We start from the raw sequence: 72089 nt of genomic DNA, 5'->3' as shown, positions 1-72089 counted from the left end.
GAGGCGGAGACAGTGGGCTGTGGGAGAGCTGGGAAGGGGAGGGGAAAGAAGGAGAAAGCAGGGACTACCTAAAATTGAAGAAGTCAATGTTCATTACCCAAGCAAAATATGATATGCTGCTCCTCCAATTTACGGTGGGCCTCACTCTGGCCATGGAGGAGGCCCAGGACAGAAAGGTCGGATTCGGAATGGGGGGGGGGGAGTTGAAGTGCTGAGCCACCGGGAGATCGGGTCGATTATTGTGAACCGAGCGGAGGGGTTGGCGAAGCGATCGCCAAGCCTACGCTTGGTCTCACCGATGTTGAGCAGCTGACACCTAGAGCAGCGGATGCAATTGATGAGGTTGGAGGAGGTGCAGGTGATCCTCTGCCGCACCTGGAAAGTCTGCTTGGGTCCTTGGATGGAGTGTGGGTTGGAGAAGTCAGAAATTTTCAGTTCTGCTGTGGTTTCAGTTTTCTTCTTGCGTGTGGCCTGCACAGTCTAAAGTTGTAAGACAACTTGTTCTATTTGATCTTACTTGATTGTGCATGCCAGGTTGATTGCATTCGTCGATACAGGGCGGACCACGTGAAGGTTGCAATCTCCCGCCCCTGGTTTCAGTCTATTCAAGTTTATAAAGATCCGAACATCATGGCATTGGCCTGTGTTATTTGTGTAGAATTGACAAGAACGTTATCAGTATTTTCTTCTTGACTTTTCATTCTCTTTGGTCTTGAAGATGATGCCTCCATTTTCATTCCATCAACTCGCAGGTGGCTGATTGGACCTAGGTGGGGTCTGCTGACTGACACAAATATAGCAGGAGCTACGTGATGGGGTGGGCACGTGATGCAAATGGGACATTGTCAATGACATCCACCCTTCACTGGAAAATCATTGGATGCTCATTGCTGATAAATGGCTCGCAACCTGAAACATTAGCTCCGTTTCTTTGCCTGTCTATTCTGCTGTATTTTTCCAGCATTTTCTGCTTTTATTTTAGATTTCCAGTAACTACATTTTAAGCATTTTTTACAAGGTGCACTATGATCTTCTCAGATTTTTTTTCTATTTTAATTATTGAATCATAGTCAGATGACCCGGAAACAGGTCCTTTGTTCCAACTCGTCCATGCTAGCAGATCTTTCTTTGAGTCAGGAGAGAGTCAAGAGTGTTTTATTGTCATATGTCCCAGATAGAACAATGACATTATTACTTGCAGCAGCACAACAGAATATGTGAACATAGTACAATCTAAACAATATAATAAACGAGAGAGAAAAAAAAGATTAGTTTGTGTATATGCACATGCTCACAAATACACATATATGTCATATATAAATATACATATATATGTATTTAAATATATATATATATTACACGCACACATACATACACACAAAAAACAAACAACAATAACAATTATAGTCTATATATAGCCTAATGGCTGTGGTTACAGATCAGGGATTACCTTGAATTAAAATTTTTAAAGGAAAATTTGATATTCTTGAATTGCTTCTGAGTCTTACCGAGATAGAGCTAGGAGTAGATTGTGTATTTCAGATGTTTGGCTTCAGACATGGGAACAATCTGGCTTGTAAGCTGGAGAGGTTTGCCCGCTTGATGATATTATCATTGGTCCTTCTATCCCGCCGATTGATTTGGAGGATGTTTATGGACAAAGTGTTGATGGTTTTTCGCCATGTGCTTATTTTAGGTATTTCATGTCTGTCAGCCTTAAGGTGAGGTGGAAATCAGTATGTCCTCATAGTGTTTAATGTAAGACCCATCCTCACATTTGCTTCACTGGAGAAACCAATGCCTCCCAGTATGCCAGCTATAGTATGCTAGTGATAACAAGCGTGGTCATCATACTATAGATCAATGACTTGAGGTTGAGATGATGAAACAAGGAATTGGGAGGTGCTGTCCTGACCCACAATGTCACCTATCCATGTTCTCCAGAGATGCTGCCTGACCCGTTGAGTTACTCCAGCACTGTGTCATTTTTTGAGATTGAGATGATTTTCGTTGTGGAATGTAAGAAACAAATGTTCAACCTTTATTGCCTCTATGCTACAATCTGAAACTTGCTATTTAAGATTAAATTAAATAGCAAAATCTATGACTACATACACCCAATTAAACATAGAACTTGTTGTCCAGGTAGCCCATTCCCCCAGAGGTTGTACTGTTACAAGCCAACATTTGGCATTCAACACATAGAATGATGAAAGTCACAGGGTACATACGCATTAAACTCAAGTATGAAATATATTATTTGTTCATTCCAGTATAATCAAAATGTTACCAGCATTGTAGTTCTTAATTACTACCAAAGAACCACACTGACAGTGGTAGTATGGTCCCATTCCTTCAGATCTTAAGTAATATTTATTTAAACTTACCTTTGTCTTTCTTTGTTAATTCCATTTTATTTCTCTTGCCTTATTTTGACATGTAATGCTTTGTCACGGTATTAAATATCTGACATTCCCATCTTCAGACACTCTCCACTTCAGAACTCTCAATGGTTGGGAGGGAATTCAGGTTTAAAAAAACATCTATTTTCTATTTCCTTCTGAGTTATTTTAAAGGTGAATTTTGCAAATGCATGTTCCACTTGTTTCTGTCAAATTCGTTATATTTTGAATTTCTGTTTTCAAAAAGTGATATATTAACTGTACTGCATCTGTATAGTTGCCTATTCAAGACAACTCTGTTGTAAATCTGTGCATACAGTATAAGCCAATTTCCATTTTTCAATAGCATTATTACCATTTGGCTTGTTGCAGACAGTGGCAATACGGTTGCTGAGCAAACTCAGATCTGTCAGGGATAATTACCAAGGCACTGTCTTATTCCTATACGACCAAATCGAAGTCAGAATGAATAGCAGTACAAATCAGAAGTGCCCACATTGCCTGTCATTTTGTATGAATTGACCTAGTTTGTTCCCTGACTTGTCTGGCAATTGTAAAATGGAGTAGACAACACAATTTCACTGGACTATATAGTGTATTGCTTTGATGACTGTGTAAAATCATAATGATTGTGTGCCTATAACAGAAATGTATTCCTCAGTAATATGTCCAAACAGTAGGGTTCAATGGCGGAGCAATTCATCTCCAATCAGTAGCAGCAACCGTGTAATCCAGTGATGTCGCGGCATAATACACTGCATCAAGGTCAATGCAATGAATTTCAGAGGCAAGATAAATGAATATTTTTAATGCTGAGATAGATAGTTTCTTGACTAGTATGGGGGTCAGGGGTTATGGGAAGAAGGCAGGAGAATTGGCTTAAGAGGGAAAGATAGATCAGCCATGATTGAATGGCGTAGACTTGATGGGCCGAATGACCTAATTCTGCTCCTATCACATGAATTTATGAACTTGTGACTAAATCTGCTGACAACATTATCCAGTATTTTCAGTGCATTTGAAAGGGGATGAATTTCTGAATTAATAAGTCCACAGGCATGTTTCTAGACTCAGTTGTGCATGTTTTGCCATAGATGGGCCAAGAATGAGGTAATTTACTGCGTTGTTTGATGTTTTTGCCACATCCGCCATAGAGGATGATATTCAGTGCCAGGACAGAGATTGTTGAAGATAATGGAATACATATATCCACTGCACCTCCTATTTTCCTGCTATCCAACAGTTTGTTGTGAAACAATCGCCTTCAGTCTGAAGAAGGGTCCCTGTATGTGTCACTTCCCTCACCATACCTTTGGGCATCTGTCCAAGTTGACCAGCTACGGGCTTATGTCCATTCACAACTGCCAGGTTCAGATCCTGACCTGCTTTAGCAGTGATGGGTAGTTTAGATGCAGAATGTTATTTTCAACAACGAGCGAACAGCCGAGAGGAGGAGCTGTATGGGAGATTTAAATAGCCGGCCTTAGCATCCTAGAGTTACTGCTCTTCATGCTGTATAGAAGGAAGCTGAGCATTAGGTGCAGGATCACTGAATTCTTAATGATTTACCGAGTCCAGTCGTAGCGTTTTAAAACTTTTTATTCAGCACAACCGTTATACCGCATCAGAACAAAGCATTAAAATATCTGCAGACCATAAGTAAAAAATAAACATATCATAATTAGCAAAACAAAAATTATGGAACTGCGACTGAAGACTGAAGACTGGACATGGCTAGAGACAAAAGACGCTCAACTAACAGACTTACAGAACAGATACAGAACACAAGCTTCCGTATATATATAAGGTGAGACCATATATACGGATATATATCGGTGATCGATGACATTTGAACAGATTTCTAGGATGAAAGCCGCAGGTGTTATATTGCTGTGCAGCTGGCTGATAATCACTATACTTCACAGAGACATAGCTTTTGCAGCCCCCTGTATTATCAGTAACAACAACCTTGTACTGTCTCACACCTTGTACTGTCTTTTCTGTCTCCATAGGTTCTCTCACTGTCCCCTACACCATTACCTTTGGTGTAATCTGCAAATTTACTAACCACATTAGTACATTGACATCCAAATCATTAATATAAAAGATAAACAATAGTGGACCCATCATAGATCCCTACATCCCACCACTGATAAAATACCATCTATCAAACAATCTCGCCACTAAAAACCCTCCATTACAACACTCTAACTCACTCCATGAAGTCAATTTTGAATCAATTTTGCTAGCTCATCCTGGATCCCATGTAATCTTACCTTCCAGACAAGCCCACCATGCAGGACTTTGTCACAAGCTTTGCTGAAGTTCTGCATGCACAACTCCATGCTCACTATATCTAACCTTGTCTATCCAAATGCTATCTCAGAATCCCCTCCAGTAACTTGCCCAACACTGATGTCAGGCTCGCTGGCCTGTAATTCCCTGGGTTATCCTTGCAGCCCTTCTTAAATAAAGGTACAACATTGGCCATCCTCCAGTCTTCCGGTAACTCCCCCATGGCTAAAGATGGTGCAGATATCTCTGCTGACTTGGAGCATCAACAGATACCATTCATCATATGAGTGCTGAAAGTAAAACAAAAGATTTGTAAAGCCTGGACATCTGAAATATTAACAGAAATTGCTGGAGGCACTCAACACATCAGGTATTTTATGTGGAAAATAAATGGTTAACATTTCTGGTCTGGGTCTCTTCACCAAAACTGAGAAAGAGAGAAGTTTGTTTTCAGTAGCAGAGAATATGGTGGAGGAATGGGTAGCACAAAGGAAACACCTGTGATAAGGTGAGACCAAATGACTAAATATGACAGTCAAGTAACAGTTAACATTGGATTTTACTTCGGAGTCACGTGAGTGACTACGTGAAGAACCCCGCCAGGGCGCATGCATGTCATATCGCTACACACATTGCAACAAGTCACAGCAAGGGGGAACGACGTTCCCTTAGCGGCAAAATTTGAAAGCCGGGAACAGCAGGTAAGGAGACTCTGCGTTCCAGAATTTGAAAGTCGGGAACAGCAGGTAAGAAGACTCTGCATTCCTTCCACTTACCTTTTAGGTGGAGGCATGGACCGGATCCATGAAGGCTGCGGGAAAGCTGGCGGGGGAGAACAGCGTAGTTGCGGGCAGCCGGCAGCAGCAGCCAAAGGCACGCTAATCTCCCGTAATGGGAACAGCTGTGCCCGACATTCGCTCCCGACTCGCTCCCGCACCGGGCCCGGCCGGTCGGGAGAGGGAAGCAAAAATTAATGTTCCCCGCGCTGGTTTTTTCACAGGGGGGGAAGCTGGACAAAATAGTGTCCACAAGTGCTGCTAGGAAGCTGGCTGGGGAGGACCGCGAAGTTGCGGGAGCCAGCAACAGCTGAAGGCACAAGCCCCGTAAGGGATCAGCTGTGCCGACTTTTGGTCCCGCGCCAGCCAGAACGCCACGGCCGGGCGGGAGACTATTTAAAGAGGGCCGTTGACTTTTGGACAAGTCAATAACGGCAGCAGACGGGGTGGAACGACGTTCCCCCGTAGCGACAATTTCAACCTGGACCTGCAGGTAAGAGCTGTGGTCTTTTTGTGTTTTACCATGTTGATTTCAGGTGGAGAAACCAACGGGCTGCGACAAAGCTGGTGGGCTAGATGGGATCAGCTGTGCCCGATGTCGCCTCCACACCGGCCATATCCACTCCATGGAAGGGCAGTAAGAACAAAGCTGGAGAGGGAGGACCGCGGAGCAGCGGGCAGCCAGCAGCAGCCAGCGGCACTCGGATCACCGATAGTGGGATCAGCTGTGCCTGATGTCGCCTCCGCACCGGCCAGATCCACGCGGCCGGGCGGAAAGGCTAGACACAAAACAAACAAGGTCGTGGACTCAGAGGAGTCCGACTTTGAACAACCGCGGGCAGCCAGCGCCCGAGAGCGCTGGAGCCAGATGGAGCGGTGTATGGAGCTTTGCTCCAATGTGACAGACTCCGGGAGATGGAATCGGGTCACTGTGGGCCCTATGATAAACCCACAGCAGTACCTCTTGAAGGGCTGCACAGTGCTTCTACCTCATCAGAGGGGAGCACTGCGGGTCAGTTCTGGGCTGACCTGGAAGAGGGGTCCGCAGAAGGAAAGACAAGTGTGCAGGGGGTGCAAGAACAAGAGAGCCTATTGGAACCCACTACGGCCAAAGACAGCACCCCCACGCACCCACCAGCAGAACTGGTGAAAGCTCGAAGGTCCGGTACCCAAAACATGAGTCTTTTTAGGCCATGGCCCAGGCCGGCCTTCTTGGAAGATGCGGGGACCTCCAACGCCAACCAAACCGAAAATCCAGACCCCAGCGCGACAACAGCAGCAAATAACCTACAAAAAGTAAACCTACCAATGGTAACTATGGAGGTAGGTGGGTCTGGTTCCCTACAATATACAGGGATCACGGAAGTTGGGTGGAGATTACACTCTTTCTGAATGCATGGAGCATGATAACAACCGATACTTACATCTTAAGCAGTATCCAGGGATATACAATAGAGTTTATACACAAGTACAGCCCTCCAGTTCAACATATACTGAACCGAATGTTCGTGCCTTCTGATAAAGGAATATCAAAAGCGCAAGCTGAACTGAAGCGGCTTTACATAAAAGGTGTAATTGAGAAAACTCAACACGAACCATTAGAATTCATGTCCAATATATTTATCGAAAACAAAAAAGATGATGGTTATCGCATCATCATAGATCTGACAAAATAGATACCTTTGTTACTCAACAATTAATTTCCAAAGGTTACTTCAATGGCCAGCATCGATTTAAAAGATGCTTACTATTCAGTGCCTATACGAGGTGACCACAGATGTTACTTAAAATTCAACTGGAAGGGACAACTCTGACAGTATAAAGCACTGCCAAATGGGTTATCATCAGCCCCAGGCTGTTCACAAAAATTTTGAAAACAGCCCTAGCGTTTCTACGGAAACGTACTCACATGGTCATGGCATATTTAGATGACATACTCATTGTGGGCAAAACTTTGGAATTGGCCAAACTAACTGTAACAGCCACAAAAAAGTTATTTGGAAAACTGGGATTCATTTTCCATCCAGTTAAATCTAAACTAACGCCTTCCACTACTATGGACTATCTGGGGTTTCACCATTGACTCAGTTCACATGTCGGGGAAAGGGAAAGGCTAGAGATTTAATAGAGGCTTGCAATAACCTCACTGACATCAGCAAACCATCTATCAGATTGGTAGCAAAGTAATTGGCATAATGATGGCTGCCTTTCCAGCCACACAATTTGGACCTCTACATTACCAAAACTTACAGAGAGCAAAATACAAGCACTCTAAATTATGCAGGTCACTTTGACAGATCTATGAAACTACCAAACAAGCTAAAATGGAACTAAAATGGTGGATAGATAACATCTGGCTTTGTTCCAATCCAATCATTGTCAGTAACCCTTCCATGGTACTACAAACTGATGCCAGTGCACTTGGGTGGGGAGCCACCAATACCATCACCAGCTGTGGAGGTAGATGGACTGCCCAGGAGGCATCATTATTACTCACACTGGGCATAAACTACCTGGAAATGTTGGGGCATTACATGGCCTAAATTCATATTGTACTGGGTCATATCACCAGCATGTTAGACACAGATAGACAATACCACCGTGGTAGCATACATTAACCACAGGATGGAAACAAATCGACATCATGTGACAATCTGGCTATACAATTTGGCAATGGTGTATCCAGAGAGATATTTGGATATCAGCCACTTACCTACCAGGAAGACTAAATTCAGTGGCAGACACCAGGTCACGCAAACTTAATGAAAACACCAAATGGATGTTGAATAAAATAGTATTTGCTGATATCACAGCAAAATATGGAACACCAGATATCGATTTATTCGCATCTAGACTTAACCACCAGTTATCAAATTATGTTTCATGGGAACCAGACCCTGGGGCAGCGGCGACAGATGCATTTTCGCTGCATTGGGGGAGGGGGAATTGTTTATTTACGCATTCCCTCCTTTTCCTGCCTCATCAGTCGGGTATTAAGGAAATACAACAAGACTCTGCATCTGGTATTGGTAGTACCCGATTGGCCTACACAACCATAGAAACATAGAAACATTGAAATTAGGTGCAGGAGTAGGCCATTCGGCCCTTCGAGCCTGCACCGCCATTCAATATGATCATGGCTGATCATCCAACTCAGTATCCCGTACCTGCCTTCTCTCCATACTCTCTGATCCCCTTAGCCACAAGGGCCACATCTAACTCCCTCTTAAATATAGCCAATGAACTGGCCTCGACTACCCTCTGTGGCAGAGAGTTCCAGAGATTCACCACTCTCTGTGTGAAAAAAGTTCTTCTCATCTCGGTTTTAAAGGAATTCCCCCTTATCCTTAAGCTGTGACCCCTTGTCTTGGACTTCCCCAACATCGGGAGCAATCTTCCTGCATCTAGCCTGTCCAACCCCTTAAGAATTTTGTAAGTTTCTATAAGATCCCCTCTCAATCTCCTAAATTCTAGAGAGTATAAACCAAGTCTATCCAGTCTTTCTTCATAAGACAGTCCTGACATCCCAGGAATCAGTCTGGTGAACCTTCTCTGCACTCCCTCTATGGCAATAATGTCCTTCCTCAGATTTGGAGACCAAAACTGTACGCAATACTCCAGGGGTGGTCTCACCAAGACCCTGTACAACTGCAGTAGAACCTCCCTGCTCCTATACACTTATCCCAGTGGTATCAAACATGGTATTAGAACCATGTATCACCATCCCTCATAGACCAGATTTATTGCTACAGTCTATATCAGGGAGTGGGCGATGCTCTGCCATAAAAACAACATCACCTACAGAGACATGAACATCACGTCTGTTCTGGAATATCTGGCAGGCCTCCACTATGATGAGGGGCTCAGTTACAGTGCCATCAACTGCGCCAGAAGTGCCCTATCGACTTACCTATGGCAGGGGACAGAGCATTACACTGTTGGGACTCACCCACTGGTACAAAACTTATGAGGGGAATTTTTAATACTATCCCCCAAGAACCAGATACTCCCAATTAAGGGATGTAAGAATTATCCTGAAGATGCTCAGGAATTGGTCTCCAGCAACAGTTCTGTCCCTACACAGACTGACATTAAAACAGTCATGCTAATGGTATTGGTCACGGCACAGAGGATACAGTCACTGCAAAAACTAGACTGGACAACATGACTTCCTCAACAGAAAATATTACGTTTCACATTTATGAGTTAGTAAGCAGAACAGAAAGGGATCAGCAGGCCTCAATATACAATTAGGTCATACCCAACAGATGACCGTCTGTGTATAGTAAGACATCTGTCGTTATTCATGGAGAAAACAAAAATCCTAAGAGGCAATGAAAAGGCACATTTTGGTCAGCCACTAGCAACCACACCAAGAGTGACGGTCCAGACCATCTCAAGATGGCTGAAACAGGTGCTAACACAGGCTGGGGTGGATACTAATATTTTAAAATCTCTTTCCACCAGGGCTGCAGCCACATCGGCAGCGATACAGTTGGATGTACCAATGGACCAAATCCTCAAGGCAGCAGGATGGTCTAGAGAAAACATTCCAATTATTTTATAATAAACCAGTAATGAAACCTGGAACGTTTGCAGAAACAATTTTAAGTTCTGTAAATTAATTTAAACCCATAAAAAGGGGTTATAAATTTGTGTTAACAAATTTTATGATTTCAATGTCGAATTCATGTCCAAATTATGTTAACACAATTCCTCCTACAGTCAAGGCAGACGTGATGCATGGACTCGTTGCCACGGCATGAAATCACAGAGCTTTAAAATCTTCACGTAGTCACTCACGTGACTCCGAAGTAAAATGTTAAGATTAAACGAGAACTTACCAGTTTGAAGTTTGATCTGTATTTTATGAGGAGTTACGATGAGGGATTACGTGCCCTCCGCTCCCACCCTTGATCATATACTTAACTGGTATCTCTTCTCTAATCTTACTATGTTTAGTCATTACAGTTATCTGTGATTTCACACCACTGCTTTGAAGAATGACACGCATGCGTCCTAGCGGGCTTCTTCACGTAATCCCTCATCGTAACTGCTCATAAAATACAGATCAAACTTCAAACTGGTAAGTTCTCGTTTAATCTTACTATTATGTGTTATTATTTGTGAGTTTTAAAGTATGCTATTATTAAGGCGGTGGGATATGTCCAATAGCCTAGGCCATACAGATGAAAAATATAGCAACAAACAAACTGAGTGAAAATGGTGACGGACAAAAATGGTCAGTTCTGGTACAGACAGAAAGCGTGTGCAACCTAAAGTTGGATAAATTGATATTGAGTCCGGAGGGCTACCATGTGCCCAGAAGGAAGATGAGATGTTGTCGTTGAGTTGATGGTGTGAGTGTGAAAGCCAGAGTTATGTTCACCATTGTCTTCATTATATCTGACTTTGTGCAGTTCATCCCATGCTAGGTTCGTTGTTTCTATCTTTGGTATTGAAAGGAAAAGGAATAGTTTATTGTGAGGATCTGGTAGCAAGCTGTGAAGCACATGCCGACAACAGCTGCAGAATAGCTGTGGTGGTACAGTGGTGCAGTGGTGGAATTGCTGCCTTACAGCGCCAGAGATCTGGGTTTGATCCTGACTACGGGTGCTGTCTGTAAGGAGTTTGTACGTTCTCATGGTGATCTGCGTGGGTTTTCTCCAGGACCTCCGGTTTCCTCCCACACTCCAAAGACATATAAGTTTGTATGGTAATTGGCTTGGTATAATTATAAATTGTCCCTAGTGTTGTATAGGATAGTGCAGGGATCACTGGTCAGCTTGGACTCAGTAGGCAGAAGGGCCTGTTTCCACGCTGTATCTCGAAACTAAACTAAACTAAATATAAATCAGATGGAATGAGAGGAAAGTGGGATGTGAGAGTGATTTAAGCTCTGAGAATTCTAATCCCAGCCTCAGCAACGGCTAATTGAATATTGGCAAATAATATCTCCTCCTAAGGATTTAGGAGTCACTGGTGCACCTGTCCCACTGCAGGTGGATCCCAAGCTTCCAATCATGGGAAGTGCATGTTATGCAGTCTGTAAAAGCTGAAATGGTTGTGGTTAAAGACAGGTAATATGAGCATGCTTTAAAGGATGTGTGTAGTTTGCAGAAGTATCTGAGGATGTGGTTGACCACGTTAGGTGTGAAATTGTTGATTGGTGAATAATGTTGGTGTGATGTCCAGAATTGCCTCTGAGGCTCTTGATGCTGCTGATGGGAGATGACATTTGAAGATGATCTTTGATGTGTGTGTGAGGTCATTAACATCTTTCAGCATCCATGTCTTTAGAGCTTGCTTGCTGAAGTAGTCCTCCATGTTTCATATTCAGATTCAGAAAACTTTATTGTCTGTCGTAACAGAAAATCTTCTTTGACGTGGCTCAACATACAACCAGGACAATGTACTGATAAGCAGTCATACAACACAGATTTCTGCGAGCACACACAGTGTGTATAGATCTTAAAAGTAAGTATAAAGATTAAAAACTGTAAATATAGACAAGATAAAAGTTGTGGATACGTGTAAAGTGACAGTGCGCAGGGTTAATTTGTCCCTTGTTCATTTTTTATTTAAACTGTTTATGGCAATGGGTATGAATGAGTTTTTGTGGATGTTTTTCTTGGATAGGGGGACTTTATATCGGCGGCCTGATGGCAGAAGTTGGAAGGACTTGTGCAGGGGGTGGGTGGGATCCTGTGTAATGAGGTTGGCTTTCCTTTTAACTGCCTGGGTGTGGAGTACTGATAATTGATTTTGAGTTTTGCCAGTTATTTTGCTTGCTTGATTAATGATCCGGGAAAGCTTTGATTTGTCTTTGACAGAGTTTATCGACTATCAAGCCCTTGAGCATCAGCCTGAGGCCCAGTAGTTACAATCACCTCCCCATCTTCTACTAATCTCACACCAAGGTCTCAGTGTTCTTCGGTGTTTCCCAGGGCCCATCCACTTGCTGCTCAAGTGCTAGCCCTGCTCTAGGCACAACACTCTCCCCATTGGAGCTGCAGACCAACATTAAACAGTGCACACTTTAGTTTCCGCACATTAAACAGCACGCTCTCAGTCTGAAGAAGTGTCTCAACCCGAAACATTGCCTATTCCCCATTTCCGGAGATGCTGCCTGACCCGCTGAGTTACTCCAGCACTTTGTGTCTATCTTCAATGTAAACCAGCATCTGCAGTTTCTTCCTGCACATGATCTTTATCTGTTATAAAGCCATGATTTTGGTGACCCAATATATCAGGACAACATGCTATATAATTACAAATAAAAGAAAAAAAAACAATAATGCATCACAATCCGCATGCAGGTACCAGACTACAGGGATTTAACCTGTTTACCCCCCTCATTTGTATTTCTATCGTATAAAAATGCATCCGAAGGGGAAGGAATTATTGAACCATTTTTGCTTAGTGAAGAAGGTTGGGAAGAAAATAGTGACTACAAAGCTGATACACTATTTTAAATGAACAATTGTTTAGGCTATAAATAACATTGTACTTAATGCATTCATTCTTGCTCAGTGTCTACGAGCAATAATTAATATCTAATCCCATTTTAATTTTTCATCAGTGATTATTACAAGAAGGTATTCATTGCACTGGGGAATTGTCAGGGACAGTCTGACAGACTTTCATCTACAGTATGATAACATTCAGTTGTAAAAATAGTATTATCCTTGTTGCTACTAACGGAGGGAGCTAATAAAGAATTCACTGAGCTCTCATTGCATTCCTATAACCAGATAAATTTAATCAGAATAATACACCAAGAGAGAGTACTATTTAGCCTGGCATCTGATCACTATTTGTTAATGACAAAGATCTGCAGTTAGAGGTTTCCATAGAAACAAAGTTAAATTCTTATCGGATGAGTGTTCACTGTTTATAAAAAAACAAGAAGCCTTCCCAAAAAGTACAGCCAGTGCTTTGGAGTCACAGCAAGGACCCATTAAAAAACAATAATTAAATCATTGCTCTATGGAGCAATAAATTAAATATATCTCAGCAAAAAGTCCACGTGACACAATTAATTTGCACTATTTCATCCTTGAATAGATGGGAATAAAATATCCACATCTTGATGCTATGAATCCCAGGTGAAATACATTTGGGTAGATTCAACTTTGTTCCCTGCAAGCATGCAGAATAAAGCTACCCACCCATCATCAATCACTTCCTGTCTATGACCTGCTCCAAATCAGTTCCCCAGGGAGGGTGTGCATTAGCTGCTAACGGAAGTCCAAGTCTTGAATCTTGCCTCAATCTACTGCCTGTCAATGCTGCAGAAATGTGTCCGAAAGCCGGTCTACAACTTTGTCTCTTATAGTAACTGGCTGGCTTATACAGCAGATTCACTTATCCAACAGGCGGGTCCAATCTGGAGCAAATTCTCAGCTGCAGACTTTGCTAAGTGTCACGCTTTTATAGTTGCTAATTTGAAATTGTAATTCTACTGGCCCAATTTGCCTGATGGCTGCAACCAATATTTGCAAGGCATTGACAAAGTCATCATCTTAAACCATCTTCTCTCTGTTGGGACACAAGGAACTGCAGAATCCTGAGCAAATCACAAAGTGCTGGAAGAGCTCCATGGGTCAGGCAGGATCTATGGAGGGAATAGACAAACAAAGTTTTGGGACATAATCCTTGTCCCAACTCAAAACGTTGCCTGTCCATTCCCTCCACATTAATACTATTTCTCCCTCCACAGATGTATTTCTAATATTTTCTATATCACTATGGTAGCACTCCAGAAGAAGATTAATATAGGTAAGGCAACAAATAGTAAATGAATGATTTAAATGAACCCTTATCAGCCTGGTTGACTTTGACATCTTCAAGTCTTTCACAGGATACTTAACTCTTTATCTGTATACCAAGATACAAAGATTGTCACAGAGTGGCATGGGTGACATAATTTATGAACAGAGGTTAATGAAAGAGGAATGCTGAACATGTCAAACAATAAAGTATTCCACCTCTTAATGAGGAAGTATTTGCATAACCTAACCTACATATTTATGAGTAAAAGACCTCTTCTTTGATCACAGCCGAAGTTAATATTTAAGCAGTATTCATTTGTTTCAGATAAGATGAGGATTTATGTCGAAAAATTGAAATGATTAAATCAAGCTTCCTCTGTAATGAACTTCAAAGCAGATCTGCCATTGAACTGGATCTCTTGGAGCTCTTGCATTGATAAAAGTCTGATGAAAGTGTTCATTCTGAAGACCCTTACACTAAAATTTACTGTCAGGGACATTTGCCTCCATCACAGTGAGGATGTGCTTGGTGAAGATCTGGCTAAGAGCATCAGGGATTTAACTTCTCATTAGCTAAGGAGGGGAATATGCTGGATACGGCTGGGAAAAATGCCAGTCCAGATAACTGCCAGACTTTTGGATGTTCCATAAGTCAATTTCATCAGTTGGGATATCTCAGTGATGAAATGAAGGCAAATAATTATTTCAGCGAGTCCAAAAACTGCTCACTGTAGTCATTACGGCCTTTTGCAAAGTCAGTAGATGGGTCTCAACTCTCGGAAGTGCAGAAAGCTGCATTAACACTTCTGTAATACACAGTTGGGGCTATTGCCTTCGCAAAAATGATGCTAGAAGGCGTGAGATAATTCCCAAAATGGCTCATTATTACAGGGCCAGTAACGTGCAGCCTGCATAGTATCTCTTCAGAGAGGACTTATGTAGCAAGTTGAATACTTGCAGGGAGAATTTAAGGCGGCTGCGGGGGTGGAGTACCATCCTATGTGGGTAAAGCTCCAGTATTCCGGCGGGTTTTCACCCCTTTATACAAGGGGTAGGAAGTCGGGAGTCACTAGCTGGCATGCAAGAGCAGCCTGTTGAACCAGGCTTGCAGTAATGGCAGGCGTGACCTGTCCAGTGAGCCCCGCTGAGGCTCCAAAGAAGCAGCTGGTCAGAGGAACAGCCTGTCGATCCAGGCTGGGATAAACTGGCGGCACGATCTGCACAGTCAGCTCCAGCAAAGGCTCCAAAAAAGGCAGAAGGCCCGCAGGCGCAGCCTGTCGAGGTAGGCTCGGAGTATGGCAGGCACGGCCTGTTCAGTGAGCTCCGCTAAGGCTCCAACGGACCAGAAGGGGCCGAAGGAGCGACCTGTCAAACCAGGCTGGGAGCAACTGGTAGTGTGACCTGCACAGTAAAGCTCCAGCAAGGCTCCAAGGAGGCTGTAGGCCGAAGAAGCAGTCTGTCCCATTGGGCTCAGAAATACTGGCATGCGTGCCTTGCACAGCAATGTCAATTTTGAGCTCCGGAAAAGAGCTGTTTAGCAAGCGTGGGGCTGAAGATGTGGTCAGACATGGTCTGCAATGGAACTTCGCTGAAGCTCCAACAAGCAGGTCGACCTGGGCTCAGAGACGCTGGCAGGTAAGGTCTCTTTACTAACCTCCGTAAAACTCCAAAATGGAGCAGTCTGTCGCCCGTGGTTTGGATTTACTGGCAGCATGGTCTGTCTAGTACCTTTCACTGTCTCTGGAGAAGAGCAGGTTGATGCAGAGCCATTGGCAGGGTGCCTTGCATAGCAACCTCTGTAAGTTCCAAGTAGGAACAGTTTGGCTACCCTGGTTCAGGGTAGACCAACTTGGAACTGGCTGGCCATATGGAACATATTGACCAGGGAAGCACTGCCTCAACATCTGTGATTGAGGTTATCTGGCTGCTCAGTAGAGTGAGGTAGTTTGAGGTTTCCCTCAACACATGCTTAATTCTTTCAGCTCAGCTAGTAGAGTTGCCAGTTCGTTAGAAACATCGTTGCCATCCTCGCTGGGATAGGTAGCTACCAGCAGAAAGCCGGTCTGGCATGTAGCATTTTTTATCTGACCTGCAGGTTCATGTTGTGAATAGAAAATATATATATAATAATCCGTAGGCTATCAATACCAGAATTCCTGATTGGGTGGCTGGTCGAAGAGAGTGTGTTGCGCACACTGGCGACTGAGACAGGGGGTTTCAGTTAGAGTACTGCGGAACAATTCCTGGTTCAGGGTTGCATTATGCTATTTTCCACTCTGAGGAAGGAGGCTGAGGATTTGTGCTGACTCTGATGGTGAGGAGTTGACAGGGAACTCGTATTCCCATATCAAGTGGATGTTGCGCTTCAGCTCTAGTCATAAAGATCTGATTATATGTTATGAATGAACAAACAAATAAATAAATAAATAAATACATCCTCCACGGCAAGAGAAGCCAAAATTTCCGTCCATATGGTCAATAGAGGAAACGATGGTTATCCAAGTGGAAACAGAGACATCTCACAAAGGATGAGGAGTCTGCCCAAGAACAAGAGGGGTATATTTCTAATATTTTCTCAAGGTTGAAGAAAAGTGGAGCATGCCAAATCAGGTTAGGATTTGGCTAGTCTGATCATGTGTTTGGTTACCCAGTTTAAGATGGATAATTGTCTTTCAGCAATTTAGCTGATTTAGAGGATTTAGTGCCTCAATCGATCTTGAAGATGCATACTTTCCCGTATCTATACACGAGAGGCAGAGATATATCTGGTGTTTTTGATGACAAAGCCAGTGGTGGAAAGTTTAGGCTCTACCTAGGGGTTGTCTTCAGGCCTAGGCTATTTACAAGGATTCTAAAGCTAATGCTGCCCTACTTAGATCAAAAGGGCATTGTGTCATGGAGTTTATAGACGACATGCTTTTGTTGCTGATAAGACTCAAGGGTTTTATCAGTAGATGCCTCATGATATTAAAGATGAGGAGACATGAATTTTAATAGTGCCAATTTAGCCTACTCATTCAGGGTGTCCATTGTAAAAGGCGGCTGAAAGAAGCTCCTATTTACTCTAAGTCACGAGTGATGATTAGTTCAGCCTATTTCTCGTGCAGCTAGCTCTGCGCGGTTGTATGGGAAGTTTGTGAAGAAGACACGTATCAGCTACTTTTAAACAGAAGTAGCAGAGGTTTGTGTTTCTTTCAGTTTGGGTTTAGAGAAGTGATTATGTTATAGCACAATTGACACTGCGCGTGCTGCTTTGTCATTCTCTCTAGTACCATAAGTGGGACAATAAATGATTGGTTATTCACCCGCTGTTGACTAACGTTATGCAAGGTGTCTTTTATATGAACACTCTAAAGCCTAGACTCATAGCAGTGTGGAATGTTTATCAGTAAATTATTGTGCAGATATTCATCTACTGTATTCCTAATGGGAGCAGTATCTTTTAAGTTGATTATGCTTTTAGCAACTGATTTCAGCAGAAAGAACACAGCCTTTACTCAATCTCCGGCTCGGTCTAGGAGTTATAACTGACATGAGGGTAGCTTGTTATGGGAATGATCTCATAAAGCAAAATGGGCATGGTTGGGTACAATTTGGAGTTGACAGCATACCCACCAGATCGGAGATTGGGGATGTTATTATGTGTACAGGTACACTGAGCTTGCTCGTACCTTTGAGATGAAGATAGTTTCTTCATTGTTATTTAATAGTTTTCTCAAGAGATTGCTGGTGCAGACTATCTCAACATGAATAGAGTGTAAGTAGCTAATAGCGGGTGTGAATTCAAATAATTTCAAGTCTCACTCTTCCAAGGGGGCTGGCTCATTAGCAGCCAATAGAATGGATATTCCCATTTGATCATCTTGCAACAGCAGGAGGCTTACATAGTGCACTTTCAGAAGCTATAAAATTTGGTTGAATATGCCTGGATGATTGCAGATAGAATTCTGAACAGTGTTGCACGAGTTATTGTCTAACTCAAAGTCAATTGGGACTGTGGTCCGATTAAGAGCAATGGACATGTATGTAAGTTAGCATCATGTTGTTAATAGCCCATGTCTTTACTACCATTTATGGTTTATCTGTTTAAGTGTTTCACACACAGATTGGTTTACTGCATGAAACCACAGAGCTTCGAAGGTTTCACGTAGTCACTCACGTGACTTCGATATAAAATAGAAAGATTAAACGAGAACTTACCGTTTGAAGTTTGATCTTTATTTTATGAGAAGTTGATGAGGGAATACATGCCCTACACTCCCAACCCTGATTCTCATAAAGATCATTCGGTAAGTCAAGGGTTATTAATCTTTCTATAGTTTAAGTTTGTACAAGTGGTTTGTGGTTTCATACAGTTGCTCTGAAGATTGACGCACATGCGGGCTGGCGGGCTCTTCATGTAGTCCCTCACTTCAACCTCATAAAATAAAGATCAAACTTCAAACGGTAAGTTCTCGTTTAATCTTTCTATTTTATCTTGCTCAAGCCCGGAGATTAATTTTACTCACACTTCCATTCTCAAATTGTGCAGGAAGGTCTGAGCCTGTAATGTATTCATACATATTAATCTATATGTAAATCAGTTGGTGTTCAATATAAGCAAGGAATGTTGGGTAACAAATCTCTCTCTCGTGATCCAGGTAAGTTGCGATTCAATCTGCCGTTCGGAATATAACAGAGCCCCAGGCCAAATGATGCTGTTTCATTTTTTAAACCCCCCCCCACATGGTACCCTGCAGTTGTATTAGCATTAATGTGGTAATGGCAGAGACTTTTCTGCATTGTGAAAGGGAACCATTTCTGAGTAATTATTAACTCAGTGCTCCTGAAGCATGCACTTAATTTCAAGATACAGCATTAATTGTTGAATGAACACTTAAAAATGAAGCAAAGAATTAGAATTGGCATTATCAGTTCTAAACTCTGAACCAATGGTTTTCAGGATCATGTATGTATTACTGCTGCTTTGGTCCCCTCAACTGTTTCCAAGATGACTTTCCATTGCCAATTGTTATCTCAGAATTTGAATAATAAACTTCACGCTTGGGGAACAGGAAAGTGTCTGTGTAGACTAACATTCTGCAGATGTTAGTTTACAAAGTGCGACACAAAGTGCTTTAGTAATTCAACGGATCAAACAGCATCTCTGGAGAACACGGATAGGTGATGTTTCGACGGGACCCTTCCCCTCACTTCTCCTTGGAACAAAATCACCCTTCCATTGTTAATGACCTGCCACTTTCATTGTCCGTTTCATACACTTATTATTAAATTCAATATTATTTTCTATGTTTCTATGTTTCTGTTTCTAAATGAAATCATGAATATTATTAAAGTACACAATTCCGTTTTCACCCATCTATAACGTGTAAATGTTGAATGAACAGGGAGTCAAGTAAATTTCAACTAATTTGTTAATTTGCTTTAAAAAATGTATTGGAGGGAGAATGACATGGAAAAACAAGGGATCAGAGCCACCCATAAGTATACTCGCGTCATGACCTATAATGTTAATTTCTGTGAAGCCTGTGGAAGATGAAAGAACGGGGCAAATGATGAAAATAAGTTTTGTGTAATGAGTTGTGACTGCAACACATTGCCTAAAAGGCTGGATTCAATAGCAACCGGAAAAGAGGCGTATTTACAAGACAGAGGCAATAATTGAGACTTGTTTTGTATACTTCTTTTAAAGTGCCAGGATAGGCCACCAGGGCCGAGTGGTGTGCACTACCTGCTTCGATACCACATCACTTTTTGTTCCTAAAATACAGAAAAAGAATCGGTGAATACATTTTGTGCGTGATTTAAATGTTGAAACTGCATTCACATTAAACATCCATCAAATATCACACATGGATGGAAACACTTCATGGTAATTGCACTCACTGGAGGAAAAAAAGACTCAATCGCATAATGACAGGGTGCTTGAATTGACTGTAAAATTTTAATTGTCCATCATTTATGGTTCAACCCCTGCATAAGTAGTGTACTAATATTCTTTTTATAGTTTCCACCCCATGGAGATTACATTGAAAGTGGGTCAGTGTGATCTCAGTTGACTGGCATCTTCTGTCTTGGTGCTGCCAGGTGTCCACATTCACCTCATGTGCGGCATTTATCACATTGCTTGTCTGCGGAATTGAATACAGTATGAGCATTAGCGAATGAATATTGATGTGTTTATGTAAAAGCCCTCGCTGTTTTAATTGCAGAGGGAGTTGGCCAATAAGTGGAACAGCATGTCCCTTAAAATGATACAAAAATGTTTGTGCACGGAATGCAACTGTGGGCAAATTTCAATGTCACTGGGATGTTTTGAATGTTCAAGATGAAATTTCACTTTATATCATTATTTAAACATATCACCGTGATGTCAATCTCATTCTTCACTGCTTCAGATAACTCATGGGCTTTTGTTTCAAAGCCCAGTCGGAGTAAATTACTCCTTATATTTCATACTTGACTGACCTCCACACTGTACTGCAAATTGGGAACAAAATATGCAACGCAGATGGCACATATTACAGGAATCAGCAAAGGGCAAGCCAAAAACAAAGATGTTATTGATTTGTTTTTCCAGCAGATATGAAAAATAAGAGAGGTAAAAATAAACCAAATAGTTTTTCACTGACTTTGCTGGACATGAATGAATTATTATAAATAAGTTGCCAATACAATCTAGATCTAAATCCCTTGCTGTTTGTGGGAATTACTTGGTAGGAACATGGAATTCTTCTGCGGCATAGTCAGATGGAAGCCATTTGTCACAGATTTCCTTCCCAATTCAGACATTCCCCAATTTATAAAAGTAATGTGTTTCTGTCGAACATTTTGTTGGTAAAACTTTGTAAATAAAAAAATGGTACTTGGAATGTGTTATGGGTATCCTGGTGCAGTTCACTGACATGCACAGTGTGGCATGCTATTTGTTACACAAGAAATAGATTTCTAAATCACAGACACACATCCCAAAGTATCAATGGCATAGTTAAAGTTGTTAACTTGACTGTTTGTAAAAGAGGGAATATCTGTTTTGACTGCCTCTAAATTCCCCCAAATTAACCCCTTGTTGATTCACATATTGGGTCACAAACATCTAACTAGCTTTACATAAATAGGGAGCTTTATTTTTCCGTAGAAGGTTTGTACAAAGATGTGTTGTCGAGACTGACTGAGCTTGGAGCAAAAGGACTTGTGTGGCACGGTGGCGCAGCAGTAAAGCTACTGCCTTATAGCACCCGAGACCCGGCTTCAATCCTGACTATGGGTGCTTGCCTGTATGGAGTTAGTAGGTTCTCCCCTGACCTGCGTGGGTTTTTTTCCGAGATCTTTGGTTTCCTCCCGCATTCCAAAGACGTGCAGGTTTGCAGGTAATTGGCTTGGTATAAATGTTTTAAAAAATTGTCCCTAGCATGTGTAGGGTAGTGTTAATGTGTTGGGATCACTGGTCGGAGGACGGTGTGCCGAAGGGCCTGTTTCCACGCTGTATCTCTAAACTAAACTAAACTAAACTAAAAGGAAAAAGCTTTCAGTCATAAAGATTCTTTACTCATGACTATTTCTGACCACTGCTGGGTGGAAGAGTCATTCCCACTGAACTACATGTTAATGGTGCATTACATTCCTGCTGCAATCCAATTGTCATGACTGAATAGAAATGGTATATTGAAATTTTGGCACACCAAGAGCCTAAAAACCATTAACTGTCTCATTCTCAGGGAATAACGACTCCCTGTTGATTTAAGAAAACCATGGTACTTGAGTCATAGAGTCATGCAGCACATAAACAGGCTCTTTGACCCTACTTGTCCAAGACAATGAAGAAACCCCATCCAAGCCCATGTCCGGCCCATATCCTTCTAAACCTTTTCTATCCATATACATATCCAGAACAAGGGGTCACAGTTTAAGGATAAGGGGGAAATCTTTTAGGACTGAGATGAGAAAAAACATTTTTCACACACAGAGTGGTGAATCTCTGGAATTCTCTGCCACAGAAGGTAGTTGAGGCCAGTTCATTGGCTATATTTAAGAGGGAGTTAGATGTGGCCCTTGTGGCTAAAGGGATCAGGGGGTATGGAGAGAAGGCAGGTACAGGATACTGAGTTGGATGATCAGCCATGATCATATTGAATGGTGGTGCAGGCTCGAAGGACCGCATAGCCTACTCCTGCACTTAATTTCTATGTTTCTATGTTTCTATATCAAAAGGTCTTTTAAGTGTTGTTATTGAACCTGCTTCAACTATTTCAGCTGGTAAAATTGAACAACATTTTGTACAACTTCAGTATAATGACCAAAGTCTATACACAATGTCCTGACACATATTACCACAAAACAATCATTGCTATCCTCAAAATCTGCTGAATCGTACGTGATTGTACAATTTTTCACTGTATCTTGGAACACGTGACAATAAGAAAGTCATATCAAAACCAAGATCAAAACAAATACTTTGTTGCTTCCATATGAGGCATCACATTCTCCCAATCCAGCCTGAGCCTGGTGGCTGGCTCTCCTCGAAATCCAGCTGGAATTCCACCAGTAGTCTGAAGCATTCCTTTTAAGTAAGGCATCCACATATAAATTTTGGCATGTGGCCTGTCCATGTTTTTTTGTTGAGTTTGACCTCCTACTTATTAACTGCTGTTAAATAATTTGCAAATCAGGAGTTTTTTCTGAACAAATTTCCTACCGTGGTAATTAAGAGTCAAGAGTCAAGAGTGTTTTATTGTCATATGTCCCAGATGTGACAATGACATTCTTACTTGCTGCAGCACAACATAATATGTGAATATGTAAACATAGTACATAATAGTGCAAGAGAAAAAAAATTAAATGTTCAATAAATAATAAATATAGTGCAATAATAATATAGTCTTTGCAGTTCAGAGCTCAGGGCTTATTCGTTGTTGTGTTTAATAGCCTGATGACTGTAGGGAAGAAGCTGTTCCTGAACCTGGACGTTACAGTTTTCAGGTTCCTGTACCTTCTTCCTGATGGCAATGGTGAGATGAGTGTGTGGCCAGGATGGTGTTGGGTCCTTGATGATTTTGGCTGCCTTTTTGAGGCAGCGACTACGATAGATCCCTTCGACAGTGGGGAGTTCAAAGCCGGTGATGGTCACAACATTTTGCAGTCTTTCTCGCTTCTGGATGTTCAAGTTGCTGTACCGGGCCATGGTGCAACCAGTCAGAATGCTCTCTGCCATGCACCTGTAGAAGTTTAGGAGAATCATTTTTGACATGCCGAATCTCCGTCATCTTCGCAGGAAGTAGAGTTGCTGATGCGCCTTCTTTATGATTGCATCGGTGTGCTGGGTCCAGGAAAGATCTTTGGAAATATCCATGCCCAGGAATTTGAAGTTATTGACCCTCTCCACCAGGGTCCCATTGATGTGAACAGGATTGTGGGTCCTCAACTTACCTCTTCCAAAGTCCACAATCAGTTCCTTGATCTTACTGATGTTTCTTGGTTTCTTGGTCCTCCAAAATATTCCAAATGGAATTTAAACTGGAGGTGGTGAAGGGAGGGTGTTGAGAGCCATGTTGTTGTGCTGGCACCATTTGGTCAGTTGGTCGATCACACATCTATACTCCTCCCCATATGTGATTCGTCCGACAACAGTGGTGTCATTGGCGAACCATGATGGAGTTCGCACTATGTCCGGCTATGCAGTCATGGGTATAGAGTGAGTAAAGCAAGGGGCTGAGCACACAGCCTTGAGGGGCTCCTATACTAATTGTTACTGAGGATGAAGTGTTTCCACCAATTCAAACAGACTGTGGTCTGTGGATGAGAAAGTCAAGGATTCAATTGCAGAGGGATGCGCAGAGACCCAGTTCCGTGAGCTTGGTAACCAGCTTTTTATTTTAATCAAAAAATGTATTCAATCATTAAAAAATAATATTTACACTACGATAAAACAAGCCAGAATCCACCACCATAATACAATACAAACATGTAATAAACTACTATACAACTATGATACAATCCTTATTGAGGATACATTCAACAGCCTGCGGAGCCCAGCGGTCCCGGAACTCCCTCAGGGTGCCCATGGACAGGGCGTATTCCCTTTCTAACCTCACCCAGGCACAGACGTAACCCCGGAAAAGGGGCAGGCAGCCGGCTCGGGTAGAGCCCTCCACCGCTTGGCGCCTTGACTCGTGGATGGCCAGCTTGGCCAGGCCCAGGAGCAACCCAACCAGGACATCTTCAGCCCTACCCTCTCCCCTACGCACAGGTGGTCCAAAGATCAGGATGGTGGGTGAAAAATGCAGCCAGAAAGCAAGGAGCAGCCCCTTTAGGTATTCAAACAGTGACTGCAGCCTCACGCACTCCATGTACACGTGATACACAGACTCTTCCAGCCCGCAAAAGTGGCAGGCGGCTGGCGAGTCTGTGAACCGCGAGAGAAACAGGTTGCAGGGAACACCTCGGTGCAATACCCTCCACCCCAGGTCCCCAATGTAGAGGGGGAGAATCCCTGTGTCGAGGGACCCCCACCGGGGGCCCCCTTCGCGACCGGAAGGCAACACCGACCACCACTTGGTGTGTGGACGGAGGACAAGGGCGAGGAAGTGCAGGGTGTGGAGGAGGAGCCCGTACAGGACACGCCTCCCTGCGTCTCAGAGGGAGATTTTGGGTGTCGAGGAAAGGCGGCTCAAATTGTGTGGGACCGGCTCCCGGGAAGGATTACGGCGCCTGGGTCCGATGAGTACTTCCGGCTGAGCGAGGGTTTGCTCAACCACAGGTACTCCACACGTTTGAGCCCCCCTGCCACCCGGTGGGGTGGGACAAGGACCGGCTGCTCTCACGCCCGGGCCGTCACCCTCTGCCTGCGGAGGGGGGGCCTGGTCGACTGCAACCAGATTCCAGACTCTCAACAAGTCCCTGTAGAAGCCGGCATCCCCATCAGGACCACACGGCTGACGCCCTCCATTTTGGTAGGCCAAAGGACTTGTTTTGTTCTGTGTGACTCCAAGAGTCACCTGAAATTTTGTTTCTGGTAGGTCACATAGGAGCTTTGTAGCTGACAGCAAGAGTCATCACTCTAGCTTTGATTTTAATATTTATGTAAAGGGCGAATGATGGTGCAGCGGTAGAGTAGCTGCCTTACAGCGCCAGAGACCTGGGTTCGATCCTGACAATGGGTGCTGTCTGTACGGAGTTTGTATGTTCTCCCCATGACCGCATGAATTTGTTTCCCGGTCCACCAGTTTTCTCCCACATTCCAATGACGTACAGGTTTGTAGGTTAATGGCTTTGGTAAAATTGTTAAATTGTCTCTAGTGTGTAGGATAGTGCTAGTGTACAGGGATCACGCGGTGGGCCGAATGGCCTGTTTCCGTGCCGTATCTCTAAACTAAACTAAACTAAACTAAACTAATCAAGGAAGATCAGTTCTCTTTGGCTATCTACCGTAGTTCCCATCAGTAATTTTTAATTGATAAAATTCAAAAATAAATAATTACACTTATTAATTCTTATTGGTGTGATAATAAAATGTTACTGCCATTACATATTTAGTGTTACAGAAAATAAATCTGAAGGCTGTAAATATCAGCGATCAACATTGCTATTTATAGCATGTCAGACTGTTGAAGTGCGATGCAAGGACTCAGGCAGATGAAAGGCTTCCAGTCTGCCAGTATGTGGTGCGGAACTGAGCGATTTTCACTCTAGAAGGGAGAAAGAAATGAAATGAATAATACATTACAATAATAGCAGAGCTGATTAGCATCATGGATGCCACAGCATGATTTACTCACACTGATATACCTCGATAGATAGGGAGACAATCTGCGCATAGTTGGATGACGAGAAACAGATTAACTGGAAACTGACAATGTCTAATGTATTAGAATGCAATAGAAAATTACTTTGTTGGGTCCCCGTCTGAGAAATGGGAAAACATTTATCTGATTTTATTCTACATTCAAATTACCAATGTTGTTATTATATATTGTTAAATAAAAATGCAATCATATTTTTTCAGTTGTGATTCCAAAGCACTGCAAACACACATTTTTGCACAAGCAATCTTGGAGGTGAATCTGTCATTGGTATTGTTGTAAAACAGGTGATAATGCATAGAACACTGCTTTTACACCTTGATTGAATCAACGTCCACTTAATACACAGTGAAAAAGATTATTATTTAAAGCATAAACAAGCACAATTTGCTTTTTGGCAATGCCCAAATCAAACTTCAGTTTCAAGGCCTGTCACCTATTGTGATAAATAATGCTCAGCTCTTGGGTAGGTTTTTTAACGTGGGGCTTTGATTCTTTCCACTTTGCTCAGAAGCGCCTCAACATATGGATCCATTCAGTGGATCCATTCCCACAGCTGACTTCCGAGGCCAAGATTTGACAAACAAGTCCGTGCAAGACGTCCATGCAAGAAATGCAAGTTTTGCTGTAAAATTAATTTGCATTTAATATTTGTTTAATTTCAGTTTCTAACACATGGTGCTTTGGAGACACGGGAGGGGTATAATTAGTGAGTCAAAGAAGTATTGTTGTATCATTATTACATTACCTCTGTTGGCACGGCAAAACAGCAAGGCTCTGGAACCAAGGCTGCCGTAAAATGAATGGTGTACCTGTATTAAATTATTCCATAAAAATTGTAATGTGACATGAAGTTGTGATTTGCTTACATCAGAAGGTATTGGAAGACAAGATTGGATATTGCAATTAATTTTCATTTGAATCATTTTCCAGGTTCAAATTCCAGTATAATTGCTCAGTGAACAAGATCCCTGCTAAAAGTATAGGACCCTATTGATTCAACCTATGTCATCAACATCAGCCTGAGGAAGATGTCCTTGTATTAATGTACTTCCTACTGATCTGTAACTCAGTTAGATGAATATTCTTCATTGGCACAGAGGAAGTAATGAATGGCAGGCCCCAGAGGAGTGTTATTAAACAGAGAGACCTGGGGATACAAGAACATAGTTCCCTGCAATTGGCAACACTTGTGTTGAAGAGGATGTGTGGGTTACTTGCCTTCATTGTCTATGGCTTTCAGACCAGAATTCGGACATCATATTGCCATTGTGCTTGGAGTATTGAGTGTGCTTCTGGTTGCTGCATTATAGGAAGGATGTGGAAGCTGGAAAGGGTGCAGAAAAGATTCACATGGATGTTGTCTGGACTGGAGCCTATGAGTTACAGTATAAGGGATGACTGATAGCTCAAGCCTGATTTTCTTGGGGCTGGAGGCTGACAGGTAACTTTATAGAGATTTATAAAGATCAGCCATGATCATATTGAATGGTGGTGCAGACTAGAAGGGCCGAATATCCTACTCCTGCACCTATTTTCTATGTTTCTATGTTTCTATAAAATCAAGAGGGGCAAGTAGTCATTCTTATTGCTATGGCAGGCCATTCAGAGTCTGGGCAAAAGTTTAAGATGTGAAGTGAAAGATTTAAAGGGGCAGGTTTTTCATGCAAAGGGATGTTGGGTATGTGGAAGGAGCTGCCAGAGGAGGTGGTAGAGGTACAATTACTTTGCTAAAAAACATTTGGATAGGTGCGGCACGGTGGTACAGTGGTAGTGTTGCTTCCTAACATGCCAGAGACCCAGGTTTGATCCTGACTACAGCTGGTGTCTGTACAGAGTTGGTATGTTCTCACCGTGACCACATGGGTTTTTCCCTGGTGCTTCAGTTTCCCTCCACACTCCAAAGATGTACAGGTTTGTAGGTTAATAGGCTTTGGTATAGATTGTAAATTGTCCCTAGTGTGTTGGATTGTGTACAGGCATCACTGGTCAGCACGCACTTGGTGGACCGAAGGGCCTGTTTCCGCGCAGTATCTCTAAACTAAACTAAAACTAATCGAACAAACGTTTAGATGGGTATGGGTCATATAGAGTCAAATTATATGAGCTTCGATAGGCATCTTGATTGACATGGATGAGATGAGTTGAAGGGAATGTTTCCATGCAGTATGACTCCATGAATCTATATGAATGCAACATTGCTTCCTGTCATTTATCACAGAGTGAGGCTGAACTATGAATAACAGAGATGCAATGTGTGGCACTAAGATAAATATATCTAGAAAATAACCAGATTTGATCAATTTTGTTAATTAGGTCTCACTGTCTTCACCTTAGCTCCTGCTAAAGAGGGGAAAACCATCCAACATTCATGCTCCTCATTGGACCTAACAGGCCACTAGCAGAGATGCAAGAGCACTTCCCTGTAAAAAATGTCAGACTTGTATACAATTGCCTAGTAATCACATTCTCCCCCCTCCCAGCCCCCCCATCTTTAATTAACGATGGTTGAAAAACGAATCCTTGAGTGATACACAGGGAAACCTCCATCACACTAGTCCCCAAGAGAAGTAAAGTGACCTGCCTCAATGATCACCACCCAGTAGCTTGACCACAATCAAGTGGTGTGAAAGACTAGTAATGCCCCAGTCTCCCAGACAATCAAGGATAGACCCAATATGCTGGAGGAAGTCAGCGGGCAGGACAAGTCCCGTCTACAGACTGAGCCAGGGGAGAGGGAGATACAGAGTTAAGGAAGCATAAGGTGGTGAAAATTAGACTATGGGGATGGAGATCAAGGAAAATGCAGAATAGATTGTTAGCTCTGAGAATGTAACATAGACATAGAAACATAGAAAATAGGAGTAGGCCATTCGGCCCTTCGAGCCTGCACCGCCATTCAATATGATCATGGCTGATCATCCAACTCAGTATCCTGTACCTGCCTTCTCTCCATATCCCCTGATCCCTTTAGCTACAAGGGCTACATCTAACTCCCTCTTAAATATAGCCAATGAACTGGCCTCAACTACCTTCTGTGGCAGAAAATTCCAGAGATGGCAGAGAATTCCAGAGATAATTCCAACAATAAAGCAACTAGAGATAAAATGTAAACAAGGACAGTCAGATTAGTCGGAGAACTGGGAAGGGGGGCGGGGTGGAGAGAGAGGGAAAGCAAGGGGAGGGGGGGGTTAGAGTTAGAGAAGTCAATATTCATACCGCTGGGGTGTAAGCTGCCCAAGTGAAATATGAAGTGTTGTTCCTCCAATTTGCGCTGGGCCTCACTCTGACAATGGAGGAGGCCCAGGACAGAAAGGTCAGTGTGGGAATGGGAGGGAGAGTTGAAATGTGCAGCAACTGGGAGATCAGGTAGGTTTAGGCGGACTGAGTGGAGGTGTTTAGCGAAACAATCACCGAGCCTACGTTTGATCTCTCCAATATATAGGAATCCATACCTGGAACAACAGATACAGTAGATGAGGTTGGAGGAGGTACAAGCGAACCTCTCTGCCTTACCTGAAAAGACTGTTGGGGTCCTTGGACAGAGTCGAGGGAGGAAGCATAGGGATAGGTGTTGCATCTCCCGCGGTTGCAGGGGAAAGTACCTGGGGAGGGGGTGGTTTTGGTGTGAAGGGGCGAGTTAATCAGGGAGTTGCGGAGGGAACAGTCTCTGTGGAAAGCAGAAAGGGGTGGAGATGGGAAGATGTGTCTAGTGGTGGATCCCGTTGGAGGTGGCAAAATGCCGAAGGATTATGTGCTGTACGCGACGGCTGATGGGGTGAAAGGTGAGGAATAGGGGGACTCTTCTCCTGTTAGAAACATAGACAAAGAAAATAGGTGCAGGAGTAGGCCATTCGGCCCTTCGAGCCTGCACCGCCATTCAATATGATCATGGCTGATCATCCAACTCAGTATCCTGTACCTGCCTTCTCTCCATACCCCCTGATCCCTTTAGCCACAAGGGCCACATCTATCTCCCTCTTAAATATAGCCAATGAACTGGCCTCAACTACCTTCTGTGGCAGAGAATTCCAGAGATTCACCACTCTCTGTGTGAAAAATGTTTTCCTCATCTCGGTCCTAAAAGATTTCCCCCTTATCCTTAAACTGTTGTGACTGTGGGGGAGGGGGAGCAAGAGCGGAGCTGCGAGAGTTTGAGGAGACCCTAGTGAGGGCCTCATCTATGATGGAAGAGGGGAACCCCCGTTCCCTAAAGAATGAGGACATCTCAGATGTGCTGGTATGGAACACTTCATCATGGGCACAGATACAGTGTAGATGAAGGAATTGGAAGGAGGGGATAGAGTCCCTGCAGATAGCAGGGTGGAAAGAAGTGTAGTCGAGATAGCCGTGGAGGTCAGTGGGTTTATAATAAAGACAATCAATATCCCTTACAATTTATGTATATAAAAATAGGTCTACAACAGATGCAATCAACCTTGTGCCACATTCAGCTCTGGGTCAAAGAACAATTTAATAACACCCATGCCTGGATGCTATTCATTCACCTCAACATCATAATACCAATTAAGCATATCTTTGAACTTCTGGGCCTTGCTGCCTCCATCTGCAACTGGCTTCTGAACTTGCAGACTGCAGACCTCAGTTGGTTACAATTAGTCATACCATTTCCTCTACTCTGACCCACAATACTGGTCCTCTTCAAGGTTTTATGTTGAATAGAATAGAATAGAATAGAATAGAATAGAATGCCTTTTATTGTCATTCAAACAGACAAGGTTTGAATGAAATTTCATTCCTACAGTCTTTTACAATACAAAAAATCCAAGACCCACACTTAACACAATTTACACAAACATCCATCACAGTGAATCTCCAACACCTCCTCACTGTGATGGAAGGCAAAAGTCTTATCTCTTCCCTTTGTTCTTTTCCCGTGGTCCAGCAGTCCAACTGCAGCATCAAGGCGACTGGGTCTCACGATGTTAAAGCCCCCAGCGGGCGACGGTAAGTCCGCGGCCGCTTAAGCTGCGCCGGGTGATGTTAGGCCCCACTCCGAGTCCTTTAAACCCCGCGATTCCGGCGGGAGAGTTGCCATTGCGGGAGCGCCAAAAAGCGGTCTCCCACCAGGGACCTGGAGCTCCCGATGTTCCTGTCCACCGGACCAGCGGCCGGAGCTTCTGAAGCTCCGAAATCGGGCCGCAGCCGCACACCATCACAGCTCTCCCTGCTCCGAAGTCGGCCAGCTCCGCGATGGCGAGTCCGCAGGCTCGGCGACTGGAGCCCTCAGGTTGGTTCTGGTTGAAGGCCGCCACCAGCTCCACAATGTTAGGCCCAACGACACCGGAGACCCGTCAGGGAAAAAGTCATGTCCCCGTCCAGGGAAGAGATTAAACGGTTCCCCCCACCCACCCCCACCCCCGCACATATACACAGCTAAAAAATAATCAAAACTAGAATCAAAAACATTCATATAACGAGACAAAATTTAAAAAATGCGGCCGTTAGGCGCTACCACCACACTCCAGACGAGTACAGCACCAACTCAAGTTTGCCAATGATTCCATTCTTGTCAGCTAGATCAACAAACAATGATGAGACAGGAAAGACCATGTATCATGGTGCTTGAACAAAAATCTAGCCCTAAACATCAGCACGAGGAAAGAGTTGATTGTTGATGTTAGCAAACGAGGGGGATAACAAAACTCTGTCTCTATGACTGTAGATGCTGGATAGATAGTGGACAGTTTCAAGTTCCTGGGCATTCATATCACCAGCAACTTAATGTAACCCTTCACATTGATGCCGTGTCCCAGAAACTGCATTAGTGTATTTACTTACAAGGATCTGAGAAGATTCGGTATGTCCTTGAGAATTCTGTGGAACTGCGGATTGCTATAGAAAGTATTCTGACAGAATACATCTCAGCCTGGTAGGGCCACTGCTCTGCCCTTGACTGTCTGCATCTGCAGAGAGTAGTTAACTCCTCCCAGTCCATCACTTCCTTCCATCCAGTCCATCTTCACAGTGCATTTTCTCAAGAAGGATTGAAGTATCATCTTGGATGCCTGCCACCCTGGCCATTCCCTTTACTCTCTTCTACTCTCCTGGAGAAGATGCAGGAGCTTGAAAGCCCACAAGTCCAGACAATAACAGCTTCTTCCCCATGTCTATCAGACTCCTGAACCAATCACCTCCTTTATATGGCTTTCCTGGAGGTGCGCTTACTCTAAACTGTACTTTATTAGATTATTCCGTGAATATACTTTTGTTTATTTTGCACCACTTTAGTTTGCACTGCAATCTTTGTACCATTCTGCCATTTTGCATTCATTGTGGTATTTATTGGTGTATTTATCATTAACATATACTGTTTATTCTATGAGTTTCATAGAAACTATTTTGTTGCAGCATGGTGCACATGACCATACAAAAACCTGAATCTGAATCTGAATTAGAATCTGTGGGAATAGGAGTTACGTCATATTTTTGTGGAATTATACACCAACACAAATCATGATTATAGAATAATAGAATAGTCATGGCACTGAATGGGTGCATTTGGATACACTCACTGGGTCTTTTCTTCCAGAACAGCAATTCTCGGATTCTCTGAACACAATTTGCTGCCATCAAGAAGAGAGATGTCGAGGAAATCACCTCAGGGAAAAATATCAAACCTGAGGTCGAAGATGCTCTGTTATTTGTGCACTGCCTTGACAATTTTTTTGTGATGTAGTAAGAAGATTTGGATAAAAACCCACTTCAATTATTTTTCAGATAACTTAAGCCCCTGTCCCACTTTCACGACCTAATTGGCGACCTCTGCCGAGTTTGCCCTTGACTCATACTCGCGGCATGGTTGCCACAAGGTCATAGGAGATTGAAGGAGGTCTTCGTAACTCTTCATGCCCGTGAGTGGTCTCTGTGTACTCGTGGTCTCAAGTAGGTCGCGGCATTTTTTCCAGCCTGATAAAAAATGTCCACGAGTAAAAAAAAGGTTGGCATTGAAAAAATTGATACTTTTTATTCGTAGGTAGGTCTTGGTAGGTCGTGATGGTAGTCGTAGGTAGTCGTAGATAGTCATGGGTAGTCGTAGGTCGGTAACTGGCCCGAGAACAAAAATGCAAATATGACATTATTTTATTATGTGATCATTTTTCACTCGTAGCTGGTTGTATTTGGTCTTAGGTGTGGAAGACTGTCGAGGGGGGTCGTAGAAGGTCGTAGACATAGTCGTAGGAGGTCGTAGACATAATCGTAGTAGGTCGTAGAGGTCGTAGACATAGTCGTAGGAGGTCGTAGGAGGTCTTTTACTTTGGCAAGTCAACACGACCTTGACATTTTTTTCAACTCGTCTAGGGTCTTCTAAACTCGTTTTATTAGGTCGTCCAAGTGGGACAGGCCTTTTATCAGGGAGAATGTCACAATGGCACTCAGGGAGGACATCCTGGAGGGTTCACCCGGCAAGGTAATATGAGGAGAGCTCAATGTGCAATCATTATGATGTGGTCACACTGTAGGACTCCCAACAGCCAGAGAGAGAAAGTGGAACAATTATGTCGATAGGTTACCGAGAAATGTGAAAACAATAGGCTGGTGTAGTGTGTGACTTTTGTGTCTCCAATATTGACAAAGACTCCCTTAGTGCAAGAGGAGTAGATGGGGTGGAATATGTTTGGTACATCCAGGAGGGGTTTGTGACACAGTCTGTAGATAATCTAACCTAGGAAGTGGCCATACAAGACCTTGTATTGGAAAATAAACCTGTCCAGGTGATTCCATTTTGCACCAGTGCATTTTATACTCATGCTTTTCCCTTACAAAATTGAAGAATCTGTTCCAAATTAATATTATATTTGGTCCATGCCATCATGGTTAAACTTTTTACAATTAAAGAAAAATGTTATTTTATGTTAAATGATTTCAGTGTCTGTGTCAGTATTGTTGATGAAAGAAATAATCCAAATTGGGTAATAGGCAAAGAAATAAAAGAAAAACAAAAGATAATGAAGGTGAATTTAGTTTTGAAGGAGCTGGCTGCATGCTTATTTTCATCCTGTTGAATAAAGTTTTAATTTTTACTGATTACATTTATGTAATTATCTGAGAAATATTGTATTTTTGTATTCTATGCGCTGCAGAAGAAAGCCTATTAATTACTTATTTTAAGAAGTAAAGGGGCTGTCCCACTTGGGCGACCTAATTGGCGAGTTTAGAAGAGTCTGAAAAAATGACATGTTGAAGACCTCCTTCGACTATGTAGAAGACCTCCTTCGACCTCCTTCGACTATGTTGAAGACCAGCTTCGACTAGCTACGACTAAATTCGGGAAGATTGGTCACTGAATAGTGGAGAGTGAAGACGACCTTGTTCGATTTCCTTCGACCTCCCTTCGACTATGATGAAGACCATCTACGACTACCTTCGACTACCTACGATTTAAAGACTATCTACGACTACCTCAATTACCTTTGACTAACATGCCGACCTACTACGACCTACTACGACCTACTACGACTAAGCCTACGATGTAAAAAAAAGTATAGAATTTTTCCATGGCGACCTTTTTTTACTCGCGGGCATTTTTTAACATATTGAAAAAAAAGCCGCGACCTAGCTGAGGCCTCGAGTACGTGGAGACCACTCTCGAGCATGAAGGAGAGTTACGAAGACCTCCTATGACCTAGTGTTGACCATGCTGCGAATACGAGTCGAGGGCAAACTCGCCAGAACTCGCGGATTAGGTCGCCCAAGTGGGACAGGCCCTTTAACAACAACATGTTACTTCTGCAAGGTACACAAAAATGCTGGAGAAACTCAGCGGGTGCAGCAGCATCTATGGAGCGAAGGAAATAGGCGACGTTTCGGGCCGAAACCCTTCTTCAGACTGATGGAGGGTGGGGGGGGTTACTTCTCCAATTGGGTGGGATTTGGGAATTTATAAAAGATAAAAATCTTGCTTGAATTTATGATTCTGGACATTGCTTAACAATCTTTTGATGGTGTTAAATAGTGTAATCTTTATGAAAACATAAATATCAAGGTCTTCTTTTACGAGGTATTCACAGCATGTCAGGTTTCCCTTCATACTGTTGCACTGTCAGTATAGGCACAGTGTACTTTATTGATCTATAGCAGGTTTTCTCCACTGTTGGCATTTAAATCACAGCAGCAATTTTGACTCAATTGCTCTTAAAAGGATAGACTGGAATTCTAATTGCACTCCACCACTGAAAGTATTACAATTGTACGAAAGGAATAATAGGGGAGGAAGGTGAGTGTGGTAATGGTTGTGGTGGAGTGTAGTTGAGGAGTGGGGGGAGGGGGGTAGATGTGTCGGTAGCACATGAACTCTCTCATTTCACTTGTACCATTCAGAAGGTGATACAGGAATCTGAAAACAATGACCACAAGTTTCATCGGTTCATCAGAATGACTGTTGGGCCGCGCGGCAGAATGACCGTTGAGCCGCGGCTATCCCTCAGCAGCAGTCCTGGTTCACCCACCGCCGAACTTGAAGAGGGAAGCCACTGAGCCCGGCCCTTGCTCATCCTTGAGTCTCAGAGAACCGGTGTCGAGGGGGTCTTGACGAGGCAAGAACAAAGAGCCAGTGAGAGGATCAGGGGGTCTTACCTTCCACGCCCTGAAGGTTGGGCGCAGGAGGGGCCCCTGAATCAGAAAGGCTGAAGGTGGTCGAACAAAGGAGAGGGACGACGGCTCGCTTGCCGATTCAGATCTAAGCGATGGCTGGAGACCCTGCAGCCAGGACAATGGGGCTTAAAGGACAGCTGCGCCAGAACCTGGTGACTTTTGTATACGATCTCAGTGGGCTATTTCTATGCAATTTGTACTTAATCTGGGGTTATGCCTATGTACAATGATAATTTACTGCATTGTATGCACAAAAAAAAATCATTATACCGAGGTACATGTGATAATAACAAACCATTGAAGAATAGCTTTTTCCTTTCAAATATCATGCTCTTTATATAACATTCTGCTTAACTTTGAACTATGGACTGTCTTTGGTTGCTTTAAGGTCTTTGGTTGCTTTTTTATTTGCACTAGTATTGTTTTTTTTTTTGCTTATTATAGATTATCTGCAGGCATTGTGTTTACAGGCCTGTTATGCTTCTGCAAGTAAGGATTTCATTGTTCCATTGTCGGTACATACAGTACAATTAAACACTCTTGATTCTTGAATTAACGTGACTAATAGTCCACAGGAGATGGCAGATAGGTCTGCCACAGGCAGAGCAACCAGCTGCACATCTGAGGTTATAATGCAGGTAACGCTGATCTCAGTGTGGACAATGGGCGTCTTTTAGTTGTTGGCCCTATGAATAGCATGTTAACGGGAAATGGTTTTAGAAAATCTAGGTTCCACTGTGAGTAGATAAATGTGTTGTTTTCCAGTCTGAATGTGGTATTGGAAATAAGTATCCACAACCTTGACTGGAGGAACTTTACACCAGGAAAAATATGTGAGGCAAACCAAAATCCAGCTGAAAAGAAATCAAATTTCCTGGAGGTCTAAGACATCTACATATGGGCAATTAATTGTTTTTCTCTGTGGTGTTGGTTTAGTTTAGTTTAGTTTCGAGATACAGCATGAAAACAGGCCCTTTGGCCCACCAAGTTTGCATCAACCAACGATCATCTGTACACTAGTTCTATCCTACACACGAGGGACAATTTACAGAAGCCTGCACGTCTTTGGAATGTGGGAGGAAACGTGAGCACCCAGAGAAAGCCCACGTGGTCACAGGGACTGTACAGAGAGCACCCATAGTCAGGATCAAACTAGAGTCTCCCGCACTGTAAGGCAGCATCTCTACTATGCCTCTATGTACCCAGTTCTTCTGTTCTTTTAGCTCTTTTAGCACAAATCAAATTTTTTTCCTGGAATTGGACAAAAGAACTTCTTAAAATTCTCCCCATTTTCTCTTTTCCAAAGTTAATTGAGAAAGCCACAGATACAAAGAAAGAAAGGAATCAATTCAATTGCATACAGATTTAAAGTCTGTTTTCTATTGTATGCTTTGTCTATCCTAATAAATCTAGTTGAAATGTCTTGATATGAATGGTAAGCAGCTTGCTTTCAGACCTGCAACACTGGCTCATGTCACCAGGCACTGCCCACCCTGAGTGTCCTCAAATTATTTCCAATGCTCCCTCAGCAAAACACTATATCACATGAGGGGGATGACGTAGAACTAGTGTGAGTGGTTGTAGAAACAAGGAAATGCAGATGCTACTTTACAAAAAAAGACAAAAAGTGCAAGTGTAACTCAACATGTTCTTCAGGAATGCTGCCTGACCCACTGAGTTACTCCAGCACTTTGTGTCTTTATTTTCGTGCGAACGGACGATCGAAGGTTGATCTGGACTCAGTGGTCCGAAGGTCCTGTTTCCATGCTGTATCTCTCTATTAATCAATCAAAAAACCTGACGATGATGTGAGCTGGATGGATGCACTGAAACGTACATCATTCTGCTTTGTGGCTGTGCTTGCTTTAGCCAGTGCAACACATCTTAGTGCAACTGATGGGAAAACTAATCAATGATATAAATAAGGACCACAGGTGGGCCGGTGATTCTGTAGTTGAAGAGGAACTTGAAGTTAACGGAAAATGGAGCCAAAAATATTATTTTTTTCAAAAAGAAGGATTCAGGAGACAATGTTCATTAACTTCCAGCTGTTCAACTATGTTGAAGAAGAAAGTATCTGGTGATCCATTTAAACCTGAAAATTAAGAAGAAAAACATTTGAAATGAAAAAGCAGTATCTATAAACAGAACTGAAATGATTGATTGCTGCCATGAATATATTTGTAGAAAACGAGGCTGTACTCCTGGAAGAGAAATGCATCACAGCTAAAATTCTTAAAAACTTTCCGGGATAAATCTCATTGCAGACAAAGGCAAAATGGAGACTTCATTTTCTAGTTTGTTGAATTCCTGACACAGTATTACTCATACAGAAGAGGCACTTTTGTGCTGGCTCCACACCAGTTTCATACTCCAAACATATCCCCACGTTTTCCTCATTTTTTCTTTCCCCAATGAACATTTCTTTACCTCTAAATTTTGATTGTAAGCTAACATGTATTACTGCATATGATTTTGTTCTTTCTGCAAAGTGTAAACCCCACTGAAAGATTTGCCAAAACCTTGGCATTAAAGACTCCCCTATCCAATGAGGACTTTGTTGATTGCCAAGACGTTAATGAGATTTTGATTCCTCCCAGAAGTGGCAACTTTACTGCCGTTTTAGAAGTCTTGCCATGTATATTGTGGGAGTGAGTTTCTCTGGGGTCTTTTCAATAGTGTGCAATGATATTGACGAAAGATTCCTGGTTGTAGGCCCCCCTCGGTCATGACTGACCATGGGTGATGCATCCTAGTTGTTCGCTGCTTGCTCCAAACCTCGGCTGGAGCAGCGTCGCTTATGGCTGAAGAGACCAATGCGGGAGTGACAGTCTTTGTGGCAAAGGTCACATTTGTGTGTGGTCTCTGGTTTGTTGAAGTTGCTGCGCTCCTCTCTGCGTGCCCGCTTGTCTGCCGCTGTGTTCATCAGTTTCTCTTCCCCCGTTTTGAGATGTTGGTTCAGGGTACCTCTCCACCTCGTGCGGTCAGCTGCAAGGCCCTCCCAGGACTCCACATCGATGTTGAGTGCCTTCATATCTCTCTTGCAGACATCCTTGAAATGTAGCTGGGTGCGGCCGATGGTTCTCCTCCCATATGTCAGCTCTCCATAGAGGATGTTTTTTGGAATATGGCCATCCTCCATGTGGTGGACATGGCCCAGCCACCGCAGTCTGCACTGCCTGAGTAGAGTGTATACTGAGAAGGCCAGCGCGAGACAGGATCTCAGCATTGGACACTCTGTCTTGCCAGGATATGCCCAGGATACGGCGGATGCTGCTCAGGTGGAAGGTGTTGAGTCTTCTCTCCTGCCTGGCATATGTAGTCCATGTCTCACTGCTATCTTTGTCTTCACTGTCAGCTTTGGGTTGGTCCACACTCAAGTTGTGAGGCAAGCAAGATTTGTAGCTGCCTTCCCGATCCTCTTATCAATCTCTGTGCCCAAGGAGAGGTTGTCGGTGATGGTGGAGCCGAGGTACGTGACCTGATGGACGGCATCAAGTTCATAGTCGTCGATGGTGATGACAGGCGGCGCCTCTATATCCTGCCCCAAGACGTTCGTCTTCTTCAGGCCGATGATCAGCCCGAAGTCCTTGCAAGCCCGATAGAAGCGGACCATCAGTGGCTAGTTACTGCCGGGTGTAGGACACAACTGCAGCGTCGTCGGCAAACAACCTGTCTCTGATGAGAGCTTCACGTACTTTTGTCTTTGCGCTGAGGCAGGTGAGGTTGAAGAGCCTGCCATCTGATCTAGTATGCAGGTAGATCCCCTCTGTTGCAGAGCCGAAGGCATGTTTCAGGAGCAGAGCGAAGAAAATCCCAAAGAGTGTGGGAGCGAGGACGCAGCCTTGTTTGAGGCCATTGCGGATGTCGAAGGGCTCAGAGAAGCTGCCATTGAATGCACTGTCCCCTTTGTTTTGATGTGGAAGGATTCTATCATGCTCTGCAGTTTTGGTGGGCAGCCAATCTTTAGCAGAGCCTTAAATAGGCTATCTCTGCTGACAAGGTCGAACACCTTGGTGAGGTCAATGAAAGCAACATACAGGGTCATCCGCTGTTCTCTGCACTTCTCCTGGAGCTGGTGAAGGGAGAAGACCATGTCTACTGATGACCTTCCAGCTCGGAAACCGCACTGTGACTCTGGGTAGATATGTTCTTCCAGCTTCTGCAGGCGGATCAAGATGATCCGAGCAAAGACCTTGCCGACGATGTTGAGGAGGGAGATGCCTCTGTAGTTGTTGCAGTTGCTTCTCTCGACCTTGTTCTTGTAGAGGGTAATGATTGTGGCATCCTTCATGTCCTGTGGTACAGCTCCTTCTTGCCAGCACTGGCAGAGGACTTCATACAAAGGAAGCAGTAAGGTAGTCTTGCAATGCTTGATCAGGTCAGGGGGAATCCCATCGCTGCCTGGGACCTTGCCTGAGGCCAGGCTGTCAATGGCCTTGCTGAGCTCTTCTTTTCAATAGTGTGGAATGATATTACCAAAAGGTTCCTGGTAATCCTGGAGAAACTGTGTAAATACTGTTGATAATACTGCTGAAATAATGTAGGTTCTCTCGGTTTCTCACATCTTTCTTTTCAGTCATTGCGAGGCGCCAGCAGATATTACTGGCGGCAGACTTTTATTCCAAGCAGTGCTCCCTCCCTGACTTCTCTGCGTTCCTACATTCCCTTTAAAAGCTGACTGAAGATCAAAGTCCGTGGTAAAGCCTTCCAACTACCGCAAAAATTTGTCCATAAAATGCTGGCATCCATTCTTTCAGTCTGTCAATTATCTTCTGATGTTCTACCACATTAAACCTTAACTATGAACGCATGTTGTTGTCTCTCTTGCAAAACTGGACGAGATCAGCATGCTGAGCGAACGTACCATTGTGGTTTAAATTATGTGCATGAATTACTCAAGCTTCCTCTGTGGGCAAAGCCCTTACTTGTGTTAAATGATAACTGACGTCATCCCAAATCTTTGAGTTGGAAATTGGTAAAAACAACCATCTACAATTCACCATTCATTTTCCAGCATAGACAGAACTGGCTTTAACTCTTACAAAAAGATTTTGTTCCTTTATAATACAAAGGCTGTTTTCTGTTTCTGTCTTTGAAGCAGGACTTGCTGTTCAAATAGCAGCACTACTGCAATGATTCCAAATGAAAATGAGCAATGCCAAGCTGGTGTTAATAAAGGGATTCTCTCCATTGAATCCTTTGGATCTATAAGCTTTGAAATTACTCCATTTTTAATGTTAAAAATGTGTTATAGGTCATTTGGATATTGTTTGTACGTTCATAAAGCGGTTTCATCAGGGCTTCCCTGTGTAACGACATGCTGAGGTTGATATTATCAGTTGCAGTGCAGTGTTCTCTATCGACACGTTACTTGCTTCTGTCCCTAGCATGTTGCCCAGTGGGTGTGATTTTTGCTGCCAATACTTAAAGGGACATGCCACAATACAAAGCCACACTTTTCCTGCTTCATGGAAGTGTTGCCACGCACTGAAAGATGGAAGAGTGTCCTCAAGATGGTCAGGGAGACCTGAACATAATGGTGAGGGTCAGTAATAGATGGAGACACATGCTTTGCGCAAGGTGTCGATGGAAACCGTCTTCACCTAAGCAAGGATCTCCTGCCAGGAGGTTGGCAGACACCTCTATAACATTTGTGAATGACTGCACTTTGGGGTGCCAACAGAAAATTAGATAGACTGCCTCGTTCCATGTGATTGGAGTCTGGGTGACATCCGTACAGCAGCAGTGAACAGTAAACTGGAAGATGTGGCAGAGATCAGCAGCCTGAAATGATCCTGAGGTTAGGATCCTTACACCCACCTGCTTTGTTTGTGATCTCATTACCACTGTGACAAGAACATCCTTATTAGGGATAAGGCTCTGTGTGCACAAACTCTCTGGCTATCAATCATGTTGTTTAAACATACATTCACAATCAGTTAAAATCTGTCAACAATGTAAATATCTTTTTTAAATTATTTTTTTAAATATTGATTTAAATAGTAAAACTTCCTTCGCTGCATAGATGCTGCTGCACCCGCTGAGTTTCTCCAGCATTTTTGTGTACCTTCATTTACCTTTCTTCCATCAGCTGGATTATCCCATTGATGTCAGGCTCACTGTATGGACCATGGGTTAACATGCAGCGGGTTGAGTGAGCTGACCCAGCTGAGGGCTGTAAAATCTACAGACTTTTAAGTTTCCAACTGGACCCATCCTATGAGAAAGCCACTGGTTCAGATTGTGGCATGCTGAGGAAAAGGCTGTGACAATAGACAATAGACAATAGACAATAGGTGCAGGAATAGACCATTCGGCCCTTCGAGCCAGCACCGTCATTCAATGTGATCATGGCTGATCATCCCCAATCAGTAACCCGTTCCTGCCTTCTCCCCATATCCCCTGACTCTGCTATTTTTAAGAGCCCTTTCTAGCTCTCTCTTGAAAGCTTCCAGAGAACCCGCCTCCATCACCCTCTGGGGCAGAGAATTCCACAGACTAACCACTCTCTGTGAGAAAAAGTGTTTCCTCGTCTCCGTTCTAAATGGCTTACTCCTTATTCTTAAACTGTGGCCCCTGGTTCTGGACTCCCCCAACATCGGGAACATGTTTCTTGCCTCTAGCGTGTCCAAACCCTTATATCTTATATGTTTCAATGAGATCCCCTCTCATCCTTCTAAACTCCAGAGTGTACAAGCCCAGCTGCTCCATTCTCTCAGCATATCCCGCCATCCCAGGAATTAACCTTATAAACCTACGCTGCACTCCCTAAATAGCAAGAATGTCCTTCCTCAAATTATGGGACAAAAACTGTACACAATACTCCTGATGTGGTCTCACTAGGGCTCTGTACAACTGCAGAAGGACCTCTTTGCTCCTATATTCGATTCCTCTTGTTATAAAGGCCAACATGCCATTCGCTTTCTTCACTGCCAGCTGTACCTGCATGCTTACTTTCATAGACTGATGTACAAGGACCCCCAGATCCCGTTGTACTTCCCCTTTTCCCAACTTGATGCCATTTAGATAGTAATCTGCCTTCCTGTTTTTGCTACCAAAGTGGATAACCTCACATTTATCCGCATTAAACTTCATCTGCCATGCATCTGCCCACTCCCCCAAACTGTCCAAGTCACCCTGCACTCTCATAGCATCCTCCTCACAGTTCACACTGCCACCCAGCTTTTTGTCATCTGCAAATTTGCTAATGTTACTTTGAATCCCTTCATCCAAATCATTGATGTATATTGTAAATAGCTGCGGTCCCAGCACCGAGCCTTGCGGTACCCCACTAATCACTTCCTGCCATTCTGAAAGGGACTCGTTAATCCCTACTTTGTTCCCTGTCTGCCAACCACTTCTCTATCCATGTCAGCACTCTACCCCCAATACAATGTGCCCAAATCTCCTATGTGGGACCTTATCAAATGCTTTCTGAAAGTCCAGGTAGACTACATCCACTGGCTCTCCCTTGTCCATTTTCCTAGTTACATCTTCAAAAAATTCCAGAAGATTAGTCAAGCATGATTTCCCCTTCATAAATCCATGCTGACTCGGACTGATCCTGTTACTGCTATCCAAATGTTCAGCTATCTCATCTTTTATAATTGACTCCAGCATCTTCCCCACCACCGATGTCAGGCTAACTGGTCTATAATTCCCTGTTTTCTTTCTCCCGCCTTTCTTAAAAGGTGGGATAACATTAGCTACCCTCCAATCCACAGGAACTGATCCTGAGTCAATAGAACATTGGAAAATTATCACCAATGCATCCACAATTTCTAGAGCCACTTCCTTAAGTACCCTGGGATGCTGACCATCAGGCCCTGGGGATTTATCAGCTTTCAGTCCCATCAGTTTACCCAACACCATTTCCTGCGTAATGTGGATTTCCTTCAGTTCCTCTGTCACCCCAGATCCTCTGGCCACTGCGATATCAGGAAGATTGTTTGTGTCCTCCTTAGTGAAGATGGATCCAAAGTACCTGTTCAACTCATCTGCCATTTCCTTGTTCCCCATAATAAATTCACATTTTTCGGTTTTCAAGGGTCCAACTTTATTCTTAACTCATTTTTTCCTCTTCACATACCTAAAGAATCTTTTACTGTTCTGCTTTATATTCTTGGCTTATACTCTGTGTAATGTGTGATACGTCTGTGTGATGGCTTATACTCAGGACTTCTCCAGTAATCAACATTATCATAGGACATAAAGAATACAGTGAAGACACAAGAGTGCTTGAGGAACTCTGCGGGTCAGGTAGCGCCTACAGTTGGTTTTCCCCAGCACTTTGTTTATTGCTCATAGAACAATGCAGCACAAGAACAGGCTCTTCAGCCCACAATGTCTATGCCGAACATGAGGTAAACTTAAACTTCTCCGTTCTATTAGCATGTGACCAATATCCCTCCATTCCCTGCATATTTATGTGTCTACCCAAAAGCCTCTTAAACACCAGTATCGTATCTCTTCCACCACAACTATCTAAATCACTGCACCATGCTAGTTTCCTCCTGCCTCTATCTCATGGAATCATGTCATAGTCATAGAGTCGGGAAACAGGCTCTTCAGTTCTACTTGTCCATTCCAGCCTTGCAAGGAAGGAAGCGCTATGTCTGCAGATGCAGAGAAGATTTACCAGGATGTTGCCAGGACCCGAGGGCCTGAGCTAGAGGGAGAGGTTGAGCAGGCTAGAACTCTATTCTATGGAGCACAGGAGGATGAGGGCTGATCTCATAGAGGTGTACAAAATCATGAGAAGACTAGATTGGGGAGACGTACAATTTCTTGCCCAGAGTAGGGGAATCAAGAACCAGAGGACATAGTTCAAGTCAAGTCAAGTCAAGTCAACTTTATTTGTCACATACACATACAAGATGTACAGTGAAATGAAAGTGGCCATGCCTGCGGGATTGTGCAACACAACAGAACAACAGAATAAAACAGAAACCAGTATTTACATCTAAAAAAAGACACAACAGTAAATTAGTCCCTGGGGAGATTGGAGTTTACAGTTCTGATGGCCTGTGGGAAGAAACTCCGTCTCATCCTCTCTGTTTTCGCAGCGCGACAGCACAGGCGCTTACCTGACCGTAGCAGTTGGAACAGTCCGTTGCTGGGGTGGTAGGGGTCCTTCATAATCTTGCTGGTTCTGGATCTGCACCTCCTGGTGTATAGGTCCTGCAGGGGGGAATGTAGTCCCCATGGTGCGTTCGGCCAAGCCTTCCTTCCTGGGCAAAGCTGTTGCCAAATCAGATCGAGATGTTTCCGGACAGGATGCTTTCTACAGCACCAGAGTGGAAGGATTGAAGGATCCTCAGAGATACTCTGAATTTCCTCAGCTGTCTGAGGTGGTAAAGGTGCTGCCTTGCCTTTCTCACCAGTGCGGCTGAGTGTGTTGTCCATGTCAGATCCTCTGTGATGTGGGCTCCCAGGTATTTAAAGCTGCTCACCCTACCCACAGTAGTCCCATTTATCCCCAGTGGCGTGTACGTCCTCGGTTGTTGTGCCCTTCTAAAGTGCACATTCCAGCCTTCTATGGAGCGGTGGGAAAGATTTAATAGGAACCCGAGTGGTGACTTTTTCACACAGGGTGGTGGGTGTATGGAACGAGCTGCCGGAGGAGGTAGTTGTGGCAGGTCCTACCCAATGTTTGAGAAACATTTAGACAAGTACATGGATAGGACAGTTTTGAGGGATATGGGCCAAATGCAGGAAGGTAGGACTAGTGTAGATGGGATATGTTGTTCGGTGTTGGGCAAGTTGGGCAGAAGGGCCTGTTTCATTGTTGTAAGATTCTATGACTCTATGTCTCAGCAATAAGTATATCAGAGCATAGGAGCACCCTCCCACTGACAAGCCTACCCAACCATTCAATATGATTATGGCCTCATCCCCTCTTTTTATCCACTTCCACTTAGCCCTTGATCAACTAATTGTTCAAAAGCCTTTAAATACTCAGGCCTCTAAGGTCTTCTGGGGAAGAGAAATCCAGAGATTCACCACCTTTCGGCAGAAGTCTGCTCTGTAGAACATGCTGAAAGAGACAGGGTCGTCCAAAATTCAGGCAGCAAATGAACCAAGAATAATGGAAGGTCTGTAGAGAGTCCAACCATCATGTACAAGTGTTGTTTTTGTTAAGACACTAGACTAAGTGGGTCCCAGCTTCACACAGGAGGGCTGGTCCCCCAACACAATATTCCACCTCTCCACCAATTCCAAGATTGCTGGCCAGTGAGGGGGGGGGGGGGGCTTTCTGGAGCGCTAGTATGGGTGTTGTGGACTGAAGGGACTGGTTTCCAGAGGGATAGTATGGACATTGTGGGCCGAATTGATTAGTGGGCAGGCAGCTCAGTCACTCAAGCCTGGTGTGCTGACAGCTCACTCACTCACGGCTGGTGGGCTGGCAGTTGACTCACGGCTATTCCTTCGGCAGTCAGAAACAGGTGAATTGATCATGGGGAACAAGGACATGGCAGACCAATTGAATAACTACTTTGGTTCTGTCTTCACTAAGGAAGACATAAATAATCTGCCGGAAATAGCAGGGGACCGGGGATCAAATGAGATGGAGGAACTGAGTGAAATCCAGGTTAGTCGGGAAGTGGTATTAGGTAAATTGAATGGATTAAAGGCCGATAAATCCCCAGGGCCAGATAGGCTGTTAGTGATAATTTTCAAAACTCTTTAGATTCTGGAGTAGTTCCTGAGAATTGGAGGGTAGCTAATGTAACCCCACTTTTTAAAAAGGGAGGGAGAGAGAAAATGGGGAATTACAGACCAGTTAGTCTAACATCGGTAGTGGGGAAAATGCTAGAGTCAGTTATTAAAGATGGGATAGCAGCACATTTGGAAAGTGGTGAAATCATTGGACAAAGTCAGCATGGATTTATGAAAGGTAAATCATGTCTGACGAATCTTATAGAATTTTTCGAGGATGTAACTAGTAGAGTGGATAAGGGAGAACCAGTGGATGTGTTATATCTGGACTTTCAGAAGGCTTTCGACAAGGTCCCACATAAGAGATTAGTATGCAAACTTAAAGCACATGGTATTGGGGGTTCAGTATTGAAGTGGATAGAGAATGGCTGGCAGACAGGAAGCAAAGAGTAGGAGTAAACGGGTCCTTTTCAGAATGGCAGGCAATGACTAGTGGGGTGCCGCAAGGCTCAGTGCTGGGACCCCAGCTATTTACAATATATATTAATGATTTGGACGAGGGAATTGAATGCAACATCTCCAAGTTTGCGGATGACACGAAGCTGGGGAGCAGCGATAGCTGTGAGGAGGATGCTAGGAGGCTGCAAGGTGACTTGGATAGGCTGGGTGAGTGGGCAAATGCATGGCAGATGCAGTATAATGTGGATAAATGTGAGGTTATCCACTTTTGTGGCAAGAACAGAAAAGTAGACTATTATCTGAATGGTGGCAGATTAGGAAAAGGGGCGATGTAACGAGACCTGGGTGTCATGGTACACCAGTCATTGAATGTAGGCATGCAGGTGCAGCAGGCAGTGAAGAAAGCAAATGGTATGTTAGCATTCATAGCAAAAGGATTTGAGTATAGGAGCAGGGAGGTTCTTCTGCAGTTGTACAGGGCCTTGGTGAGACCACACCTGGAGTATTGTGTACAGTTTTGGTCTCCTAATCTGAGGAAAGACATTCTTGCCATAGAGGGAGTACAGAGAAGGTTCACCAGACTGATTCCTGGGATGGCAGGACTTTCATATGAAGAAAGACTGGATAGACTCGGCTTGTCCTCGCTAGAATTTAGAAGATTGAGGGGGGATCTTATAGAAATTTACAAAATTCTTAAGGGGTTGGACAGGCTAGATGCAGGAAGATTGTTACCGATGTCGGCGAAGTCCAGAACACGGGGTCACAGTTAAAGGATAAGGGGGAAGTCTTTTAGGACCGAGATGAGTAAAACATTTTTCACACAGAGAGTGGTAAATCTGTGGAATACTCTGCCACAGAAGGTAGTTGAGGCCAGTTCATTGGCTATATTTAAGAGGGAGAGATGTGGCCCTTGTGGCTAAAGGGATCAGGGGGTATGGAGAGAAGACAGGTACAGGATACTGAGTTGGATGATCAGCCATGTTCATATTGAATGACGGTGCAGGCTCGAAGGGCCGACTGGCCTACTCCTGCACCTATTTTCTATGTTTCTATGTTTCTATGAAATGCCACTTCAATTAGGGTGCAAGGCAACCAAACTCGAGTGCAGTTCCCTGCCACTTCAAGCAGGGTGCAAGTCCATCAAACTCGAGTGCAGTTCCCTGCCACTTCAAGCAGGGTTCAAGGCCATCAAACTCGAGTGCAGTTCCCTGCCACTTCAAGCAGGGTGCAAGGCCACCAAACTCCACCAAAACTTCTGGGTTTTATAGTCCCTCCCCCTCCCACCGGAAGGGGCATGGCCTTCATGATATGATTGACAGGAGAAAGAATTTCAACATTTTTTAAACATTAATAAGTCTTTTAGTTTTCATCGATCGGAAAAATCCTCTTGCTCTGACAGCTGGAGGGGAATCTGAGTAAGATGGCCAAAAATCACAGCCATAAGTGGTAGCATTTTTTCCAAAATCAATATACAGTGCATACAGGAAGTGGTCAAGTTTAGACTTTTAAATATATAGATTACAGGTTTGGCATACATGCTAGTACACTCGAACATAAAGTCATTGTTGCTGCTGTTGGGCGAGGTTGTTGACTCGAACTCTCGAGCAAAGTTTCTGCTGTAGTTGTAGGGCACACCTCTTAACAGATAATGTTCCCTTCCTGCCAAATGCAGTCACATGACTGTTCCAGTTCTGGTGACGAGGGTTCGATCAGTAAGTGGCTTGACCACCAAGTGGCACCACAGTGAATAGCATATGTACACTCAAAAATCATTCGTTCGTTCGCTCGTGTCAGATGATGGAGCTCGCTGTTGGCTTCTGTCGTCGTCCAACATGTTGATAGAATTGTCGCCCAACGCGTCACAGAGTGCATCGCGTCGTCGCTTCCAGAGATCGCCACGAGGAGGCTTCGGTCATGATCCCCAAAAATAATAAAGGAGTATAAGTTTATGCTGTTAGGGTTATGGTCAGAGAGGTTCTGTTGGAGTAAATGTGTTGTCAGTTGGAACAAATGTGTTATATATTCTGTGCTGTTCAATGCAGAAGTGCACTGATGTTTACAATCATAAAAGACGTACTGCTAATTCTCTTGTGTCCGATTGCTGAACTGCAAATGGACTCTTGAGATCCAGTGTTACAGAGAGATTAATCAACACCCCAGACCTCATGTGCCAAATTATTGCCAATGTCGCTTGAAATTCCACTATTCAAGTTGAAAACTGTCTTGTTTGCATCCTGGAGTAAAATTAATTAACTAACCTAGGATGTCAGTTTACTCAACTGAAATGTGCAAGGGTCTGCAAAGTGAAAGAGATGCTGAAGGTTTCTTGGCACCTCAGTACAATTGTCAATATCAAATCCACTGATAGCAGTTCAAAGGGTGACGGCACCAAGTTAATTCCATATTGAAAGAATTATTTGTTTTTATTAAAATATCCAATGATTTATTACACCATTTGTTCACCTGACAGCAAATGGAAAGCTGGAAGGTTAATGATTGGGGCTAGTGATCCTAAAACAGATGGGAATTGTACTGAAAAAATGAATGGCAGATGTTACAATTAAAGCAAAAACACAACAAAATACATCCATACGGTAATTTCATACAAATTGTAAGCAAAAATGATTTTAGGTGGTATTTTATGTCCAACTCTGCTGCTGTGGAAATGAACAGTTGAAGTAAGGAAATGGCAGCGGAATGCATTAGAGGAAAAATTGTCTCATACTGGCCGACAAATCTGTGCTGGCAAAATGTGTTTGAAACTATGAGCTGCTACAACAGCAGGAGGTTTATAAATAGATACACATGGTATTGACTTTGTACTGACTGGTTTGGTTGCTCACAGATATGCAGATTGGAGAGGTCAAGATGTGGAATGAAGCGGAGAAGAAAAGGATTTTGTCAGTAAATTGTTCTGGAAGAGAGCAGGGACAGGACCATCTGTTTCAAAGACTGAAGATCAACAAACAATAGATGAAAATGGTGTTCCACCAATTGTACTTCAAAAACACCAAAGTTAACATTTGTTACCTTTGAAGTATATATATATACACATTTTTTTTCCCCACAGGGTTTTGTTTCCCTCGTGGGTGAGTAGATTGTGGCCTGTTTGTGGTTGACTCCTCCCAAACTGAAGGGAAAGTAATGACGTTTGGTCAAAAGACCCACAGCCTAATAATAATCTGATGTTGTACACATTAGTTGCCATAGAGACCACAGGAAACCAACCATTAACTGGCATCAAATTGTTGGTAACCATTGAAGTGAAATAACAGACCATAACATTTCCACTTAGCTTTCCTCTGTCTCCTATTTAACTGCCACATCAAAATTTACAACTACCTGCATTATGTATAAAGGAAGCTTCCTGGGATCCACAAATTATTATTTTTTAAACTTCATACAGTGGAAATCGGAAATCAATCCATCTCACCATCTGCTTTGCAATTTAAAATTATCAATTTTATCTCTCCTTCACAGTTCTAACATCAAGTATTTGACCCGAAATGTTAACTCTATTTCCCCTTCCTCAGATGCTGCCTGACCTACCGAGTGTTTCCATTCCTGGGATCCATCTGCAGCTTTGTGGAGGTTTGGTGAAATGGCCACCATGGAAATACTGAAGGAAGATTTGTACCCTCAAAATTGGTGCTTCAAAAAGTGAAAATAGAAAAACATTTCAAACCTGATCCCAACTTGCTTGCATAGATTTTATTGAAGACAAGGCAGGCAACCTTCTCTCGGAGGACTGGCTCCTAATTACACATTTTAAGGAGGGAACATTGGACCAATGTTTTACCTATTCCATTTGAATGGAATAGCTAACAGGACACTCAGTCTGCTGCATGTAAGTATTCAAGTCTTCTTCCACTAAGAGGAGCAGAAATCTGCCGTGGTTCTGCAACTTAAAGGCGGCATGGAAGAACAGAATTTAGCAAGAAACCCCGCTGGTTAGATGAATGCAAAAGGCTGGAAGCTTAATAGCAATGCCATGGAAATCACAAAGCTTTGGTCCCTCCATTCAGTTTCCATAATTGCAGTGAATTATGACAAAAAGCTAGTTTAATATAGCAAATATTGGGATCTGCAGGGTGTACATGTCTCCCAGGCAAGGAAACAAATGGCACAGCAACCTAGAAGGTGATGTGAATACAACAGAAGGAAATGAAGTCATGGAAGAGTGCATGCTAAATGGTACTTACACTGCAGGTGGTGACAGAAGATTTGTGAATTTAAAACTACCATTAAGATAAATGTGCAGTATCTTGTAATGAATATTGATAGTGCAGTAGATTGCTCAGTAATGGGGCAAGACAGTCACAACTTTATACTAGTCCTGTTAACGAAGAGCAATGTCCTATTGTGCACTTTCACTGCTGAATCACTGAAAACATTGGGAGAGATAAGGTACACAGTTGCTCGGGATGGGGAAAATCAACTTGCTGATTACCAACTAAGCACATCCAGTAACTGATAGTGCTGGATATGGACTAGGTCAGAGTACATGGGACCAGCAGATTCTATTTGAGCTCTTCACTTGATGGAGGTGAAAATTACGAGAAGCGTGCTTTCATTGTTTTACCTCTTGTTTGGTGAAGATGGGAAAGGATACAGGGATTAAGAGAACTAAACTGAAAGTGCTTGGGAGGGTCAGAAGTGAAACCATGAGTAAGCAACAGGAGAGGGCATGGTAGACAGGAACGGGGTACTGATTGTGGATCATATTGAATGGCGGTGCTGGCTCGAAGGGCCAAATTACCTACTCCTGCACCTATTGTCTATGTCTATTGTCTATTGACACCAAGAAAAATTCTGCAAGTACAAACAAGGCAAACAACCTAAACAAGTGGCTCATCTGGATAATGAAGTAGATGTGAATACAGCAAAAAGCTAGTTGATAAACATATTACTTAGACCAGCTAGCTTGAGTTATAGGGAGAAACTGGATGAGCTGGATCTTTTTATTTGGAACATAGGAAGCTGGGGGTAACTTTATTAAATGCACAAGATTATGAAGGTTCTGGATAAATTGATTGATTACTGTAGAATGACTTTTCCAGGTCATTTTAACTCCCATTACTGTATGTTATGAGGCTGCCTCTTTGGTTAATGAAAACCCTTTCTTTCAGCCAAGTAAGTGTGCAGTGAGATTAGTGAGAAAAGGACAAATATTCCTGGAATCCAAATGTTTAGTTAAAAGACAAGCTTAAATTAACCATTTAAATACACAGTATGATGTGTTTAGAATGACAAAATAAGTTTCAGTAGTGAGAATATTTTGTTTCTAACCTTGTGGAAAAGGGTTCAGTTTTCTTCCATGAAGCTAATTATACTGGCCTGATGATGCAGTTATGAATGTTGATTGCAAATTATATCGCAGTGTACAGCAAAAACAGAAAATTACCTAGCTAAGAGCACCATTTATCACCTTGTATCAGCAGCAGTCTAAGGATCACAAAAATGTTTTAAGACACTCAGCTGAATAGATAATTTCATAACTGCTAATAAAGCAATTGATCAGCTTAATTGCCACTCATTCATTTCCTGCAGCTTCAGAGCAAACAGCTGTTCTTGCTCAATAATCCTTTTGACATTAGATATTATTGAAAGGGGAAAAATCTATATGCCATGATAAATATGACCAGCAATTAAATGTTTTCAATATTTAGAAGAGATGAATAATTTAGCCACTGCTGAAACAAATTCTGTGCATCAACAGAAATATGATAAAGGAGCTGTTTAAAATTCAGTGATCTGCATCCTAATGGAGCGGTCATGCACAAGATTAGCAGATGGCTCTGCAGATTTTGAAGAATTGCTAAATTATTGCAAGTCAAGGAAATAAAACTGCTTTAAAAAAAAGGATATTGAGATGGCAGGTACAAGCCTGTATTTAAGCCAAAGACTTAGATCACATCATGTCACAAATGCCATACTTAAATTGGATTATGGTATTCAATTCTCTGCAAAATTCCTGGTCTCCTCCATAATCTATTCACAGAAAATAGCAGTTGAGGAGTGATAGATTGAGTGGGAAAGCCACTGAAGGTTATGAAGCTGTCAAACGGCACTAATATTTTATTTTGTTACTGATGCGTTTTGTTTGTACCACACAACTTCATGATTCAGGTTTTAAAAATAATAATGGCTCATTATTGATGTAATTTTAAAGGGCATGTCCCACTTTCACGACCTAATTCACGACCTCTGCCGAGTTTGCCCTTAACTCATACTCGCAGCATGGTCGTCACGAGGTCGTAGGAGTTCGTAGATAGGTTGTGATGCTAGTCGTAGGTACTCGTGGTATCAAGTAGATCGGGGCGTTTTTCTAGCCTGATGAAAAATGTCCACGAGTAAAAAAGGTCGTGAATTAGGTCGTGAAAGTGGGACAGGCCCTTAAGAGTTTCACAATATTCCCATTGAGGCAGACAAAGAATAGTTGCCAACCAAATGCTGTTAGTTTCCCCGTCTATTCATGATCAGCCTTGGACGGAGACAAGATGGTGATTACAATGCCCATTATTCATAAGGTAAAAGGCCTGTAATGTCAGAGTGGAAAGGAGAACAGGAACAGATGCAGCAGCAAAAATGAGGTTTAACACAACAGTTAGAAGAGGTGAGGTTGAAGACAGACACAGGGCAAAGTGAAAAAGGGGCAGGACCATCATCAGCTTGTGATGCAGCTGGAGGCTAGAACGATCAAAATGGTGTTAAATTATTAGAGTTCTGACAAAGCAGGCTCAATATGGCATCTACATCAATATGCAGCTGGCAGTTTGATGTGGAGACCAAGAGTATTGGTATTGGTATTGCTTTATAATGAAATATTTGCTGCAAAAGATACACTAAAATAAATGCTACGAATGTACTGACTTTGATACCAAGGAAGGTTTTCCTGTTGTAACCCTGCTTGCATTGGTCAGGAAAGCAGCAAATTAGGTCGAAACACACAGACAACATGACCCTTTGCCCCTTCCACCCGACTCGTGACTGTGGGAGAGGCAGGTTCTCCTTCTAGATCTCATCGATTAAGACATTTAATATCTCTGTCCAAATATTTCCACCCAATTCCTTCGTCTCAATTTCCTTTGAACACCTCATGAGTATTGAATCTGCAATAAAATATTGTATTATAAACCTGAAGCATCATTTGCTTTCTTACACTAGCTCTGCGTCAGATAATAATTAACATCTATTAGAGCCAGCCTGTCATCTTATTACAGCTTTACTGTCACTCTTCCAGATTGTTTTCATTCGAATAGTACTTGTATCTAAATGTATCTGCTTTATTTAATTTTTACAGACTTCATTCCACATTATTTCCATCTTTTGTCCATGTTCCGCGCATACCCCTGATTCTGTGATGTCAATCATGTTTGGCTTTGAAAATAGCAAGGCTACATTTTACAAGATATGATCATTTACTTTTCTGGTCCTCTTTCTGGTGCATTAATGTGCTTTAAATACCTACACTTACATTTTTTAATTTATCATAAAATGTCAATTCAAGCCACTTCAATTTAGTAGTGGGATGTTAATCTGACTGAAATTTGATTTACTTAGAATCCTAGAATCATTTCAACCCAGAAGGGAATATTCAAGCCATTGATACCAACATTTTGAAAGAACAATCCATTGGTCCTATTCTCTGGTTCTAATTCCCCCGTTATTCAAATGTCCTTTCCTTCAATTGCTTTCCTAATTTATCTTGAATGTCACAATGAATCTGCTTCCACTTACCTTTCCAGCAATGCAATTCAGATTGTAATAGCTTACTGCACAAACAGTTTTTAATAAAATGTTTATTTCAGCAATCACATATGTGATCACTGGATCTGAGCCCTTTTATCAAAGGAAAGGATTTTGGATCATTTACTTGATCTACATTTGGGCTACTTGGTCTGCACTTGATGTATACTTGATCTACACCTGGACTACACTTAAGCTTTCCCGATTTCAAGCACCGTTTTTTAAATCATCTCTCAATCCTTTTTGGTTAATGGAGAACTTTCCCAGCCTTTCCAGAAAAAGAAAAAGGAAAATGATGGCAATACTGGCAATCCTCAGTAAGTCAAGCAGTATCTGCAAAAGGAGGAACTGAATTCATGTTTAATCAATTAAAATATGAACAAAACAAGAACTGTACAAAATTCCTCCAACGGTCTCCACGGCTATATATGCATTTGTTAATATTCTATTTGGTAGTGTTCACAAAAAACCATAATGATAACCGGCACCCTTGCCAAGCACATGACCCCCTGGGGTGATATCCCCTCCCTCATTTGCAAGGCATCTCAACCACACCCTGCCCCGCAATATGCAGCAGCAGAAGGACCCTAGACCATGGTCCTTCCCCACAGAGCCTTCGCATTGGTTGCACCAAGCTTCAGTGCGTCCCTCAGCACATACTTTTCACAATGGCTTCTCCTGTTTATACGCTTTCTGCATGCTTATTCCTTTCATGTCCAGCTCCAAGCACCCAGGGATATGGAAGTCTAAAGAAGGCCAGTTGTCTCTCACAACAACATTCTGATTTATGTTTTGTGGGCTATCTCCAATATATAATCAAAATAATCTTTGCATTAATTTCTGAGTATTCTATGTCATCATTCAATACTTATTTATTTCTTCTGTAACCTTTATATTACAGTTGCAATTTTTATGCCTGAAACTACATGATTTTGTTCAAGTGAAGATAGACACAAAAATCTGGTGTAAAGCCCCTGTCCCACTTTCACAACCAAATTCGCGACATCTGACGACCTTAAACGACCTATTAAAAAATCACGGTCGCGATAACCTACGACCTCCTACGACTATGTCTATGACCTCCAACTATGTTGAAGACCTCTCACGACTATGTTGAAGACCTCCCACGGCTATGAAGATGACCTCCTTCGAACTCCTTCGACTATGTTGAAGACAGGCTTTGACCATGTACGTTTTACTGTGGTTTGCAGTAGCCCTTTTGCTTCAGCAGCCTTTTAAGAAGGCTGTCCCAGTACACCAGATGACTGGAAGAGAGTGGCGCTGGGCTTTGACAAAAGATGGAACTTTAAGCACACATGTGGGGCAGTGGATGGCAAGCATGCCATTTTTTTCCTTGTCCCTGTACCCCTCATTTTCCTTTTCCTACAGGATGGTATTCTGCTGGGACCATTCCTCAAGGTCCCCCTCCTGCTGCCTGGTGAAGGTGTAGGGCATAACCTTCCTCCAGCCCTCCCTCACCACCAATGGGGCATCTGCCTCTGATGCTGTGTCCAACACAGGAGAAAGGGCTGCTTTGCTGCCTTCAAATGAGGCAGTGAAGGATGGGCTGGTGGTGGGGACATATACTACCACCCTAGTCTCCTCCTCCAGGGGTCTCTCATGCAAGGCTACCTCCTCCTGCACTATCACCTCCTGTGGCATCACCTGCTGGGTGGGCAACACCTGCATGGCTGTATTTTTTAGGGTTGTGCCCTCCCCCTGCACTGCTGCCTTTTGGTGCCATCTCTAAAACACAAGTCTCCTCTCCAAAAAACTCTCCAGCTATGAATGAACATGCCTTGGAGTGAAAGATGTGACGTTCTGCTGTTTAAATAACCTTTTTTTTTCTACTGACCTTTTTTTCACCCCAGAGCTATTACCTTCGACTACCTCTGACCACCTATGACTACCTACGACTAGCATCACGACCTACTACGACCTACCTACGACCTCCTACAACCTCGTGGCGACCATGCTGCGAGTATGAATCAAGGGAAAACTGTGCAGAGGTTGTGAATTAGGTCGAGACTCTTCTTAAGAAGGGTCACCCATCCTCTCCAGTGATGCTGCATGTCCTGCTGAGTTACTCCAGCTTTTTGTGGCTGTCTTTGGTTTAAACCAGCATCTGCAGTTCCTCCCTACACATTTCTTTCCAGTTCTTGATTCCTTTATTGAGTTACTTTATATACTATAGTTTTCTACAGTCATCTAATCCATCCTATTTGGAGGCTGATAAAAGTGTAAATAACATACAGTGTATGTATTGAGAAAAATAAAGCTATTCCAAAACCATAGTAAAAAGCAACAAGGATAAATAGGTATACATCAGAATATTTGAAAAAGAAAAGGTTTATTTGTTCCAGCATGTGACAAAATCCCTTGTATTCAGCCTTGTCTCATTCCATTTATAGGTTTAACAAGCAAAAAGCCATTAACCGGAATTAAAATTAATCTTGAATCAAGTGATATTTACATAAATAAGTTCTAAGTTGCCACTTTCCTCTAATAGGAGTGATTCCTAACTTCAGACGTGAAATATTTTTCCATTAGTTCTTGATTGTGCAACCGCAGGAATTAAATTTTCTTTATCTATCCTATCAGTTTCCTTTAACACCTTGAAAATTTTGATTAAATCATCCCTGAAGCTTTTAAATTGCTGTGAATTCAATCCTCATATTTTAACATTAAGAGACTGAGATTTAATTGGGTGAATTAATTCTTCACTCCCTCCAAAGTCTTCTATAGGTGTGATGCCAGAACTCAAGTCAAGTCAAGTTTATTTGTCACATACACATACGAGATGTGCAGTGAAATGAAAGTGGCAATGCTCGTGGACTTTTGTGCAAAAGACAAACAACCAAACAACCAAACAAACTATAAACACAATCATAACACACATATTCTTTTACATAATAAATAATGGAAGGAAAAACGTTCAGTAGAGTTAGTCCCTGATGAGATAGGCGTTTACAGTCCGAATGGCCTCTGGGAAGAAACTCCTTCTCAACATCCCCGTTCCCACCGCATGGCAACGGAGGCGTTTGCCTGACCGTAGCAGCTGGAACAGTCCGTTGCAGGGGTGGAAGGGGTCTCTCATGATATTGTTGGCTCTGGAGTTGCACCTCCTGATGTATAGTTCCTGCAGGGGGGCAAGTGAAGTTCCCATAGTGCGTTCGGCCGAACGCACTACTCTCTGCAGAGCCTTCTTGTTCTTGGCAGAGCAATTCCCAAACCAGATGGTAATGTTCCCGGACAAGATGCTTTCCACTGCTGCTGCGTAGAAGCACTGGAGGATCCTCGGAGACACTCTGAATTTCCTCAATTGCCTGAGGTGGTAAAGGCGCTGCCTTGCCTTACTCACGAGTGCTGAGGCGTGTGATGCCCATGTCATATCCTCGGAGATGTGGACTCCCAGATATTTAAAACAGTTCACCCTATCCACAGGATCCCCATTTATCCTCAATGGAGTGTACGCCCTCGGATGATGTGCCCTCCTAAAGTCCATGATCAGCTCCTTCGTTTTTTGATGTTCAAGAGGAGGCTGTTATCCTGGCACCAGTGCTAGACCAGCCACCTCCTCCCGGTAGGCCTTTTTGTCGTTGTCCGAGGTCTCTTGATGTAGTCTACATGGGAGCAATCTAGAGCTCCATCAATATGTTGATATCTTTACATAACATTTTAAAATTGATGTAGACATACACTGAAGTCACAATGAGCCTCCATTGATTTAAGCTTTCCATTATTTACCAAATATTCTGTATTATTCTTCCAGTCCAAGTTAGATAACTTCACATTTGCCAGCATTAAAATCCATTTGCTGCAGTTTTGCAGATTTACTTAATCACATATCTTGGCAATTTTATGGTTCTGACCGTACAGTTCCCAATATTGTTCACCATTATATCTCTGGCAAACATGGATATCTGCCCTCTATCTCTTCTCTCGAATTTATAAAGAGAGAGAAAAGTTGAATATCACATACAGAACTTTGTGGGATTTAGGTAGTCACAGGCTGTTGAGTTGATTATTGTTATCTTTCTGTTTCTGCCACTTAGCCAGATACCTAGTCAATAATTGGTTATCATCATCAATTTCATGAGTTTCAACTTTATTCATATTGGGGTCATTTGAAATTCCATGAATAATATCGAGTGACAATTCCCCATCTACTACATTAATCACCTCTTCAAATTTCAGTCAGGCCTGACCACACCTAATGATCAGCTGAAAATGTTCAAGATGTTGAATCACTCTGGGGTGGCACGGTGACACAGTGGTAGAGCTAGTGCCTTACAGCGCCGGAGACCCTGGTTCGATCCTGACTATGGGTGCTTGGCTGTATGGAGTTTATACGTTCTCCCCGGGAATTGCGTGGGTTTTCTTCAAGATCTTTGGTTTCATCCCACACTCTAAAGACGTACAGGTTTGTAGGTTAATTGGCTTGATATAAATGTAAAAACTTGTCCCTAGTGTGTGGTGGGTAGTGTTAATGTGTGGGGATCACTGGGCAGTGCGGACTTGGTGGGCGCTGTATCTCTAAACTAAACTAAACAAAACTAATCCTGAATTATAGACTATGGTAATTTTAGAACAGTCGATGTTCGGTTGACTGGCCGATAGTTATTTGATTTTCTACTCTTGTCTTTCTTACAATTTCCTTTTGTGAAGAAATAGTTTGCACATTGGGAGAATATTGAATGTTTATTGTTAGAGTATTTCTAATATCCATACTACACCCATCAATACTCTGGAACAAAATGTTCAAGGACAAGAGAATTAACACTCTTTCAGGTTATTCTTCTTCACATTTTTCTGGTTAATTTTGGCATGCTCCTGTCCTTGATTCAATACTGGCATCATACGGAACTGCAGATGCTGATATCTTAATCGAAAAACGAAGTGCTGGAGGAATCCAATGGGTCAGGTGGCACCATTTCCTCCATAGATGCTTCCTGACCAGATAAATTCCTCCAGTATTTTGTGTTTTACTCAATGTTGTCATCCTTGGGATGTCTTGAGCCCTGTCTTTAGGTAGTCCATTGTGTGTTTGGTCCTGGGCTTCTCCAGGTGGGCTAAAGCTAGTCAGATCTCAAAGGGCAATACTACTCAGAAATCTCTTTTAAAAGTTATTGAAACTATGTAACACTGAAACCAAAACAACATAACATTTTAAAAATCATATTATTGCAAGAAAATGCAAACAAAACTGTATTACACAGGATAATGTTAGGAATACAGAGGAATTAAGACATAACATAAACTATTATTGAATATCAAGGATCTTTGCAGCTTCTTGCTGTAAAAATGTTGGATTGAGCTGAACTTTTAATATACAAAGGAATCACATTAGGAACAATTAATTGACATAAACCCTCCTTTTGTGCTGAATCCTTACATGTCCAGTTGAATTCTATAAAGATTAAGTTTGCCAAAAGATTATGTTGATGGGGTAGATTTCCAGATGATCTGCACCTTGAAAACTTCCTACCCTACAGATATTCCAATGAGAGAACACAGATGATGGGCATTGTGACCCTTGGTGGCTACTGTTCATGAAGGGATTTTCAAATTGACTGTAAAAAAAGTTTTATAAAGATCCTGTGGATTTTAGTCCACTTTTGTCAATCAGGAGATAAATTTATGTCTTCCCGACAGAGCCGCCCACTGGAGTCTACTCCTGTGTGGTTGAGATCTTAACTTCTTATAACATACATCATTTATAACAGGCTTCTTCTATTCTTAGTGAGACATGGTTGAGGATACCATTCCTTCTCTACAGAGATGCTGCCTGTCCCACTGGGTTACTCCAGCTTTTTGTATCTATCTTCTGCTAGTATGGCGTTTGCACATTTTCCCTGTAACATTTGGGTTTCCCTAAGGTACTCTGGTTTCCGCCCACATCTCAGAAACATGAGTTTTGGGCTCCTACAAATTGTCCCTACTGTGTAGATTAGTGGTAGAATCTAGGTGGGTTATTGGGAATGTGGTGAGAATAAAATGGGCCAGGGTAGAATTTGTGTAAATACAGTGCATTCAGAAAGTATTCAGACCCCTTCACTTTTTCCACATTTTTTTTGTTACAGCCTTATTTTAAAATGGATTAAATTCTTTTTTTTTAATCATCAATCTACATGTAATAACCCAGAATGTAGAAGCAAAAACAGGTGTTTACAATTTTTTGCTAAGTAATTAAAAATAAATAACTCAAATATCCCATTTAAATAAGTATTCAGACCCTTTGCTATGACACTTAAAATTGAGTTTAGGTTCATCCTGGTCCCATTGATTATCCTTGAGATGTTTCAACAACTTGATTGAAGTCCATAAGTCAGTGCATGTCAGAGCAAAAACCAAGCCATGAAGACAAATGAATTGGCCGCAGACCTCCGTTACAGGATTGTGTTGAGACAGATCTGGGGAAGGGTATAAAACAATTTCTGCAGCATTGTAGGTCCAGAAGAGCACAGTGGGCTCTGTCATTCTTAAATGGAAGAACTTTGGAACCATCAGTACTCTTCATAGAGCTGGCCGCCCGGCAAACTGAGCAATCGGGGGAGCAGAGCCTTGGTCAGGGAGGTGACCAAGAACCCGATGGTCACCCTGACAGAACTCCAGAATTCCTCTGTGAAGATGGGAGAACCTTCCAGAAGGACAATTATATCTGCAGCACTCCACCAATCTGGCCTTTTGAGTGGCCAGATGGAAGCCACTCCTCAGTGAAAGGCACATGACAGCCCATTTGGAGTTTGCCAAAAGGCACCTGTAAAGGAGTGATACCTGACACACTGTAACCTTTATTAAGTGTTTATTAAAGCACATGGCATACACATCCCAGCACTGACTGCATCCAGCCTTCAGGCGTACCGGGACCAAGTGGGAGGAAACAAAGGGAGGATATCACAGTTATACTAATATGATGGGGCGTGGTTAGTGGTGATGAGGTAGCTACATTATAGGTTGCAAGCATAAACCATCTACATCCTTCCCCTTACAAATTACAAGTTACGGCAATGGCAGGTTGGTTATACAGTACCTGCAAAGCTATACGAAGTCTCCGTATCGAGCCGGAGGTTTGACAATCCGACCCGAGCGAGTGCGCACAGCACCCTCACCCTCCCCACCCGAAAGAATAGGAGGAGGGACAAGAACAGGAACAGGAGGGAGAGAGAAGGCGGGTGGAGACCCAAGCTTGAAAGGGGAACCGAGAGGCACAGGTGAACCAGGTGAAGCAGAAGGGGTTGAATGAGCAGAAGTCGGAGAGAGTGAAGACCAGACAGGGGACGACAGGGCCGGAGAGGCGAACCCTGGAAGAGCAGGGGGAGGAGACCGAGGCAAGCAGACCGACCGGGGAATGCAGGGAGCAGAGGGTAAGTTAGTGGAGGAAGGCTCGACACGCGATGGAGGGGCATACGGAACCGCAGGAGGTGGTTTGGGCTCGTTGACCGCCAACAGGTGCTGGCGGCTGCGCCGGTAGATAGTCCCCTCAAAATCCACCAGGTAGGACCGTGGCGAACTGTCGACCCCGACCACGGTAGCGAGTCGGGAGAAGCCGGTAGACGTCTGCAAACGGACGACCTGGCCAGGCAGCAGTGGGGATAGGGGGCGGCAGGACTTGTCGTGCGAGCGGCGCTGGATTTCGTGCTTCTGAGCAATCCGTTGCTGGACATCAGCAGGCTGCAGGACTTTGGGCATCAGGTACTGCTGGGCGATCGGCATCGGAGGGCGAATAACGCGGGACATGAGGCGTTGGGCAGGGGATCGCATTGTACTGTCCCTGGAGATATTCCGAAGGTTCAACAGACCCTGATAGAAATCACCGTTGGAGAGACGGGATTGTTCAAGCAAGTGCTTTGCGCTGCGGACCGCACGTTCAACCAGTCCATTGCTCTGCGGGTACTCCGGGCTGCTGGTGAAATGATTGAAGTTCCACTTCGTAGCGAAAGCTTGAAATTCGGCACTAGTGAACTGGCGGCCATTGTCGGTCTGCAACCGAACCGGGGAACCAAACGTGGCAAAGTGACGGCATAGCTTACTGATCACCATCTCGGAGGTGATGGCAGGGAGAAGGTCCACCTTAAACCAATTTGAGTAGGAGTCGACCAACACAAGGTACTGCTTTCCACGCCACTCGAAAATATCAGCAGCCAGCGAAGACCAGGGCTTGTCAGGGGCAGGCTGTTGTAGAAGCGGCTGTCGCTGCTGATGCGGGGCAAGAGAGTTGCAATCCGGACAGGAGGCCACCCTGGCCTTGATGTACTTTGCCATGCCCGGCCAATAATATTGTTCCTGGGCATGCGAGATAGTGGCATCTGCCCCGGGATGCCCCATATGGGCAGCGTTGAGGTACAAACCATGCAGCGAGGCAGGGACGACCACCTTGTGTCCCTTGATGATAATGCCGTCCCGGAGGACCAGCTCATCGCGAACCAGAAAAAAGGGGTGGACGCCAGCAGGCAATGAAGTCCGTTTGATAGGCCACCCGCGCTTGATGACAGCAGCAAGCTGTTGCAGGTCAGGGTCGTTAGCGGTATGCTCAACCAGGCACTGGAGCTGCTTGGAAGGGACGAAGTTCACGTTCAATACCTGTAGGTCTGCCTGCTCGAAGGGGTGCTGGTCGCAGGAGGTCCGGGGGGCCCGGGACAGCATGTCAGCCACATGCATCTCGGTGCCCCTCTTATAGACGATTTTAAAGTCAACCCGCTGTAGCTGCAGCATCATCCGCTGTAGCCTGGCTGGAGCGATGTGTATAGGCTTGTTAAGGATCGTCACCAGGGGTTGGTGATCCGTCTCTACAGTGAACCTGGTTCCAAAGAGGAAGTCCTTAAACTTCGAGCACGCGAACACCACCGCCAGCAGCTCCTTCTCTATCTGCGCATAGCGCTGCTCTGTGTCCGTCATTGTCCTAGAGGCATAGGAGATAGGCTGCAACGAACCATCATCATGGGGCTGCAGGCAAGCAGCACCCAGTCCAAAACGAGAAGCGTCGCACGTAACCACGACCGGATGCAGTAGATCAAAGAACTTCAGAGTAGGTGTGCTGATCAGCTTCATCTTTAGTAGGTCGAACGCCTGCTGGTGGTGTGGAAACCATGACCAAGCAATGTCCTTTTTAGTAAGTTGTCTCAGGGGTGCGCTCAGCTCGCTGAGGTCAGGGATAAACTTGCCCAGATAGTTGACCATACCCAGGAAGCGCTGTAGACTGGTAACATCAGTCGAGGCAGGCAGCTCGGAGATGGCGCTGGTCTTTTGCGGGTCGGGCTTTAACCCGTGGGCCGTGAAAATGTGGCCAACATATGGGACCTCAGGCACCCGGAACCTGCATTTTGACTGGTTCAGCTTTAGATTGATCTGCCGTGCGAGGTCCAGAATCTGTCGGAGGTGGCGGTCATGTTCAGTCACATCCCTTCCATAGACCAGAATGTCGTCTACAATAATCGCGCAGGGCAGACCTGCAAACAATTGTTCCATAGAACGCTGGAATACCTCACTGGCGGAGTTGATGCCGAACGGCATCCGCAAAAATTTAAACCTGCCGAAGGGTGTACCGAATGTTGTCAAGTCCGAGGAGCGTTTGTCCAGGGGTATTTGCCAAAATGAACTCCTGGCATCGAGGACGGAAAACACCGTGGCTTGTCCGACCTGGGCGGCAACATCTTCGACCGTCCTCATAGGGTAGTGGGGCCACTTAATCGCCAGATTCAAGTCCTTAGGGTTGATGCATACCCGTATTTCATTTTTTCCTTTCTTCACTGTGGCGACCATGGTGGAGACCCATTCGGTGGGATCGCTGACAGCCTCCAGCACTCCCATGTTGACCATATCCTTCAGCATATCCTCCACCTTACCCTTCATGGCGAACGACACTCTGTGAGGTGGGCGGATCACAGGCACCATGGAGGGGTCTGTCGCGATTTTATACACCAGCGGCAGCTTCCCCAACTTGTCGTCAAACAGGTCCGGGAACTCGGATAGTGGATCCATCACTGCTTGCACCTCGTGGACCGTATGGTCGAAGGACACCAGACCAAGATCCTGGCAGGCCTGGTTGCTCAGTAGAGTTACACAGTCGCAATCCAGAATAAAGAATGACAGGTCACGGGATGATTTCTGTAGCACACAATGGAAGGTCGCCCTCCCCACAGGTGTTAGCTCCTCTCCCCCATAGGCACGCAAAACAGAGCGATCTGCAGTCAACAGCTCATTATTTCTTATCTTGTGAAACAGTGATGTTGACATTACGTTCATTTTGCTCCAGTATCCAGCTTCGCAGAGAAGGACTTATTGTTCACGGTAATAAGCACAGATGGATCGGGGAGGCGAGATCGGCTGTGGAGGAGAGTGTAAACACTTGCATCTCCCATGGAATAGCTGAGCTCAGAGTCGGGGGCAGTGTTGACAGAGGACTGAGAATCCATCTCACTATCAACTTGCTGAAGGTTGTTTAGGAATTGCCTGGGAGCTGAGGGCACATTCCCACAGGACCTGCAGGCAGCTGCAAAGTGGTTCATTTTCTTACAGAAATTGCAAGATTTTCCAAGAGCTGGGCACTGTGACTGCGTGGGGTGGACATAATTACAGTTGGGACACTTCTGAGAGCGCGGGACCCGAGATGTACGAACGGGCCGCGGTGGAGTGCGAAAGTTGTCCTGCATACGGTGTTGTCCTGCAACGCCAATCAGATTTATGGATCGGCTTTCAGATCCCCTCTGCCCATGCGGAGGGGAGGGTTAACCACTTCGGCAATGCGGCACGCATGCATTGCTTGAGTCAGGGTTAGGTCAGGCCGTTGCAGCAAATCGGCACGTAGTTTCTGGTCGAGCATGCCAGTGACGAGAATGTCCCTGGTGAGCTAGTCGCGCATGGTCTCAAAACGGCACCGCTGAGCAAGGTGGCGCAGGTCAGCGATGAAACACTCGACAGGTTCATCCGGCTGCTGCTTCTGTGAGAAAAACCTAGCCCGCTCCAATATGCGGTTGGAGGGCAGGTAGCAAATCTCTGCAAACTTGCGCAAAAGACATACCGGGTCATCGGCAGATTCAGCTGGCTCGACGAGCTGGTCGTTGTCATCCAGGATCGTAGACGAAAGCCTGAGTTCTCTTCATGGCATCGGGACCGGCCAGGTTAAGCAGGAGTGAGGCTTTGACCACGGCTGGGTCATTCCGGTGCACAATGTTAACGAAGTGAGTGTAATCCATCACAAAAGTAGCCCATCGCTCCGCAATGTCAGCGTCAAAGACAAGGGGAGATGGCTTATGGCATGAGGATGCCATATCAGGGGAAACCCAACACTGGGCACTCAGGGGACAAATAAAAAGAAAACCGGTAAACGGGAGACGCGCGTTTAACTAGCTGACACCATGTAAAGGAGTGATACCTGACACACTGTAACCTTTACTAAGTGTTTATTAAAGCACATGGCACACACGTCCCAGCACTGACTGCATCCAGCCTTCAGGCGTACCGGGACCAAGTGGGAGGAAACAAAGGGAGGATATCACAGTTATACTAATATGATGGGGCGTGGTTAGTGGTGATGAGGTAGCTACATTATAGGTTGCATGCATAAACAAACTACAGCACCTAAACAAGATTCTCTGGTCTGATGAAGCTAAGATTGAACTCTTTGGCCTGAATGCCAAATTTCACATCTGGAGGAAACCCGGCACCACTCATCACCTGGCCAAAACCATACCTACGGTGAAGCATGGTGGTGGCAGCATCATGCTGTGGGGATGTTTGTCAGTGACAGCTACTGGCAGACTAGTCAGGATCTAGGGAAAGATGAACGGAGCAATGTACAGAGAGATCCTTGATTAAAACCTGCTCCGGAGTGTTCAGGACCTCAGACTAGGGTGGAGGTTCACCTTCCAACAGGCCAACTAGCCTAAGCACACAGCCAAGACAATGCTCGAGTGCTTTCGTGACAAGTCTGTGAATGTCCTTGAGTGGCCCAGCCAGAGCCCGGACTTGAACCCGATCGAACATCTCTGGAGGGACCTGAAAATAGGGTGCCTCGATGCTCCCCATCCAACCTGACAGAGCTTGAGAGGATCTGCAGAGAAGAATGGGAGAAATTACCCAACTACAGGTGTGCCAAGCTTGTAGCGTCATACCCAAAAGATTTGAGGCTGTAATCGCTGCCAAATGTGCCTCAACAAAGTACTGAGTAAAGGGCCTGAATACTTATGTAAATGTGATCTTTCAGTTATTTATTTTTATTATTTGGAAAAATTTCTAAACATCTGTTTTTGCTTTTTTATTGTGGGGTATTGTGTGTGGATTGATGATTAAAAAAATGAATTCAATCCATTTTAGAATAAGGCTGTAACGTAACTAAATGTGGAAAAAGTGAAGGGGCCTGAATACTTTCGGAATGTACTGTATGCTGCTCAATGTCAACACAGATTATAGGTTAGTTTTAATTTAGAGATACAGCACATGAACAGGTCCTTAGGCCTACCGAGTCCGTGCCGACCAGTGATCCCCGCACACTATCACTATCCTACACACTAGAGAAAATTTACAATCTTTACCAATGCCAATTAACCTACAAACCTGTACATCTTTGGAGTGTGGGAGGAAAACAGAGCACCCGGGGGAAACGTACATGGTCACCTGGAGAAGGTACAAATTCCGTACAGACTGCACCTGTAGTCAGGATTGGATCCGGGTCTCTGGAGCTGTAAGGCAGCTACATTATCGCTGCACCACCGTGCTGCCTGCTTGATGGGCTGAACGACTGCTTTCTATGCTGTATGTCACAATGACATTTCTTCCATCCCCACTGTAAATAAAGCAAAGGAACTTACATTTCCATACAATCATCTACAATATTGCCAAAATCACTTTAAAAATGCTCTGCCTAATTCTTGATCATCCTTTATTTGTTAACATAATTGTTAACTGTAATATTCCTTGCAAGCTTCTTTTCAAACTCACTTTCTACAGCGCTTTCTCGGCATTTGTAACTCAGTCAACTTACAACTACTACATTTACCAATTACTACATTTTGGTATGCTTTTTATTTTAGTTTTATATTTAGAGTCAATGTTTTAATTGTCCACAGATTTTTTTTTGGACAAATTAACATAAACTTATTGTGTATCATATTATATGTCTATCCTTCTGGATACATCCATCGATGTTCTGCCAACTTACATGTTAACAATTTTGTCCATTTTACCAGAAACATTTTCTGCCTCATTCCAGTGCAATCAAACTACAAATCTACAATCTTTTGTTTCACAGACTTTTAATTCAAACACGAAGAGAGCAGATTAATGAGGCCATGGTGGCACTGCAGTAGAGATGTTGCCTTACAGAGCTTGCAGCGCCAGAGACCTGGGTCCGATCCCGACTATGGGTGCTGTCTGTACGGAGTTTGTACGTTCTCCCCATGACAGCGTCGGTTTTCTCTGAGATCTTTGGTTTCCTCCCACACTCGAAAGGCGTACAGGTATGTAGGTTAATTGGCTTGGTGTATGCAAATTGTCCCTAGTGCGTGTAGGATAGTGTGAATGTGCGGGGATTGCTGGACGGCGCGGACTCGGTGGGCCAAAGGGCCTGTTTCCGCGCTGTATCTCTAAACTAAACTAAAAACTAAACTAGAGGGAATATTATTGGATGTGCCAACAAGTTACTCACAATTTAAGTATTTACATGAACTTTAAGCTCAAAACTGACAGGCATTCTCCCAATGTTGCAAATACACTGACGGAAGATCAGAGGAATCCTTAAGTAAGCCATGTTTTTATCAAACTTGCAATAAATTTACTGCAGACAATTGACAGAGCTACTGAAGAAATTCCCTATGTGTGAGGATGAGAAATGTTTGTCACAACTGATGGACAATAGAAGAAATCATACAGTTTAATTGATCACACTATGTGTTTTGTCAGGCATCTGGTACATGGATTTTTAAATTAAAATTTCCATCTCTACTGCCAGCCTAACATATGAAGGATGCCACATATGCAAGCAGTTAATAAAATTTGCTTATTCTACCATGGAAGACTAATTAGAGTTTAAGGAAATTAATTTAAGATTAGATTTACTTGTGATGTAGTCAGGTGCAGAGTGCTGAAAATAATGTAAATGTACAGGTGTGTGTTGAGAGTTTAGTTTAGAGGTACAGCATGGAAACCGACCCTTTTGGTTCATTTGTAAACTAGTTATATTCTTCACATTAGGGACAATTTTTACAGAAGTCAATCAACCTCCAAACCTGCACTTCCTTGGTATGTGGGTGGACACCAGAGTACCCGGAGAAAACCCACATGGTCCCACTCTCGTCAGCAGCGGCCTCTGCAGTCCGTCTGTGTTTTATTATTTTTTGTCTCGTTTTTATGGAGTTTTTGTTATTTTTTTTGTTGGGGTATGTGTGTGGGGGGGGGGGGGGGGGGGGGGGGGGGGGGTAACTTTAAAATCTTTCCACTGCACGGGAGACCCGACCTTTTCTTTGTCGGGTCTCCGTTGTCGTTGGGGCTGCAACGTGGAGCGGCCTCCAACAGGAACGACCTGGGGTTCCAGCTGCGGAGCTGCCGACTACTCACCGTCACGGGCCTGGCCGAGTCCGGAGCGGGTGGAGCGGTGGTGGAGCGCGGCTGCCACCCGACCTCCGGAGTTTCGGAGGCTGCAACTGCGGGTCTGGCGGACGGCGGCACCGGGAGCCCGCGGGTCCCTGCTGGGAGACCGCTTTTCGGGGCTTCCGCAACGGCGACTTCTCCCGCCCGAGTTGCGGGGTTGAAGAGCACCTGAGCGGGGTCTTACACCATCGCCCTGCGCTGATTGGAATGGCCGCGGGACTTTGCGACCGCCCGCCGGGGGCTCTAACACCAAGACCCGGTGCGCGACCTTGCATCACCCGGCGTGGCTTTAATGGCCGCGGGACAATCGCCATCGCCAGCCGGGGGCTTTGACTTTGACTCTGACTCTGACATCGGGGGGGAGAGTGCAGGGGAGAGATAAGTTTTTTTTTGCCTTCCATCACAACAATGTGATGGATGTTTGTGTAAACTGTGTTGTGTCTCGGGTCTTTTTGTTTTGTAATGTATGGCTGCAGAAACGACATTTCGTTTGGACCTCAAGGGGTCCAAATGACAATAAATTGAATTGTATTGTAAAATCATATAATCTCTGTGCAGACAACATCTGTAATCAGGACTGAACCCGGATCTCTGGCACTGGAAGGCAGCAACTCTACCCCTGCACCACTGTGCCACTGTGAATCTCTACCATATTTAGTTAATATAACATCCATTGCTGCTTTCTGAAGCTTGGTTAATCTGACTGTAAGATTTTATTAACCAGGCTGCATTCCGAAGAAAGGTTTCTTTAGAAAACCTTGGTGGTCGAGTTCACACTGATAAATGATGCCCAGTAATTCGATATCGAAAGTCATTCAGTCAAAGCCTAGCATGTAGTCTCAGCTGAATATGAAAGATTCCATGGTACTCATTTAAAGAAACCTGTAGAGTTATGCCCTGTGGTCTGACCAATATTTATCCATCACTCAACACTACTAACATGGACTAATTGATTATCACATCGATACTTCTGGCTGCCTACTGGGTACAAATTGGTTGCCACACTTCCTCCATTACAACAGTGACTGTGCTTTAAAAAGTACTTGATTGATTGCAGAAGTGGTACATCTTCGGGAGAATCTAGAACTATTTCATTTTTCTCTTATGCAGAAGAAAGTAATTCGGCCTATCAAAACTATGCAGGCTCCTATCATTCCTATTTTATCCATCATTCTATCATTCGCTTTCCCAATTATATCCCTGCAAACCGGCGACACTTTACATACCTTGGGTATGCAACACAAAGAATATCACTGTGAATTGGCACATGTGACAATAAAGTATCATTCATTCATTCATTCACCCCGCAAGTGCGGCATGGTGGCGCAGGGGCAGCGCAGTGTCACAGGGACGGCACAGTGGCGCAGGGGCAGCGCCGGAGACCCGGGTTCGATCCTGATTACAGGTGCTGTCTGTACGGAGTTTGTACGTTCTCCCCATGACCGAGTAGGTTTTCTCCGAGATCTTCGGTTTCCATCCACACTCCAAAGACGTACAGGTCTACAGGTAAATTGGCTTGGTAAATGGAAAAATTGTCCTTAGTGTGTGCAGGATAGTGTTAATATGCGGGGATCGCTCGTCGGCACGGACCCGGTAGGCCGGAGGGCCTGTTTCCTAGATGGACAAGACATTCTGATCTGAACCAATGAATAAAATAATAGTATACTCAGAGGAATCAAGCCAGCAAAGGCCACCTCACAAACATCCTGGGACTTTGTGAAGAATTATCACACCCAGGTTCAGTAAAATACTCCTATAATCGTTCTCACAGAATTGTACTCAAGCTCTGTTCAACCAATATTTCAGATTCCTCTTTAATTCCTGGTATCACCCTCTCACCAGTAAGAGAGAGAAACCTGATGTAGCTTCCCCTTCAGCTATTGAATAATTATTTTTTCATATTGAGCACAATTTAGCTGGGAATAGCTAAGGGACATAGAATGGATGTTGGCTGGGGCACCATTATCGAAACTGGCCAAAACCTGAATAGCTACGTGTGCTGTCTGTACGGAGTTTGTACATTCTACCTGTGAGCGCATGTGTTTCTAGGTGCTCAGGTTTCATCCCACATTCCAAAGAAGTCCAGGTTAATTAACTTTGGTAAAATTGTCCCTAGGGTGTAGGATGCTGTTAGTGTATGGGGTGAACACTGGTCGGCGCGGACCTTGTGGGCTGATGGGCCTGTTTCCACGCTGTATCTCCAATGTCTAAAGTCTAATTAACATCATATTGACTACAAACATAATTGGGCCAGCCTCATAATACTATGATGATAAGAAAAGGTCAGAAACAAGGTGTCCAATGGCTTTCAACCATCTACGTGGATTGTTATGGATGTCTGGATGAGTCCACCTCCACCAATACTTGAAGCTCTACTCTATCTGGAACCTGCTTGATTGGAGTCCAGTCCACCATCAACAATCAATCTAAATGGGGGGTTGGTTTTACACAGAAATTTGTGATGATCTTTCCCAGTGATTCCTCTCAAAGTTACAACCTCTACCACAGAAGCAGTGGACAAATATCCAGTAAGAGTTGCCATGTGCAAATTCCTCCCAAGTCATAGTGTCTCTCACTTGGAAATGGGAAATCAAAAAATTCAAATGCTGGGAAACTGAAATAAAAACTGGAAATAATCAGCAGGTCAGGACCCTGGATCTTCATGGTCTCTAGCCTATCGTAAACATTCTCTTTGTTCCCTTCTCCCCTCTCTCTCTGCAACATTAATCACACTTAATTTCTCATTTTTCCAGTTCTCATGAAGGGTCATTGAACTGAAACCTTTACTAACTTTCTCATTCCAGAGATGCTTCTGATAATTTCAAGCATAGATGTAAAATTTTATTTCTGCTCCTTCATTATCACAGAATTAAAAACCTACAGCCATGATCATATTGAATGGCGGTGCAGGCTCGAAGGGCCGAATGGCCTACTCCTGCACCTAATTTCTATGTTTCTACAGCAGAACACTCT

Source organism: Amblyraja radiata, chromosome 2 (assembly GCF_010909765.2).
Source record: "Amblyraja radiata isolate CabotCenter1 chromosome 2, sAmbRad1.1.pri, whole genome shotgun sequence".
NCBI lineage: Eukaryota > Metazoa > Chordata > Chondrichthyes > Rajiformes > Rajidae > Amblyraja > Amblyraja radiata.
Note: the sequence above shows the minus strand (reverse complement) of the source record.